This window comes from Nansenia antarctica (assembly GCF_963989245.1).
Source record: "Nansenia antarctica genome assembly, chromosome: 3".
In the NCBI taxonomy this organism is placed as follows: Eukaryota; Metazoa; Chordata; class Actinopteri; order Argentiniformes; family Microstomatidae; genus Nansenia; species Nansenia antarctica.
The window spans coordinates 27,354,250-27,426,338 of record NC_137688.1 but is presented as its reverse complement, the minus strand read 5'-3'; the positions used below and the strand labels follow the sequence as shown (position 1 = coordinate 27,426,338).

Below are 72,089 nucleotides of genomic sequence, written 5' to 3'. Positions count from 1 at the left end.
ATTTTCTAATTATGTTTCTGACAGTGGAAATGGGTAGATTGAAATGTTGCAAAAGTTTTTTGTAGCCTTCTCCTTGATGGTGGAAGTGAACTATCTTGATTCTGACATCCTTGGACAACTGTTTAGAGGAACTCATGGTTTTTAATACCAGACACAACAGCCACCACAGTCAGATATTTTAGAAGGCATGGAGTTACTTCGGAATATAGTTCAACCCTATTCACCTGACTCATTGAAGCCCTAAAGAGTAAATCCCCTTGGTCTGGGCCTTAGTAATCATCTTCTCTAAAGGTAACAAAGGATAATCCAAAAGGGTTCCCAAACTTTTGCACAGGGCCCTTTTCCTTTTTTATCATTTTAAAAACTCTGAAAAATGAAAATAAAAAGAAACCTTGCTTCAACATTTGCAGAAAGGTGTCATGTTTAACTTTGTAGCATTTAGTGTTCAGGTTTGGTTTCAATCACTTGGAGATTAATTGTAACAGACATTTAAACCAGGGGTGTCCACATTTTTGCACCCCACTGCACATCCCAGAAATGCTGAACTTCACTCACTCATCATTGGTTGTCTTAAGAGGATTACTGAATCTACAGTACACAATTAACATATGATTTGACCCATTGGACAATAAAATGCACTGGACACACTGCAGTTAGTAAAATATCTCACCCGCAGGTTTTATTGGAAAAAAATGTTTTTGAGGGGTAAATGTAACTTTTCCCACCACCTGTAAGTTTTCAATACCTTCCAGTTTTGATATTCAAGAATCCAAATCAATATATTGATGATAATTGTTGGCTAATCATTGATATGATTGACATGTGTCAATGTTTTTGTGTCTTGATAGCACATGAGGTTTGTCATGACTGTTAGGTTCAGAGCGACAGTGTAACACAATACATTTCCTTTAAATCAAGCAGCTTTAAGACGAAAACGAGTTATTTAAACTTTGAGATCGTACGAATTATACGACAATCTATATTTTGATAGCCTTGGGATTGTATTGTGGAAATGTATTGTATTACACATCGCTGTGAACCTAATTATCTTAACCAAATTATCTTATATAGGCCTAGCCTATATAAAAGAGTGGTCTCGACTGAGCGGTCTCAGAGTAATTGCAAACATTGGTACAATTGCACCCCGGTCTCCTATAATTCACAATAAAAGTGCCCAGTCTTGGTATGTGCAGGAGGAGGGCAAACGGAACTGCTGTGATCTTGCGCTTTTCAACACCCCCACCGGTTGGCAATTAGAGAGACAACAGCCTAGCCACGGAAAACCGCTCCGTATGACACCTGATCTGTTGTTCATCTGTCAGTCTGACTACATGCGAGGTCGTGTACACTGTAGACTACCTCACCTGAAAACGAGATATCGGTAACGTGACTCCTTACCTATTTATTTGCAGTCCGTCACTGTAACGAGTGACAGAGAGAGGGAACCGCAAGCGAAACACCTGCTGAAGGTAGATACTAGTATAAAGCGGGACTGCTGCTACAACTTGTCAACTAGTCATTGCTCAAACATAAATCGTTTCTACGCGTTTTCTTGGAACCTAAAGAAAAAGAATAACTAGCACTTTGTGTGACACCGACAACGAAGTCAGCACTGCAGTCGGAGCGTGACACAGAATCCGGAGAGCGAATGCAAAAGGGGATTAACTGTGCTCTTTCGTCTTTCGTCAGTCTCTAGCTGATTCAATTTGTACCAGTGCCACACTGCAGCAAAGGGTTCAAGAAAATGCCTGTCCAGATTCCGGATGATACGGATTTCATCTCTTTCAAGGAGCAATGCGAGAACCACAATGGATGGACCGCCCGCTACAACAAGGGATCTACGACCGTGTGGTGCAGCGAGGAAGAATGCAAAACTGTCCAGAAACTCAAGGCAAGTGTGTCTGTCTCTGTAGGAATCCGAGAGCGTCGAGGTGTCTCTGGCGCACAGGGGTGCTGAGCACTGCACTGCGGAGGGCGGAGGGGGGTCTGAAGGTGGGAACATAGAGAGTGAGAGAGAGCCCAATTTCTGTATATAATTTGTTTAACGATCAGATCAGATTCATTACAGCCAATAACACAATATATAATATTACAGTAGGTAGGCTATCATGTTTTTGTTTAATTCTAATATTTTTTTAGTTTAGCTGCAGTAAACAAACGTAACTTTTGATTGCTGCTTTTAAGCAGCTCTTAGTAATAAGTAAACCCTGTTTCTTGCAAACGGTTTCTTGCAAACAGATGTGTTAAACACTCGTTAATTAAGCTACACACTGACTCATTAACTACTTAAAATGCCTTTCATGTAGCCTGCTTTGATACTTGTTCACTATGGTTCTCATTACAAATATCAACGTGCTCAACATATCACTGCTCAATGAGCAAATTGTCATTAGTGACATTGCATCTAAGGGTTAGCCTATCTTTCGTGTGTCATCTGGTCTACAGATTTGGCTAGACTGGAGAAGCAGGTTTACCAGGGTAACTTTAACATGAAACGGATCAAGCAAGTTTTACATATTGATGTATATTTGATTCAGTTACTTTAGACAAATACATATTGTAAGTTGCTTTGGATAACATTGTGCAGAGAAACCCTTTAGAACAACAGGGCCAGGACAAGAGCATGTACATAGAATGAAAGGTTCACATGAGAGTCATAAATGTGTTTAAATTAAAGTATTTGCATATTAGAATATGTTTCTATATTTCCAAGTGGGTGTTACACATTGTAGGCCTAATTCTCCTCTTTACAATGTGAGTGCTTTGGGTGTCTAGAATGGCGTTATGTAAATGCAATGAATTATAAATTATTATTATTAGGGTTAAAGCAATTGCTTTTCCTTGGTAAGGCGCTAGTGCCCAAAAATGCAGTCAGCCATGAGTTATTACAGAGGCAACTGGTCTTTTAACCATTTTAATACGAATGGCACTCAGTTCAATGAGAAACTGATGGGGTGGTGGTGTGTGCTGCAGAGTACCCTGTGTTCCAGCGGAGGTTGGTAGAGGTAGAAATGGGAGGATGTGCCCATTGTAATGCATGGAATGGAATGAGGTATCAATATTTATATCTTGTAATATATAAAATATTATATCATATTATATCATAATATTTAATGGTGGTCGAGGAGGTGCGCCGTCAGGAGGAGGCTGAAAGAAGCGCGAAGGCCGTCTCTCTTGCAAAGCAGGGACAATGGATGAGGTGGGAAGGTCTGGAAAGGAGAAAGCTCAGCTGGAGGGAGCTCTGGGGAATGGAGGCAAGCAACATCAGCTTCATCATCAGAGCTACCTATGATGTGCTCCCATCTCCAAAAAACCTTCACCAGTGGTATGGTGAGGACCCAACCTGTGCCCTCTGCCCAACTCCAGCGACTCTCAAACACATCTTGTCCGGTTGTAAGACCAGCCTCACACAAGGCCGCTACACCTGGAGGCACAACCAGGTCCTCAAGAGCCTGGCAGCAGCTCTTGAGAGCAAGAGGAATACCACCAACTCCTTGCCCTTGAAAGCAACCAATTCCATCACGGCACCAACATTCATCCGAGAGGGACAGAAAAAGTCCAACCATCCTCCAACCAAACCAGAAGCTGGACAGCTAGCCATGGCCCGGGATTGGAAGATGCTAGTCGATATTGGTCAGCAACTAATCTTTCCACCTGAGATTGCAGCCACCACCCTTAGACCAGACTCTGGTCCCCTTCACTGAAGTCTGTTTACATCATAGAGCTCACAGTCCCGTGGGAGAATTCAGCTGAAGAGGCCTATGAGCGCAAGAAACTGCGCTACACAGAACTGGCAGCAGACGCTCAACAACGAGGATGGAAGGCAAAAGTCTATCCGGGTGAAGTGGGATGCAGAGGTTTCGTGGCTTCTTCCACCATTAGGCTGCTGAAAGACCTTGGCATCCATGGACAGGCTCTGCGACAGACAATTAGATCACTCTCTGAAGCGGCCGAAAGAAGCAGCCAGTGGATATGGATCAAGCGGAAGGACCCTTGCTGGGCTCAAAGAACAGCAACATGACCCGCTCACTAATCCCCCCCTACCCCCACTCCCACTTGAGAACCCAGGTCAGAACCCTCCAGGAGGAGGGTGAACAAGGTATGCGGTCAGCTCTAAGCCTGACTCAGGGAAGAGGACACCCCTGCCTTGCATAGTCCTGTGGGCTGCGCCATTTAAACAACCAGGCAATTCTCATGATTGGGCATGGGACACAAGCTCAGGCTTGATCACCCTGTAGCTGGCCGCCTTAGATGAGGGTGTCTAGTGTTGAAAAGGCCGAAGCACCCCATGATTCAAAGGTACTCTACTGACGATGTGTCCCGAAATTTAAATTTAACATCCTTCCCATGTCTGAGATACAGCTCCCATGCCACTCTCAACATCAAGGCAAACCTCATGTGCGTACCATCCATTGGCACAATGGACAGTATAACATCACGTCCCGTGTTTCATGATTCTCAATATATACCAGTCTTCATTCGGTTCCATGCATTACAATGAGGCTGTCCTCCGATTTGTACCTCCACCAGACTCCACTGCTGTGTTCCTACAACAAGATAACTGCAGAGTTTTCACACCTTGCAGAGAGGCTTGTTGAGAGCAGTTATTAGACTAATGAGTATGCGACTATGGAAATGAATCAGAGCCTCATATTCAGTCTTCACATTTCATGTTCAGTGAATGAGGTTGTAAAGGTGAAGTGTTGGTGTAATTAGTCCCAGTTAGGGATGGGAATCGAGAACCGGTTCCAGTTAAGAACCATTAACAAATTGTTCAACGCATCTGAATCGTACGTCTCAGAGGTTAGCGATTCCTCTTATCAATGCCGGCATGTTTTGTGCACGCGCTGACAGTTGTCGGAGCGTCTGAAAATTCCAATCTAAAAATGTCGGAGCAAGTCGTGTTTTTTTACCTTTAACAGAACATGGCCACAGTTAATTTTAACCTGGCAAGCTGGCTAAAAGAATAGGCTGTATTACATTTAGCTGAAATGTTTTTTCCATAAAAAAATCTTGCTTAGAAAAGTCCTAGGGACCCTGGATTGGTACTTTAGAGAGGATTATTCAACAACATGCATTTACATATAACAAAACAGGTAATAATCATGTTTATACATGGGATGAATTAACGTTCATTTGAATGAATTTTAAAAGATGAAAATGGCAATGCGTTAGTTAACTAGTATCTACTGTCAACATCACTACAGTTAGCAATAGAAAGCTAACGTTAATGTTAACACGATAACGTAAAATTGTTGGTCGCCAGTGAAATGATGGTAATGTTATCGTTGGTGTCCACCATGTTTACAGTTAGTTTTTGTAAGACTTTTAATTAACTGATTTCAGAGTGCTCTGATGTTGAAACCTGGGGCCTATTCCACGAAGCTCGATAAAGTTCTAAGCCTCGATAAAGTTGTAAGCCTCGATAATGTTAGCTTGCGTTCGGTTCCATCAATGTGGCTCAAATAATTCGCTGCTTGGTTGAGCTCCTTCTGAGTCAGATATAATTAGCCTGGTCGGGACCAGGCTAAAACACTGGCTATAGTAAGACGCGCGTCAAAAAAGGCTCCCAGGCGGAAACTACATCCCGAACGACAGTTCCTCTTTTAGGAAATATTAGTTCCCACTTCACACGAGATGGATAGGTTGACTGTGTGATAGATAGATAATTTGATATTTTGAAAGTGTGATCGATCGATAGATAACTTGATATTTTGAAAGTGTGATAGATCAATAAATAAAAGAGTGTAAAAAAAAAAAGTAATTATGTCAACTTGCATTGCTGTCATCTCAGCGTCTGGCTGGCGTAGTGGTTAAGGCAGCCAGCGTCGGTTCCAAAGGTTGCGTGTTCGAGACTTGACTAAGTCCTTTTTTTTTTACATTTAACCAAAGCCTTCATGCAAATCGATTTACAACATATATATATATCTCTGTCTAAGTGAATCATCTATCCATCAGTAATCGTAAGAAAAAATAATCTATGCCAAATCCAGGGTCTAGTTTAAGAACATAATTTACGCAGAAAGGCTTTAAACACCATTGTAATCGTGTCAGTTCTTGTAAATTAGCCTGCACCATCATTTTATAGCCTATATACTTACTATTACTATATTTTAGATGATATTTTAGATTAGATTCAGACAACGAAATGCAGTAAAAAGTGGGTCTGAAGAGGGATTCGAACCATGTCTAAAAATGATGAATAAATCCTATGGCAGCGGTCGATACCACTAGGCCATTGTGGCGATATGACGGTTTGTAGCCTGCTGCTGATATCACCACAGTAGTAATATTCATTTATTAAAATATGAACATATAACAATAACTGGGGCTAGTATGACCTACGCATTTAATCGGTCAGCAATTTCTTGCCAAACCATTTCCCTCGCCTTGTTAATTGCGGCAGTATTGCACTATTTTACATCTTATTTTTCCATCTTCATAAAGATCAATAATTCGGGAATGCTGCGCAAATGTAGTACCCCTGCAGAGTGGAGTATCTTCATTTCGACAGATCGACTCTTCGGGGCTCTTTATGTCTGCGTGCACGCGCCCATATCGAAGATTTGTAAGCCTGTCTTCTGTGAACACTGATGACACAAGGCTGATCCTCGTTCAAGGAATCACCTGAGGCTTGAATTCCAATCTCGAGTTGCCTGATCGCCGCATTTATTTATATCGCCGATATACTAAGCCACCTTTAGTGGAATGGCCCCCAGAGCAGATTTCCATAGTGTATTTACAAACGTTTTTACAAATATGTGTTTATTATTAAGCTTGTCTTTTGATGTGCTTGCTGCTTAAAGCACAACCGTTTATGCTTGTCAGATGCTAAACTCATATGCGCTATTGTTTCTAAGAAAAAAACACTGACAGTTTTCAGCAGTAAGTGTAACGATAACATGAATTAACAGGTCAATGTACACTATTTTGCATTATTATTACTAACCCTAACCCTAAATGAAAACGAGTGCTGTACAAATATTCTCAAATTTCATCCATTTTAGATGATGGCAGACAGACTGTTGCTACAGCCAGCTGCTCACACTCATTTTATTTATGTTCTGTTATGTTCAGATATTATACACTCAGCACTGTGTTCAGAGACTTGAGATAATAAAACAGCTGTGTTGACGCTGAAAACCTGTGTAGGCCTATTCTTTTCACACAGAAAATTGATCAGGAATCGATAAAGAATCGAACCGATAAGCAGAATCGATAATGGAATCGTTATATCAATAACATCTTATCAATTCCGATCCCGAGATTAATTGCTCAAAAGATACTAATAATATGAGATACTCTTCAGTGACAGAATCTAACCTTATTTAATTTCTAATTTGACTGTCTACAGTTGACAGTTGGGTAATAGTCTATATTAAGGTGCCCCTATACCTGTGTAGTGACACTGTAATTTCTGTATCACATAATCATTAGGTAATTACATAGCATATGGAGTTAAGCAATTTGTGTTTTTAAACAGTCCTTATTCCACTTGTGTAATAATAACATAACCTGCTCAACTTCATTACTAAAATTTCAGAGAAATTACAAATGGGTTTTTTGGGCAACACAAAAAAAATGCTAATAGCAGAAAAAGTGTGCATGAAATATGAAGGGTACAAAAGGCTAATGCCCAACCACGACAGATTTTGGAAAGTACTTTGTTTGGACCGAAACAGCACCACTGAACATTGTTTATCATCTCCTGTGATTCCTGGATCGCTAGTGATTTATCATGACCATTGAGCACTATTTTAAAGCTCAAATCTATATACTGTACATTTAATACAATGCTGTTACAAATATAATTACAGAGTTACAACATAGGTACAGGGGTTTACTTAACGTAAAGTGTTAACGATAGCCTAGTTGTATCATACTGTATCATAGTTCAGGAGGTTCCTCCTACAATTTCTAAGCACTGTATAGTGATTAGGTTAAGCTGTGGTCCAAACAAGATGTTCCTCAAACTAGAGTCCTTAGGGGGGGAATAGAAAATCCATCACACAGACATTATGCCATATTCTGCTGTCTGTGAATGGCAGCTAGGCTGGACATAAGACTAGAAGTTCACGGACCGTGCAACTGCAGAAGCCTCTTTTGCTTTAGTGTCAGAAAGGAAAAGGTGGGTCTCTGAGGTGAGGTGTCCCAATGAGACGTCCTGAAAAATTAAGAGCGGAAAACTGTTGTAATGGTTAGCAGCAATGAGGAAACCTGAGTCGTCCCCTAAGGACTAAAGGGGAAGAACCATTTCTGAAAGAACTTCAGTTGACCCCGTTGCAAATGTGAGGTCAATGAGGGGGATGTGGGGTGGATTGGGGTAAGAACAGGGGAAAAGACAAGGACATCAGGATTTGTTTTGGGTGGTTTAATTGCTGAATAGGAAAATTATTTAGACATTTAGAACATTGACAAAAAGAGATGATAGACCTCTCTTAATAATGAATGAGCTTTCTGGGGCAATGATGCGCTTCTTGCTCTGAATAATTTAGTGTTCGCAGGCATTGACGACATTCCATTCAGAGGGGTCTAAACAAGCGTCGGTTCCAAGGAACTCAGTGGAAATGGGGAGGCAACTGTTGAGGCTGGGGTTGGACGGGGGGGGTCATGAATGATTCAGCTAACGCCAGGGCTCTGCTGATTGAGTTACATGGAGCGTTTGCTACACTGACCTACTCAATGTCTGATCGCATTGCACTTGACATAGAAGTACATTAAGTTATATATATATATATATATATATATATATATATATATATATATATATATATATACAGTATATATACAGTCCACCGAAAATAAAACAATCTTGTATGATTTGAAGTGGAAAGACGTCATTCAATCATTCAGTCTATTGTAAATTCAGTTTTTGTCCATTCATCACTCAGCAAGTCCTTTGTCCGTCACATCATCATCCAAATCAAACACTCTCCCACTGAAGATGTTCTTGACTAACTTGAAATTAGTCATCATCAGAGCTTCAATTCACATGAACAAAGGCAATGAAGAGATTGAGGAAACGTTTTCAACTCTATAGCAACTCTTTCATGATTCTATACAAACACCTACATCGTAGCAAGCAGGAAGCCCTTCAGTCTTTCATCTCGCAAACCAAAATGGAGGGAATGTCTGGAGGGCAAATATCCCACACTGCTATTGTGCAGTATTGTATATGTTCTGTTTCACTAGACAGTATATATTGTTTATACTCCCTCTCACTGATGCATCACAGCCAGGGTGAAATCCAATTATTTCCACAGTAATGTAATATGATGTCCTTGCAAAAAGGGTTAGGGTTAGACCGTTCAAATCCATATGATTAAAACCTCAAAGTAACAATCCCCTCCAAGAAAATAACTGAACCAAAATAGAGGTTCCATTTAATGGCTCTAAGGCAATCATTTGAATATGGCTGATTAGACCAATACTTTCATGTAGCGGATTTTTGTCTGATTATTGGAATGTTTTTGTATACATTATAGGGCTGCACTGGAGGTAACCCATCCAACCATCTCTACACATCAGTTGAACGTAATGGTGGTGTGTCGCATTCCCTCTTGGAAGTCATTTGAAGTCAGACAATACTGGTGGAGGTAGACATCTGAGGACGGCTCATTGTAATGGTGGGAATGGAATGAGGAATGGCAGAAAACACGTGTTACTATGCATTACAATAAGCGTGTCCTCCGGTTTCTGCCTCCACTGGTTGAAGGTTGGCTTCATACAGCAGTTTTCTCTAAAACGAAATGATCTATACGGTACTTAACCTAACATGCCAAATACCAATGTGTAACCAGCATAACATAACGCTTCTGAAAAAGTGTTTGTCCATTCTCTTGTTCATAGTACTGTATGTCCCACATTGTTCTAGACATCACTGTTTGTACTGTACTGTAGGTGAGTTAATGCTTTATGGCTCAAATACACCGCCATGGTCATAGCAGTGCATGTGCGTGGCGGAACTGCTGCGACTCTACTGCGATGCTGCTTCTGCCAGCCCTATCTGCCAGCCCTATCTTTGTACATTGAGTTTACCCTTGTTGAGTGAGTGCGTGAGTGAGTGAGTGAGTGAGTGAGTGAGTGAGTGAGTGAGTGAGTGAGTGAGTGAGTGAGTGAGTGAGTGAGTGAGTGAGTGAGTGAGTGAGTGAGTGAGTGAGTGAGTGAGTGAGTGAGTGAGTGAGTGAGTGAGTGAGTGAGTGAGTGAGTGAGTGAGTGAGTGAGTGAGTGAGTGAGTGAGAGAGAGAGAAGACATTGAGACATAGTAGGCTACATTACAACATTGTAGTGTATATTGCTGGTATAATGACAATATGCTGTGCGGCTGCTCTAACTCGCTATACTAACATGGGCGCCGAAATGAAACGCACACGCACTACTGAGGGTGACACCCGCGGCGTGGCCCGGGTTTTAGAGGCACGAGCTCAGTTACACTAAATCGAACTAGAAGGGTAATGCAAAGAATTGACACCATTCATAGTATTATGTTCTTCCTTGGTGTCAGAATCATCAATCCAATACTGAAATGTAACCTTCTTCTCTTTGTTGTTCCTTTTAGATGAGAATAGTGTGCAAGGATGTCACGGCGGAGACCTTGTACGACGTCCTTCACGACACAAGTTACAGGAAGAAGTGGGACAGCAACATGATTGACACCTACGATATCGGGAGGCTCACTGTCAACGCGGACGTAGGATATTACTCCTGTGAGTGTCACATTCTTTATTGATAAGCCGCCTCCTAGAATTCAATTAATATTCAAGACATGTAAACAATAGCATCAGTAGCAGGACATGGCATATGTGTCTCATTAGAGATGGGGATGTCATCCTAGCACTTGAAGTGTGTGTGTGTGTGTGTGAATGCGTGCGTGTGTGTATACTGTAAGCAGTCTGGTTGTCAAGGTCAAAGGAGTACAGAGGAACAAAACTGTAACTCACTATAACACTGTAATATCTACTAATTCTACAGTACAGCAAAGCAGTGCAGGGAATCAATAAGAAACTAATTTATGGCGGCGGCTTTTCTCATGTGGAGAGCTTTCCTCAGTAATGATCTGGCCAGCATATGAAGAGTTATGGTGGTGAGGCGAGCCTGGCCAGGCCTGTGATACAGCATCCCACAGAGAGGCAACATTAGAGATTTATGGAGACTTCCATGTCCTCCCATCCCACAGTCCTCATTTGTTTGATGTGTTTTATTACACAATATATTACATTCCAAGTAGTGTACTGTACCCAATATAAACACAACAAATGCCATAGTATAGTGTGCCAGTATGTTAAACACGCAATAAAGGACTGCTAGAATCTTTTGTCTATGCTATAAATGATTGAGCTTCAATGTTATTCCTTGCCCTTTTCATTAAGAGATAAAGGAAATACCAAAAATAATAATGCTATGAAAATGGAAACAGCTTAATGTGTCCACTAAATCATCCATCTTCTTTTTAGGGAAATGTCCAACTCCCTTGAAGAACCGGGACTTTGTGACAATGCGATCCTGGCTCCCTCTTGGCAACGACTACTTGATCATCAACTACTCTGTCAAACATCCGGTATGTCTGCTCTGCACACACTGCTGGCTGTGAATACTGTAGAATAGACGCCATTAGTACGGTATGTTTGGAAGACTCAAAGTCAGGAAGCACCGCTAGAGGCTTGGCCAGTGGGTCATCCACCCACGCGAGGCGCATGTTTTAACTGTAAACAGACATGGCGTGGGTCATTAAGAGAGGTCCAAACCTAGTAGTATCGTTTAAACTGTGTATGGTTTAGTTGTCATCCCATGATTAGCGAATAATGCGCTAATTCTAATGGTTTTCCTTTCCAGCAACATCCAGCCAAAAAGGACTATGTGAGAGCCGTTTCACTGCTAACTGGGTACCTGATCCAGTCCAATGGAGCAAACTGCTGCACGCTCTACTATCTAACCCAGGTTGATCCAAAAGGTAAACATGAGTGGTATACCGTATGTCCAAAATGATATACATAATGTTACAGTGTAGCTCTATGCTGGGCAACACTGTATGTAAACAAACGGATCACTGTGTGTTTGGGGATGAGAACACAGTCAACTGTTAATGTAATACCAGCGCAGTTTTGCCGCAACTCCCTTAATTCACTCCCCTGAAAGAGTCTTGTTGAAATATCTCTCTGTGTACATAAACATGTGCCTTAGAGGATCAAACAGCGACAAGATCATGTTTCAAATGCTCCCTTGTATACGTGTACCGTATATCCAAGATGTTCAAGGTGCCTTAACTGTAGTTAAGAGTCCCCCCTCTGCATTCTGCTACACTTTTCATCTCTTGTCATCATTAATCCTCGTAGGCCCCCACCTCACAGTACTTCAACTAATTCTGGCCTTGAGTGTGAGGGGTCCGGATGCTCTTTGATGCCCCCCCCACCGGGACTGCGAGACATGTTTTATACATTTGCTGATGTCACACTTCTCCATGCCGCTCCGAGCTATCACATTGATAATTAATGCTTTCCGTTGCATTGATCAACGGAAAAACTGTAAGGAATAATTAACACACAAACAAAATAATAGACTACAGTAGGTATCAGGGTTTCCGTTAGAAAAAATTGCCGCCGGACATCGTGTCCGGGAAGATTTCGATTTACCGGACAAACGTGATATATTCCGGTCATCATATTAAAATATTTTTAAAAAAAAAACTAATATAGCTGTTTGTCGCGGTGATTACTGTTGTGTAGCGGCCTATATATGCCATTTAATGTCTATTTCTCATCCGATACGATTAGATGCGAGCTATATAATATATAATAATATAACATGATTCGCATGCGCGCTATGCCATTATGTCCAGCGCTGAACGGGCGCCTCACTGGGAACTGAACAGACAGCATCGATCAATGAACAGACTCCACATTACGTTAACTGAAGTTTGTTAAATTGTTTGGGATTAATGTGAGTTTTCTATTTTCTCTTTCCAGTTTTACCCTTTTTTTTATCAATAAAACAATGTCATTTCTATAACCAGGTCTCGCTGGTTGGGAAGGCATTTCGTTTAGCTGCCTGTCAAATCATACTTAATCGGACTCGGGAGTATGTCAATGAGGAGAACATAACTGTTTATTGAGAAACAATAGGCAGGCTGGGATACGTATATAAAGAAATACCACAATGTCTAGATGTATAACATTTTATTGAACAGTGCAAGCATGTAGGCTTCTGGCGTGACATCGTACCCCTAACGTTCTTAGGGCTTGTTTGAAAAGCTTAGACTGAAAGTTAGTGCCCTGGTCAGATTGTATAACAAGAGGAAGACCGAATGTGGAAAAAAACGTTGTTAAAGCTTTCACCACTGAGCTGGCTGATATGTTACGCAACGGAACAGCTTCGGGAAAACGAGTAGCAGCGCACATAATAGTGAGCAAATACTGACTTCCACTTTTAGTCCTAGGCAAAGGTCCAACACAATCAATTATTACACGTTCAAATGGCTCCCCTATAGCAGGAATGGGATGCAATGGTGCGGGTGGAATGGATTGATTAGGCTTACCCGCCATCTGACAAGTATGGCAACAGCGGCAGTGCTTGGCAACATCCGCCTTCAGTCCGGGCCAAAAGAAATGTTTCAATATCAGCTGATAAGTTTTAGTTATACCTAAATGTCCTGACCACTGGCTCTCATGTGCTACAGATAACACCTGTTGTCTATAACCCACAGGCACAACCACTTGTTTTACAGTATTCCACTCACAACCATTTGCATTAGGAGGAGACCATTTACGCATTAATATCCCATCGTTAAGGAAATAAACTACGTTGCCCCCTATTTCAGATTCCTCACTAGCTGCATGTAAAAAACATTTGTTTAATGACTGATCAGCTACTTGAGCGACACGCAATCGCTCGCCGGTTACAGGCAGAGATAGGCTGTCAGCGGATGGTATGGTAGGACTCGGGGAGGATGGTAACTCTACCACTTTCTCCCTGGGAGAAGCTGAAACAATCGGGTTCTCATCCCTTTCAGAAAAGGCTTGCATAATCACACTATCACAGAGAGAAACATCGCTATCCTCCTCTCTGCCTCGACTCGATTGTGCACGAGTTATAGCGCACACCGGAAACAACCGCTGTTTCGCATAGGCAGCCTACACATTAGGAGTCATCATCATGCCGGTGTCAAATCATATCATAATAAAATAAATACATAGCCTATATATTCGTCTTTTTTAAAATAGAAGGAATCAGAATGTGAACTTTAGCGAATTGTATTCAAATTGTGCTTAGAGGGAATTATTTTCACCGGACATTTATGTCCGACGAGTTTTCAATTTGTCGGACTTCAAAAAAAAATACCGGACAAAGTCCGGGAATTACCGGTTAACGGAAACCCTGGTAGGTATACCAGCAAATATGGGTTAGGGTCTATTTGCATTTCTTTCTTTTAATTGGATGGATCTACACAACATGTAGCATAGGAGTGGGGACTCATCTTGATATAAGACAACTTTTAATGTCTGAAAGCGTATGACAAACTTTTGCAGTGAACTGTCCCTTTAAGAGCAGCGTACGGTAGCCTACAGGGGTTTGATGATGATGATGATGATGTTGGAATCCCAGAAGTTCCGCACAGCTGGCTCAGTAAGCCATGAGTATAACAATGGAAGACATTACAGTTTTTCCCAAATCCAGGAAATACGTTTCAGGAAATGTATTTCCTATCGTCAAAACTCTAAAATCTCTCCTCAAAACGGATTCTTTCTACCAAAACGATAGCTGCGTGTGTCATATGAATGTCTTTTAAAGAGCATCAATTAAACACAGGTGTGCTAAATTTAAAACACTACCATCAAAATGCTGTTTATATATGTTTTGGCTTCATGAGGCCATGTTACATATTCAAATATATCAAACTGTGTAGAAATTGTTTCCTTTTTGTCCTTTTTTAAAGTTTAGGGGCTTTGGTCCCAAAATAATTTGAAATGTTATTCTACATAAAATATAAAGACTGTTGCCACATTGTAATACAACACTGTGAATATATCATATAAATATTGCATTGACACAATCATTCAGAATTGGATACAATGCACATTTGTCTATCCAACGAGCTCCATTTGGGATAAACTCTCAAGCCAGTTTCCCAGAGTCATACTGTCAACGTATAGTTTCCAGCAGCATTGTTAAAGTTCTGAGAGACACAACTCCCCCCCAACACAGTAGAGGTCACCTGAGGCCTTTGTTATTCTCTGACACATGATTGAAGTGTTTTGCCAATTGAGTTTGAACAGTGAGTGAGACCAAGTGTGCTAAATGATGCGATTTGTGCTTAGGGTTTTGCAAATGTGATTTAGAATTTCTATTTGAGTGAAAACAATGGAACTGATCCATGAGCTTCAGGTTTTCAGACGTGTGTGCATAGCTCCATTTGTTGTGTGTATACAATACACTTTATTTTTATTTTTTTATTGCAGGTTCCCTTCCAAAGTGGGTGGTGAACAGAGTCTCTCAATTTGTAGCACCAAAGGTAATATACAGACTGTCAAGATAGAACATATTTTAACTAGAGAGAGTTAGGTTAGGTTAGTTAAAAAAAAAAGTTCCATGTTCCAACCCTCAATTGGGCAAAGTGAAATGAATAGCTAGCTCTGCTGCCATCTAGTGGCATCAGGAAGTACACACAAGTTACAAATTCACTTTGACTGTTGTGATTCCAAAACCACTAGCATATTCAACATGTGGAGTAATGCACTTGAAATTAAACTATAACCTTTAAGAATACAGTGCCTTTAAACATCTTTCCTAACTGGCTGAATGAGCCTAGAGTAGACAACATACATTAAACAGAGTGTCTTTGGGTTGCTACGTTTTAAACATGAAATATGTGTGATTTTTTTTCAGGCAATGAAAAAGATCTACAAGGCTTGCGTGAAGTATCCAGAGTGGAAACGGAAGCACAACCCCAACCTGAAGCCCTGGATGTACCCAGAGCAGAACACCCTCCAGTGTATCAACGTCGCTGATCTGACGTTACAGAGAGCCGATTCACTGGAAAACATTGATGAGAGCGGCCTAAGTGAGGAGAAAGCACACCACAGTGATGACGAGGAGACCTAGCTTTTCATTCATTGACTGTCTGTACATAAATGGGTGTGTTGTGTGTGCGTGTGTTGGAGTGTGTGTGTGTGTGTGTGTGAGAGAGTGTATGTACACATGTACGACTATAATTTGATCTGCAACTTTTGACCCTCACTAGAATGTTTTATTGCATTTAGTAGATAATAATTCAGTCAATAATAATAATATTCAACATAAGAGTGTTTTAACAGGATATCTTCTAAGAGCATGACAAATTGGGATTTTTTTTCCAAAAAGTTAAATATATAAGCTGGTTTGGGCTTTAAAAAAATATCTTTTTGATAACTTGTATTATTACACCTAAAACCAGCTTTGGTTGGTGTCACTTGGTATTTCCAATAGTAATGTGAAAGCTACTGTACAAATGGTTTGTGGTAACTGTCTTTAACGAACATCCATTTTGAGTCATTGTCCTTACATTTTCCTTTTCATCTTAATATGTGATTTGACTAATTAGCTTTCATTTGAAGTGAGGTGGACCTATGGTAGCAACCACAAAGATGACGTGTACTATTACAGGTATGCAGCGCCTCCTAGTGGGAAACATTGGACCCTCCCCCCCCCCCCCCCCCCCCCTCCCTCAGGTTCCGGAAGCATTGAGTGGTAAAACAATGGAATGTGTCAGTTTGTTAGGAAATAAATTACCATATGCACAAAGACAAATGTGCTTTTGTACATTGGCCTACTGAAGCATCTAATCACAGTCCCAGTGGGACGATGGCAGCATGGCAAAAAACGTGGGTGGGAGACGATTTAATTTCCTCTGTGTCCTGAAAAAGAAGTCAGTAACCCTCAGTAGTAATAATAACCTCAGGGGTCATGGAAACGTGCAGTTAAAATGTCATTTACGCAGGCATTTTTGGTATTTGGTATTTTACTGAATATAAGATATTTGTTCCTTATTAATAAAGTTATTCTTTTTTTTTCTCCAAACATAACCTGTGTACTACACAGTGATAATGTTTTCAGAAGTGTAACACATTCATATCAGCATATGTCAAATAAAGAGAAGTTGTCTCCTCCATTTTACACCTTCAGATATACGAGTGGCTTTTCTATATTTATTCTTAAGTTAAAAAAAATCCCATTTGGAGTGCATTGTTTGTTTTTTCTGCTGTGATAAGGAGCATTTATGTGAAACTGTATCCTTTTTCATACAGAAAACTGCAGCTTGGGCCAAATCCTTACAATCTGTATTGTCTCAGACACTTCCTGTTTCCCATTGGGCCACTTCCTGTCTACATCAGTCAGATTGTTTTTTTTTCATCCAACGGAAAGGAAACTCCACTGTTGTTGACTGATTTCTCACACGAGAGCCTCACTTCTTCTACCTTACAGTTCATTACTTCTGCGAAAAACGTCTTCCATTTTGAGTCATCAATTTAAGAATACCCTTGGCTATATTTGGTATACAGTTCACTTGTTACCACGGGTGTTAGTCTGGTGTTAGTCAGGCCTGCGGTGTCATTGGCACATCACGGGCCATCCTCTTGATTGCACTCACACACATTAACCCCACTGTGTTGATACACAAATGTCGCAAGATATGTGCTCGGCTCTGCTCTATCATACAGTAGACATCTGATCAGTAGTCCAACTGCATACGGGGTCCATACCAGGGGAGGCTGGTTGAGGTAGAAATGGGAGAATGGTCTCTACAATGAATCTCTCCTCCCATTTCTGTCTCCACCAGCCTTCCCTGGTCGCTACCTTATAGCCTATAACTATGGGGCCCTCCTGCTCATCTTGATATTGAAACAATATGAATCATATTATCTAAGTGATGGTGCTCATATGTACTATTCCAACAAACACCCAATGATTGTGTTTCTCTCCTAAAGGTGTAATGTAGATAACAGATTGATGTATTGTTAGATTTCAGTTGACTAATGTAACCCTTGACCAATTAGCTTGTGCTTTACAAATTGCAACATTATAGGCCCAATAACCACCATCCCACCCTGCCTGAAAACCTCAACTATCATCCCAGTCCCGAAGAAAAGCACGGTGAGCTGCCTAAACGACTACCGCCCGGTGGCACTCACACCAATCATCATGAAGTGCTTCGAGAAACTAGTCCGGGCCCACATACTCACACGCCTCCCGCCCAACCTGGATCCATACCAGTTCGCCTACAGAGCCCACAGGTCCACAGAGGACGCCATCGCGACGACTCTCCACGCCACTCTATCCCACCTGGAGAGGGGAAACAGCTACGCGAGACTGCTCTTCGTGGACTTCAGCTCCGCCTTCAACACCATCCTTCCAGACAGGCTAGTGACCAAACTACTAGACCTGGGTCTACCACACTCTATATGTGCGTGGATCAAGGACTTCCTGACCGACCGCCCCCAGAGGGTGCGGGTGGGCCCCCACACCTCCACAGCCCTCAGACTCAGCACTGGGTCCCCCCAGGGCTGCGTGCTAAGCCCCATCCTCTACAACCTCTACACCTACGACTTCACCCCCGTCCACCCCAGCAACTCCATCGTCAAGTTTGCAGACGACACCACCGTGGTGGGATGCATCTCGGGGGGTACGAGGCGGCGTACAGGGATGAGGTAGAGCAACTGAGCAAGCTGTGCAAGGTTAACAACCTGCTGCTGAACAAGTCAAAGACCCAGGAAATCATTGTAGACTTCAGGAGGAAAAAGTCCGAGATCCAGCCCCTGCTCATCGACGGAGAGAGCGTGGAGAGAGTCTCGACCCTCCGATTCCTGGGGATGCACATGCGGGATGACCTGACCTGGAAGGACAACACAAAAGACACCATCAAGAGGGCACAACAGCGGCTATACACCCTGAGAGTCCTCAGGAAGGAACACAGCAAGCAGGAGATACTGGTGACCTTCTACCGCGGCGCAGTGGAGAGCATCCTCACCTACGGCATCTGCAACTGGTTCTCCAGCTGCACAACAGCGGAGAGAAATGCGCTACAGAGAGTCGTGAGAACAGCACAGAAGATCACCGGCGCCCCCCTCCCCTCTCTGGAAGAGCTGTACAACACACGCTGTCTCAGGAAGGCCTCCAAGATCTCCAGGGACCCGACCCACCCTGGGTACGAACACTTTACCAGGCTGCCCTCGAAAAGGCGGTTCAGGACCTTGGGCGCAAGGACAAACAGACTGAAGAACAGCTTCTACCACAGGGCCGTCCAGGCCCTGAACACAGCAAAGACCTAGGTTCAGGGCCCTGGACAGTCTGGACGGATTGATGGCAGCTGCTGGACTGAAGGAATCAGGTGTAGTGCTGAGGCACAAACATGTACATTTCAAGCCTGCAAACTACGACACTTTAAATAAATGTGGAATAATACTATTGTGCAATATGACAACCCTATTCGTCTGTCTGTACAGTATTGTAACCAGGGAGTAGCTGAAAAGGACTGTATACTTTTAGGAAAGGGCTGGTTATCTAACTAAGGGAGCTAAATAGGCAGTATAAGAGGATACAGGCAGGGGGCGACAGCAAACCGTTAGACTAGCAGTTAAGGTCGTTAGCATTAGCAAGGGAACTAGCATTAGCATTAGCCTTCAAACAACTAGCATTAGCATTAGCGCTACAAACAACTAGCATTAGCATTAGCGCTACAAACAACTAGCATTAGCATTAGCGCTACAAACAACTAGCATTAGCATTGAAGCTACAAACAACTAACACACGGTATTACAGATGAACAACACATTTATTACACGACGGTTGTATACATCCCCATATATACATTCCCACCCGGCCGGCCACACACACTCTCAATCACTCACTGACAGTCTCTGGCCTGAACAGGCCTATAGTCCAGTGGCGTGGTGCGCGTCGAGGCCTGGTTGACTGGCATGTGCGTCGACGAAGTGGTCCGCGTTGAAGCTCCGCTGGAGTCTGTGTTTGCTCGTGGAGACGACGATTAATGTCCAGCTGGCGTCCCGCTTGGTCCCACGGTGAACAGCCGGCCGCTGGCAAGACGGTCCAACGGGAACACAACCAACAGGCTACAGTGGCTCACTCAAGAATCGCTTTTCCTGGCGTCTTCAGTTGCTGCACGGTGTGCTCGCTGCTGAATCCGCCATCTTAGATCGGCTTCGTTGCTTCTCTCGTTCTAGTTCTCTCTCGTTCGGCTTCTCTACACACACTCTGACTGACTCCGCCCTTCCGGCTCTTATATAGGCACCACCGAACGTAACATCCGGGTCACAGACACACCCCGGATACTACGTCATCAAACATATGCATAAAACATTACAAGAATAATACATATACTTCACGAAACGTATATAATTGTATAGAAAATAACAAAGGAAATACTAGGGGCAAAATAGGGCTGGTTTGGGGAAACTAAAACTGGCACTAAACTGTGGGCCTTCACAACAGCCGCCCCATGAAACCCTCGGTTTCAGTCAACTAAGAAGGCACACTGGCTAGGCCGCTCCAGCAGCGCGAAGTAGGAGGTGATAGTGTCGACCACTCTGCCTGTCCGCCAGGCGGCGCGCGGAAGGGACTGGTCCATCCCCAGTACCACGGCACCTTCGGACATCTTGTCTCTCTCCCTCAGCAGAATCTTCTGCTTCTCCTCCTTCTCCAGGGCGCGGATGTGCTCCTCGAAGCAGAGCAGAGCGTCTTCCTGGTTCATGGTCTCCAGCGCCTCGTACGCAACGAAGAAGGGGTCGTCCAGCAGGTACTGCTGGGCCTCGGACCAGGTGGTGCAGTGGGTGACGTTGGCCATGTTGTCCAGAATGCTCGTCAGCGCCTCACAGTTCCTCTTCCTGAGCTGCTTGGCTTGTTCCTTCTCCTTCTTAGCCTGGTAGGCCTTAAACACTTGCTTCTTCTCACTCAGCTTGGGCAGGGCGCTGTAGCGTGGGTCGTTGATGATCATTCTCATGGTTTGCTCCCATGACGCGTCGGATGAACCACCATCCTCCTCCAGAAGCTCTTTGAAGGCCTGCTTGGCCTCCTCTTCTGGGTTCCACTTTACTCTCTTCTTCGCCAACTTCGGCCTTTCCTCCTTGGAGGCGTCTACAATACTGGCTGAGACTTTCATGGCTGACGTGTACTCGACGGAGTTGACGGGTGCGTCAATGCTGACCTCGGCCACGTGAGGGTGCATGGCCACCTGCAGGTGTTCCTCGGCAACAGCTGTTGCCGCCATGGCACGGTAGCGCCACCACCGGGACTCCTTAGTCTGGGAGTTGTAGTAGTAAGGCTTCCCATCCAGAGACTTATGCTCTGTCCACAGAGACTTCTTCCTCGGTTGGTCATCCTGTGGTGAACCATTTGTGGTACTAACTGTTCCAGGTGCACTGGCAGCAATAGATTCCACTCCAGGCGGTCCGGTTGGTTGGTTTGCTTCTTCGGTTCGGACATGGAGGGATGACGTAGCTCTCCCGTCCCTCTCTCTCCACTCGGTAGCGCCTTGGAGGGCCCACCCAAGCGCAGTCTTAACAGCCATCGGGCAGCCTCGTGGTCCTCTCAGCGGAGGACGGAGCGACACGATCAGTTCAGCGTTGTCCGAGCCGATGAGAAGGGTTGGCTCCGCTCCTTCTATCGGATGTAGGTCTACTCCCCGTAGGTGGGGATATCTTGCGCGTAACCTCTCCAGGGGGTAGTCGTAGCGGGAGAGCGCTAGCTGGTCGGCGGTGAAGACATTCTGAAGCCGATGTCTATCCGACGGCCGCCCCGCCGGGGAGATAGAGAAGTTGATTCTCGCCCCGGTGACCTCTTTAAGGTCGCGACGTATCGTGCGCAGAGTCAGCTTCTCCGCAGTCCCTTGGAGCCCCAACTGGCGCACTGCCCCCTGGAGAAGGATGGTCCGTTCCGACCCGTCGTCTAGAACGGCGTACGTGTCGTACACAGCGTTGTTGTGGTGAAGTCGGACCTTCACCACCTTCAGTAGAACCTTGGAGCCGCTGCTCTGTGGCGAGTCTAGGTAGTAGACAGGGGTTTCCTCTTCCGGTGCGCGACCGGACCTAGGGCTTCTGTTGCCCTCCGTGGACCTGGCGAGGGAGACCTCGTGTAGGATGTGGAGGTGGACCTCCTCACAGCGGTTGCACTTCCTCCTCAAGGTGCAGTTCTTCGCCAGATGGTCGCGCCCACAGTTCCAGCACCTCTGGTTCTTCTCGAGCCACCTCTGCTTGGCCTCGGTACTCAGGTTGTTGAAGTCACTGCACTCATTGAGCCAGTGCTCGCTGGTGCAGTACGGACATGGCGGTGGACCTCTCCGTCCCTTTGGAGGGGGTTGAGAGGAATCCTTTCCCTCAGGTCGGGTGGTCCTCTCTCTCCGAGGCTCCTCCTCCGTGTGCAGCACTCCTACTGGGCGTCCTCTGTTCGAGCTCGGCCCGTCCCAGCGGTCTCCCTTCTCCCTCTCCTTCTTCGGCTCAGCGTAACCCATGGCGTCTACGTTGGTGTCATGCACTTCCTCCAGTAGGAACTCCGCGAAGGCAGCCATGCTCAGACCCAACTTCTCGGGGTTACGAACGCGCTGCTGTCGGCGGAACCTCTCCTGCCGGAAGCGTGGGATCTTGCGGAGCAGCCGCTCTACGTTGGAGGTGCTGTTGATCTCGCTGGCGCCAGCTGGGCCCTGCGTCTTCAGCATTCCAACCAAGGTGTGCACTCGGAGCGCGAAGTCATCCAGCGCCCGGTCATCCTTGATGGGGGCCTGCTGTTCGAGGGCTTGCAGTTCAGCAAGGGCGTGGTTCCAGGGACGACCGTAGCGGGCATCCAAGTCAGCGAGCGCTCTGGTGTAAGGTGTCGGTGCGGAGGCATGGGCCAGTACCATGTTGTGGGCTCTGGGGTTCCTCACATGCTGAAGGAGAATCGCATATTTGTAGGACTCTGAGCAGGAGTTGTCCAAGAGCGTGTCTAGGCAGATGCGTAGCTCCACATACTGGCTCCTGTCCTCGTCCTTGAAGAAGGGGAACTTGGGTCCCTCCACCTGGGGGAACATCCTGTAGTGGATCATCGGTGCTGGAGTGACGGTCTGGGTGTCCGGCCTGCATGCATTTTGGTGCACTGGAGGACCTAGGGGTGTGCTACGCTCTTGGGGGATGACTCCCCTCCCGGGCAGCGACGCTGGCTCCCTCTGGGCCGCGTAGCGGTCGGGTCCCTGGTCCTCTTCCTTCCAGGTGGTCAGCTGGGCCTGTAGTTGGACAGTCCTGGCGGGGGTCATGGAGCCATCGGCGGGGGGTTCAGGAGATGGCACTCGAGAGGGCCGTGCGGATGATACTCTGGAGCTACAGGCCGACGGAGTTCTGCTGATGCACACGTCGCGCATGGTCTGCATCATTTCCTCCATCTTCTCTGCGTGCAGTTGCTCTCTCGCCATCTGCCTCTCCGCCGCGCGTTCCGCCCCCTCCATCTGGAGGCGGTCGCGCTCCATCTGGAAGCGTTCCCGTTCTAGCGCCTCCTGGCGCTGGAGGCATTCACGTTCTAGCGCCTCCTGGCGCTGTCTCTCCGTCTGGAGGCGGTCGCGCTCCATCTGGAAGCGTTCACGTTCTAGCGCCTCCTGGCGCTGTCTCTCCGCCGCGCGTTCACGTTCTAGCGCCTCCTGGCGCTGTCTCTCCGCCGCGCGTTCACGTTCTAGCGCCTCCTGGCGCTGTCTCTCCGCCGCGCGTTCCGCTCCGTTCATCTGGAGGCGTTCGCGTTCTAGCGCCTCCTGGCGCTGGAGGCGTTCACGCTCGAACTGGAGTCGTTCCCGCTCTAACGCCGTCTCGGCCTGTTGGCGCTCCCGCTCTAACGCCATCTCGGCCTGTTGGCGCATATATTCGGACAGCGCGGCACCACTCCCTCTGGAGTGCAGGCTATCCGCCCCAGAGGCAGAACTGCCCACGGAAGCCCTGGACCGGTAGGAAGCCACTGAGCGGCAGGAGCTAGGTCTCGAGCGCGCCGTACTGGGAGGCAGATCGTTAAGGCTGAGGCCCTCCCTCTTCCGCCCGCAGGCGCTGTCGGACCGGGCCTCTCCTTCCTGTTCTTCCGTTTCCACGGCAAAACCCTGCGGTTCTGCCATCTCATCCTCAGGCTGGTGCTCTTTGAGGGCTGTCTCAGTGCTAGCCACCTGCTCGCCGGCGGACACCTCGGCCTCTCCGACCACTGTATCCCGTGGAGTGCGCTCCTCGCTACCACTCAGTGAGCTTTCAAGCTCAAGCTCATACTCCTGTAACCTCGGAGGCAACCGCGGGACTCTCTGTGGTCGTGGCTCTGGCTCAGGGGGCGGAGAAGGGGGGGTAACTGTCTGGTCTGGTTGGCTGCGCTCAGCCATGCTATCACTACACTACCAATCCGGCTCGAAGGACCAATTGTAACCAGGGAGTAGCTGAAAAGGACTGTATACTTTTAGGAAAGGGCTGGTTATCTAACTAAGGGAGCTAAATAGGCAGTATAAGAGGATACAGGCAGGGGGCGACAGCAAACCGTTAGACTAGCAGTTAAGGTCGTTAGCATTAGCAAGGGAACTAGCATTAGCATTAGCCTTCAAACAACTAGCATTAGCATTAGCGCTACAAACAACTAGCATTAGCATTAGCGCTACAAACAACTAGCATTAGCATTAGCGCTACAAACAACTAGCATTAGCATTGAAGCTACAAACAACTAACACACGGTATTACAGATGAACAACACATTTATTACACGACGGTTGTATACATCCCCATATATACATTCCCACCCGGCCGGCCACACACACTCTCAATCACTCACTGACAGTCTCTGGCCTGAACAGGCCTATAGTCCAGTGGCGTGGTGCGCGTCGAGGCCTGGTTGACTGGCATGTGCGTCGACGAAGTGGTCCGCGTTGAAGCTCCGCTGGAGTCTGTGTTTGCTCGTGGAGACGACGATTAATGTCCAGCTGGCGTCCCGCTTGGTCCCACGGTGAACAGCCGGCCGCTGGCAAGACGGTCCAACGGGAACACAACCAACAGGCTACAGTGGCTCACTCAAGAATCGCTTTTCCTGGCGTCTTCAGTTGCTGCACGGTGTGCTCGCTGCTGAATCCGCCATCTTAGATCGGCTTCGTTGCTTCTCTCGTTCTAGTTCTCTCTCGTTCGGCTTCTCTACACACACTCTGACTGACTCCGCCCTTCCGGCTCTTATATAGGCACCACCGAACGTAACATCCGGGTCACAGACACACCCCGGATACTACGTCATCAAACATATGCATAAAACATTACAAGAATAATACATATACTTCACGAAACGTATATAATTGTATAGAAAATAACAAAGGAAATACTAGGGGCAAAATAGGGCTGGTTTGGGGAAACTAAAACTGGCACTAAACTGTGGGCCTTCACAACAAGTATAGTACAGTGGATAGTGTACATAGCCTTTATTTATGTAAACCAGCTCCTTCCCTTCTTGTGATTTTTTTTCTAAAAGTTTTTTTTTTTTCTTTCCTAACACCAGGGGAGACACCCCTCCTAAATGTCGTTGTTTGGTACCTGTACTGTAGCAATGACAATAAAGTCCATTCATTCATAATCTTCCACCCAACAGTCTGGATCTGCCACTTTGTTTGTTAAGATGACGGTTGGGGGCTGGGGAAATGTAACCCCTCAAATTCATACAGAGGTCTATGAATGGGAGGACTGTCAGTCCAATAAATCAACATGATATCATATAAGGGTCTCACAATACTTTTAAGATATACATTGTTTGTTTCGAAATACTGAAATGACACAACACAAACAATGATGACAATCTTACATTAGGGGTCAAGGCGTTAGGCGTCTAAGCACATATGGCATTTGTAATTGTAAGTTATATTCTTCTTAAAGTTTAATTCAATTGATTGAAAAAAACTATTGATTGAAATGATTGTGTTTGTGCAGCAGGAAATCTAGGAATATTAAGTTGTTGAACAGGAAAAGAAGTCGGCCAAATGTCGCCCACGCCCTTCCCTTTAAGGTTTCCTTGATACTTCGCGGAGGAAACTAACCATCGCAACAAACTTACCGACACAGGCACTTGGGCTTCCTCTGCTGAAACCATGAGCGCACCCTGGGAACTGAGGAACTGAGGGATTCATTAAATCATTCACATATTTTCTATTGGGATACTAACCAGGGACAACAAGACACAACGAAGGTAATTAAAGAATCGTAACTATTTGATTGGGTTGGTTATTATCTCACTCACGGATCCCCTCAAACTCGAACCGTGGGCGAGATCCATGAGATTGATTGAGGACAGAGCATAACACTGATTTTATTAGTCAACAATGATTAGGTCATAATCTATCCTATTTACTCGGAAAGTTGTCGTTTTTACAATTACTGAATTACCATGTCATTTGACATGCCGCTCACTTAGCTTCAAGTCGCTATTGATCATGGTAAAGAATGGGCTGAAGCTGAACTGCTGCAAGTAAGTTAGTGGGTCAGTAGCCCCCCGGCAGTCGCATTCTTACTTGATTGAATTTATGATACGGTTTTAATAAGAAAATATGTTGTGTACTACTATACACCTTGATATCTTAAGTTATAGCCTATATGTTATAGCATTGTTTTGTTATCCCGAATAGTAAAACAAAAACAATTCTTACATGTGTCTTTACTAGGCTAAATTGTGAATTGACAAGAATGTACCGAATGTAATTTTGTATCACAATGTCAATTAACCACATTGTAGGCTACTTATGACAAAATGGTACACTTACCCGTTATATCCCCTACCTCACTCTTGCATTATCAGTTTGCAGACCCAGCCCATAGGCTGGTTTTAGGGGAGGGGGTCCTACCATCCTTTCCCATGAGTGGGTCTTTGAATCTGACAGTTCTAGAGCTTCACAGCTGAAACCTGATTTAATCAAATACAGCCAACTAGCAATTTGTAAGTTATGTGTTAGACTGAGCAGACATAACAAGTTTAAAAGAATCACTTGTGGAATTTGCCAAGTGACATACTATTTTAGCTCTATTTAAGATTCTCCAGATTTTCTTTTAATTCACCCTTTACTGATGTCTAGTTGACCAGTGGCATTTTTGATCAAATCACAGATGATACAACCTCTGTAGACCTATGTCACTCTCAGAACTGCTTGAGGGAACCTGACGTTTTTGTATGGTGCACCCCATAACACTAAACAGAGAATTTAACCTTTAAAGAGCTTGGATAAGGTCAATTTGATCAAGTGTAGAGCCATCTTGTTTTTTGGGCGATGGCCCAAATGATATGGCATAAAGTGAAATACAGTATTAGGATTTAATACTATGAGAAATGGTCTGAGGCCTGAATTCTATTCACTTTGCTCTGTTTCCCCTCTCAAATGTGTCACGTTGCAAACAAATTATTTCCACGGACTGTGAGAGCTAGACAGGATGCCAGTCATTAGGCCTAAGTTGTTTAAATCCAAATGAGAAAAAAAATCCCCCAAATGTGTTCCTATTTTTGGAGTTTGTCACTGTCAATTACATTGTGTTATCAGCTTTTGTGTTTTATAATATTGTCCTGTGACTAATTACACCATCATCTTGAGGCTAATTTCACTAACTGATCTGGGAAGGTTCTGAGAGCCCAAAATGTGACTTGAGCTAGCGAGCGGCCCAGCCTGTTAGCGAACACACAAGCATGTACTGTCATCCCTAGGCAGAGCAGCCATGGCCAGCACTGAACAATGACATATTGTGTCTCACAATAGTGCTTCACTGTTATTTATATACACCCCCCCCCCCCTTCCCCTGCACCATGCATCCCAGAGGCCTCCTTGAATCCTCCGTTTTGCAAATTGCTTTTGAACTCTACCGCTTCCACTAATTGTTTGACTTGAAGAACGGTGTAGTGAGTGGACCCTGGGAGTTTGGCACATATCTGGGTGATCTTCATGTTTAAATGTGTTTGTTTCCAATGATGCAACATGGGGGACATACTGTAAGTGCAGTGCTGGTGACTGGTTTACATATTGGTTAGTCCAGAAGACACTAAAGCTTACTAATCTTGTCTCCCTGGGAGAGTTCAAAGCTCTGATTGGAAATTGTGTGACAGAAATGTGCAATTGCTACTCCTAAGTTTTTCAATAATATTCATCTGTTATCGCTTGTCTGTTATTTATTATGTTTTATTTGCCAATTTTGTAACTTGTACCTGTACTGGTGTGCTTTCTTGGCGAGGTTTCCCTCGAAAAAGAGATTTTAATCTCTTAAAAAAGCTAAAAAGTCTAACATGTAAAGCCTATATCTTGTGATGTCATGTGCTATACTGGCATGTCCTGTCTGCTTGAGATAGCATGTACAGACTCCTTTAGATGCTGACAGCTGGTGTTACTAATAAACCATACTAGTGAATCAGTTACAGTGATGTCCAGTGTTACTTCGCATACAACCCCCTCTGTACAGTGCATGCTTTATTGTCCAATGCATTGAGTAGTTACGTAATACAATTAAGTCCATCAGAACAAAACAGCGCTAATGCCTCTGTGATATGTGTTGTCAGAGCATGGATTTGTAGTCCGAACCCACTGAAAATAAACGCACTGCTGCAACAGTTGCACAACTATGTGTGAAAGCTCCAGGCAGTGCATTTAACCAGTCCCAAAACAAATGAATTATTTGTGCACACAGTGTTTTATTTGTATAGTATAGTATAGTGGATAGTGTATATAGCCTTTATTTATTTATTTATGTAAACCAGCTCTTTTCCCTTCTTGTTTTTAGTATTTTTTTTCATAGCACCAGGGGAGCCCCCCCTCCCAAATTTCGTTGTATGGTACCTGTACTATATCAATGACAATAAAGACCATTCATTCATTCATCATTCATCATTCATTCATCATCATTCATCATCATTCATATTTGCTTGCTCTGGGGTAACAAACACAATTCAAGACAGTCCCAAACCATTGGCTGGAGTCAATTATACTTCATTGGAGATGTTCCATGGAACCTAAATGGACAAGTCATATCAGTGTTTCATCATTCTTTTTTTTTTTTTTTTTTTATTTGTTTTTCAGATTTTATCCCTTTTTCACCCAATTTGGTAGCCAATTTAACCCAACTTAGCATCCAATTATCCCCTGCCTATTGCATTGGATCCGCCGCCCGACCCCGTGGCCGGCAGTCCCAGAGGAGGGCGCCAGGCAGACTAGGCTGACTGGCTCCTCGAGCCCAGTACTGTTATTCCGGCACCCCAGGGGGCGGTGTTGCGCGACGGATCCTAGTCCAGAAATACTCCTATACCCCCCCTCGGAAGCGGCCGGCCAATATGCCGCTTCCCGTGTGCCTCGGCCATTATCTGGATCTGGCGAGCCGGGATACGAACCCCGGCCCCGGTGGGCAGCATGCACTAGCGGCCAGTGCGTAGACCGCTACACCACCGCGGGGCCTGTGTTTCATCATTCTAATAGGACACGTGTCACCACTATTTATTCACTTTACACTATTTACATACGTATATGAGCAACTCTGATGGAAATTGCATTGTTTAATTGTAGCAGAAATAATCAGGGCATGATTTATCATTGCATGCTAAAGTTAATGTAAAAGCGATAACACTTGTAACCCCCCCCCCCACACACACACACACACACACTGTTTTAGAACAATACCCTGTGAAAGTGAGGTCATGGGAAGTAAGAAAGCCTCAGCTGTCAGAGATTTCTGTCATCCCATCGATATCAACACCATCTCTCCAAGTCCACCAACACGTCATTTGTTTATTCATTCATTCAGATCCCCGTTAGCTGTTACATTAGCAACAAGTATTCTTTCTGAAAGTATCCCAAAACAATCATCACTAAAAGTAGACTATTGACTGTTGTGTTGTTGGCTCTCTCTGTGGTGTCACAGGGATTTGTTTGTGTCCTGCTCCGTCCTAACATCAGGGACATTCTCTCCCTTCCTCTGGAGTGGGAGAGGAGGGTGTGGAGCTGTGCTTTCCTCAGTGTTTGAGAGACAGCTGTATCCTGTGTTTTCAGTCGCTCTGACAGGGACCAGATCGCTAGCCCAGATAAAGACTATATGGGGTGGGAGAGGAGCGGAATAAAGCCAGGCCCAGTTTGTTTGTTTGTTGCAGGCAAACCCAGAGTGATCTGATGTTGTTGGAACTGACTTCCATTGTATATAACACTCATGTATCATCGGGGCCATGACAGACTGATGCCTGGAAATGCCCTGTGATGGATATTAGGGTTAATATTAAGTCATGCTTTGGGTAGTCACTGTTTGGTTATTCACAGTAAATCTTCTGCTTCTTTGCTGCTGACGTTTGGCTTCTCTGAGAATTTCTCTCCACCCCCCTCCTCTGAGAATCAGAGAATCAGAAGACTTTATTGCCATGACATGTAAACATGTTAGGAATTTGGTTTGGGACAGTGGAGCACGGTTTACAGCAGGACAGGTGCAAGACAGGACAAGACAGTGCAAACCAACATCATAGTGCAAGAGTCATAAATAATATAAATATAAGAAGTGCAAAGATCAAGTGTTCAAGTGTTCATGTCCAGACAGTCCAAAGCTCTCTGGGTGGGGGTGGAGGGAGGGTAGATAGATAGGGGTCAGGTCAGGGGGGGGGGGGGGGGGGGGCAGCAGCATTTAGGAGCCGGATGGCTGTGGGGAAAAAGCTGTGTGCATGTCGGGCCTTCACAGTTATTAGAGACCGCACCCTCCTGTCTGAGGGGAGCGGGGCGAAGACACCGTGTCCTGGGTGTGCGGGGTCAGCCATGTCCTTGGCCGCTGCAGCGGGGAACCAGATGATGATGGCGGAGGTGACGATGGACTCAATAATGGCCATATAGAAGTTCACCAGCGTGGTCTTTGGGAGGTGGAATTTCCTGAGCTGCCTCAGGAAAAACAGTCTCTTCTGGGCCTTTTTTGTGAGGGCGTCGATGTTGGGCCCCCACTTCAAGTCCCGAGTCTGTTGTCTCCCCATCATCACCCCATTACCTCAACCAACCCTACACCTTCACCCCCATTGTCCCCATTGCCTCCCCCAACACCACCCATAATATGGTACAATAAAGATACACTTCTCCATAAATGTCCGCTCACTAGTGTTGCAGTGGACATTTAGGGCGAAGTGTACCTTTTAAAATATCGTTCACTCACTTCTTTGTTCATGCCCCCTACATAGCACTGAAACGGCCCTTATTAAGGTCCTTAACGACATTCGTGTAAACACAGACTCAGGAAAAACGTTGGTACTACTAGATCTTAGCACTGCCTTTGACACTGTGTAGACATTCTAATAGATAGACTAAAAACCTGGGTAGGACTTTCGGGCACTGCTCTAAACTGGTTTAGATCCTTGGCCGCCCTTCTATTCAATCTCTACATGCTTCCATTGGGACACATCATAAAAAAGAACAAAATTGCCTACCACAACTATGCGGATGACAGTCAAATCTACATAGCCCTCGGACCGAATGACTATAGTCCCATTGACAATCTCTTTAATTGAATTGAGCAAATAAACGCCTGGATGACACAAAACTTCCTCCAACTAAACAAGGACAAAACAGAGATAATTGTATTCGATGCACCTGACAAAAGATCGAAAGTCAGTGCAAAACTTGATTCTCTCTCTCTTCAAACAAAAAACAGGTCCGAAATCTTGGTGTAATTCTAGACTCCGATCTAAACTTCAACAGCCAGATAAACTCAATAACTAAATCAGCCTACAATCACCTGAAAAACATAACAAGAATGAGAGGATTCATGTGCAAGCAAGACCTTGAAAAACTAATCTATGCATTTGTTTCGAGTAGACTTGATTATTGTAATGGTCTACTAACAGGCCTATCTAAAGGAGCTGTTCGTAAATTGCAGCTCATCCAAAATGCCGCTGCTAGGGTCCTAACAAAAACAAAGAAGTTTGAACACATTACACCAATCCTGAGATCTTTACACTGGCTACCAGTCTCTCCGAGAATTGAATTCAAAATCCTCCTAATTACATACAAATCACAAAATGGTCTTGGACCAAAATACATAGATCTTCTCCCACCCTATATTCCAGCAAGGCCCCTAAGGTCAGCTGAGACTAATCAGCTAATCATTCCAAGAGTGAAAACAAAACATGGTAAAGCAGCATTCAGTCACTCTGCTGCATGCTCCTGGAACAAACTCCCTGAAGAAATTAAACAGGCCCAAACCCTACAAATATTTAAAACTAAGCTAAAAACCTTTATGTTCTGCAGCAGTTATGATTAAACACTAACACTCTATCTATGCCTTCTATCCATTAACTATTATCTTTTTTTCTTCTTTTTAAAAAATAGTTGTATGATCCATAATCCAAACGCTATAAATTTGCTGCAAAGAAAGGCTGTTAGAGCATCGCGCAAGATAAATACAGACCAGTACCTGCAATCTCACACGCCATATCGGGAAGAGCAGCGCTTGAATACAGTTGCAGTAACTATACTTTTATCTATATCTTTTTATTCATTGTCATTATGTTGGTAAATGTTTATCTATTCATTTTCTATATACATGTATCTATATGTATCTATTCTTGCCATTTTTATTTCGATTTTTATTACTATCCTTCTTTTTCAGTATTTCTTTTAATGCTATATGTAAAGCACTTTGAATTGCCCCTGTTGTATGAAATGTGCTATATAAATAAACTTGCCTTGCCTTGCCTTGTCATGCGCGAAGCCCTGAGCTCTTTATTCTACTCTGTCTTGCTCGCAGTAGCCAGAGCAGAAGTTGTGGTCTTAGTTTTTTGTTCCGTTTTGTGTATTGCTGTTGATCACTTGACCAATCCTTCCACTGTACTTTTGGTTTGAGTTGTAGAAAGTGCTTGCTGTGTGGGTTGTGGACAGTTTTATGTCTGCATCCGCCAGTCTATTACAACTGAAATTGACAGTTATCAAAATCTACCAGCCCCTTTTCAGTGCAGACACTATTTTTGTCATCCAACAATCTCCTCTAAATGTTGTCTGGCAGAAGATTTGACAGAAGCATTTATGTATCAAAAGAGAATGTCAAAGTTGCTCTAATGTAATTAGTCTTTTATGGGAGCTGAAACAAGGGACTTAAAGACAATTGTTGTAAACACAGCCAGGAGTTACAGAAACAGAAACATTTCGATTTTGTTTCTAAAGCAACCTGGAAATTGATTTTTGGACTTTTAAATGAATGATATATGGTCTTTGAAGAATATGATTGTTGAAGAACGTAACTTAATGCTTTGTGAACTTAGTTCTATCAGAACCCAAAATATAAGCTTGTTTTACTCTATTGTTTGTAACTGCAAACTAGTGTATAGCTTCAAAACATGGTGAAAAACAATCATTTTATGGATGGTTAGTCCTTGTATCCACAGCTGTTTACCAAAAAAGTGCCAGGAAAAAAATCCTTTGTCATTGTTTGAATCCCAGATTGGCCCTTTAAGGAACAACAACATATGCAAGGGACAAAGAGAACCTAAATCAGTTGACAATGATGTTCCGGAAATGCTTTTGGTGTTCTTTTGACCATCATGATGCATGCTGTAGTATCTAGATCTATCCCAAATAGTTCTAGATATATCCTAAGTAGTTCTAGTCTAGATGTGTCCCGACTCCCCAGTAAGTCCTAGATCTATCCCAAGTAGTGCTATGCACTTTAGATGTGTTTTCATGCCTTCTGCAGTGGAAGTGGGATGGGAGGGACGATATCCTCTGTGGTGATTCTCTCCCGCTGCTTTCCTCAGGTCATGCTTTATCAGGCCAGTTCATGGGCTTCCTGCCTCTGCTCGCTGTACAGCTAGCCCAGTGTACCAGTACGCAGGAGCCAAAGGTTAACCTCCAGAGTGCAGACAAAGGAAGAGTAGGACGTGACTCATATAGCTCCTTTCAGCAGCTTCCCAGCGCCTGCCTTGCCTTGCCTCCCTGCCAGCTGTCTTTACTGTTCAATGGTAGAGAGAGACCATCAACACCACCAAGTATCAATGGCTGCCATTGCTCTGTACAGTGCTTCTACTGTTGCTAGATGATGTTGTTGTTTTCTCAAGGCTGTCTGTGGTAAGAGTAGGGATTTACAATCTAGTGCCGGTACTCTGGAATGTTTTGATAGAAATTCTTATTTTTCAATTCTTCCTTCTGGAAGATCTGCCCTGTTGTAATGGAATGGAGTAGAGTCGACCATGTGTGCCTCCCCCTCACAAGCTTGGAAAAAGCTCTTCACTCAGCCTTGAGATCCTCCTCAGTCGTGTATTCTCAAGCTGAGTCACCCATAGGGACACACACACACGTCAGGGAGAAGTATCCATTAGAATGTAACGCATTCCAAGCTTTTTCAGGAAATGTCCACACAGAGCTTTCAGAGCCATGCCCCCTTCCCCACAGAATGCCTCGCCCTAGCTGCAGGCTCTCTGGTCTCCCTGTACTAGTTGTCTACTCTTTGATGCTGTTTCTCATTTGCTCAATGTACCAATTTGTGTTGGACAAACATACAATTAGTCATTATTAAAGGTGTTCAATTAATCAATAAATCAATAAAAAATCCCCTGAAAATGTCATTTACCAATTCATCAAAGTAGGTGCGTGCGGTCATTGTTTTAGATGGGATTTTTCGGGGCATGATGCAACTGATGCAAAATCCGATGTTCTTCTAATTCTAGGATGATGGTCATGGTTGTCTTGTGTAATATCCCTCCTGCCATCTCCATCTCCACAGAGGCTAACGTTACGAGGCCGTTTCTGAAAGGAACAATCAGACGGCTTTGTCTGATCAATGACATCAGCCTTTGTTTCAGATAGATGATTTTAAGAGGCTGGAAGAAGGGTCGCGACATCCTGGCCGAAACGTCACAGTTCTGCCATTTCAGTCCGAACAGCTAACCCTAACCCTAACCCTCTTTCATGGAAACATGGAAATCCATTAACCCCTTCCAGCCCAAGTCATGCTACATACAGCATGGGGTTGTAAATGAGGTGCTGACCAACGGGGACGGCTCAACTGGGATTGAGACGGATGCACACACTCCCGTACACATGCACATGCACTTTGATGTTAACTTGAGGCGGCTGTGGCGCAGGAGGTAGAGTCGCCGCCTAATGATCACAAGGTTGGCAGATCGGCGGTTCGAGCCCCGGCTGGCCACATGTCGAAGTGTCCGTGGGCAAGACACTGAAACCCAAAATTGCTCCCAGTGAGCGGGCCGGCGCCTTGCATGGCAGCTTGGCGCCATTGGTGTGTGAATGTGTGTGTGAATGGGTGAATGAGAGGCTGTTGTAAAGCGCTTTGGAGCAGGCGCAATATAAGTGCAGTCCATTTACCATTTAACTTCACGATATCAATTACAGTTGAGATGGGAAATCAGTGTTAGGTGATGGCTGTGGGTTCAATCATGTACAGAACTATGACCTATGACCTTGCATACCGGTAGAGAAATGATGTGAAATATCCCTTTAGTCAGACTAAGTGACCAAAATGAAACGGCTAAACTCTCTCTGACCAGGTTAATGATGTTATCATCTCAACAACCTGTTCTCCCATGCATACAACCTCCCCTACCCCTAACCATCTCCCCTAACCCTGCCCCCCCCCATGGACATTTCTGTGTTAATTGTTCCCTTTACCTGTTTGTTAACTCTGTGTTCTATGTGCTCATGTTATCTGTCGCTTGCTGTTTCTGTGTTTTCTGTTTTTCCCATATTGTCAGCGTCTTTGAGCCCTGGAAAAGCGCTATATAAAAACAATTCATTATTATTATTATTATTATTATTATTATTATTAACAAATCTTTCTGTATTCGCTGCCCATTTCAGATGGAGCGGAGTCTGTCCCGCCTTTAGGGTCAGATGATGGCCGTTGAATTGCCCGCTGGCCGAGACCAAGCCCAAGCCCAAGCCCGTGTACGTGATGGCAACAATCGGTGGAGACACGGACGTTGAGAACCTGCTGGCTGCCATCCACCTGGAGCGGTACCTGAACACGTTCCACCGGTCAGGCTTCCTCTCGGCTAGAGACTTCAGTCATCTAGACAATGAGGCTCTCACCAAGCTGGGCATAACTGCCACCGGACACAGGAAGCGAATACTGAGACTGATCGGCCACATCCAGAGAGCCAATCAGCATCAAGCGACGACCGAGCTCTTACTGGGTCGCTGTCAGTCGGAGTCGGATATTCACGCGGGACAGCCCGGCCAGTCGGTAGGACCTAGGTCCCCTCAGGGGAGTGGTAACGTCTTTATCCCTTTCGAAGCGTTCCGGAATAGCTCCGTGCCAAACCTGCCCACCATGCTTATGAACTCAGGCCAGGAGGAGAGCAACGTTGTGGTGAAGCCCATACCAAAACCCAGAACTGTGTTCCACAGACACAAAACAGATCCGCAACTCTCCACTCCGACACCAGGAACCCAGCTATCTAGAGAACCCTCTCAGGAATCGTTCTGTTTCACTGTGTCGGAAGGATTTAATTCAGGGGAGGCCAATGTGAACTCCCCAGTGCCTACCCCCACCCCCACCCCCACCCCGAACCAAAGACGGAGCTTGGCTGAAAGGAGGTTGAGTAACTCGGCGTCGTCAGAGTCTGGTGGGGTGCTGCCCCCTGTACCCCCAAGGCTCAACCGAGGGATCCCCCCAGCCATGTTCAGGGTCTCCCTATCCCCCGGACGGACAGACCAGGACCAGCCCCCAACCCCGCCTCTCTCTTCTTCCCCCTCCTCCCCTTGTAACTCTGACAACACTGGATTCTCCTCCTCTGTGTCCATCTCTCCTCCCCACTCCCCAGGAGGTGGCATCGAAATGATCTCCAATGAGATTTACTGTGGCACTTTACCTGGCACTGTTGCCAGTAGTGGACGCACACCATGCAACCCATCTGTTCCTTTACCACCACCTCGGCAAGCACTGGATATTACACCTGAAAGAAACAGGTACACATAGGTTTCATGTCATAGTTACAGAATGCATCATATAATAGTAGAGTCTCAAATGATTTAATAAAAATCGAAGTTCCAAATCAGTATTGAACCATGTATTGTAGACACGCTAGTTCTGGATCGGAGCCTCCACCTTAAAGAGAGAGTTCACTGTTTTACAACTTATAGTCAGATGGCTCCTTACCTTAAAAGTAAGTCTATGGGCCATGAGAAACGGTAATCCATAGTTCAGAGTTGTTTAAGTCACTAACTTCAGCTCATTTTAGCCACCGCTAACACAATACCTATGGAAGTGATAGTGGAACAAAAACAAAGTTCAACATTTGTGGCCAAATAACCTAAAAATAGTCAGAGAGTTCATTTGAGGTGAGGCTTTTTTTTAAGGAACCCATCTCATCTGAGGTGTAAAATAGTGAAGCTCCTTTAAGGGCAAAAACAATAATGATATTTTGATTTCTGTCCACAGCACTTTAAATAACAGCACCACTGAATCACCCCATGGAGGTAAGTATAACTCTGTGAGTAACTTCACAGATAATAATAATAATAATAATAATAACAATAATAATAATATTAATAATAACTTTTAATTGTATAGATATTTTCATGCTTCATACTCTGATCATGTACTGTAGTATATAAACTCCCCTAGAGGGGAGGTAATCTCAGTTTTTAAAGATAATTTTCTTCTTCCACCATAGTCCCTGTTGATGACCCAGAGGAGGAGATCAGCCCATACTGTGAAACAGTTTTCCAAACCAGGCGACAACTTCAACACACTGAGGTGAGTGTGTATCAACAGGTTATACAAAACTCCATCAGAAAGTTCTGCATTGTGTCTAGTTTTGCTGGCCAAAAGACACCCTTAACATTGATGCATATTCTATCTGTTGTGTACGACCAAGGTGGAAAGGACCAGAAGCGAGGGAAGGACAGGGATAACAAAAAAGGTTGAAGATAAGCAAGGGGAGGATCATGGGTAAGATTAGTGTGTCTTGAGGAGACAAATGCTTCTGGCTCTCCAGAAATACACTTTTTGTTTGCTTACAAAACTGTGACCACACTCTTATGGAGAAAGTAGCCTCGATTTGAAATGCTCTCTGCTCTCTCTGTCTTCTAAATCCAATTGTCCAAAGCAATTTGTGACGTTAGAATTATAAGGTTCTATCTCCATTTGTCAAAATTGAGTTTTTTTCATAATCTGATCCATTAAGTGTTTATTAATGCCTGTGTGGTGTTATTTTTAAAATGTTGACATTTTTTAGTTAGTAATTAATAAAATACAAAGGTTCCATCTGGAATGTAAAAACGTTGACGCTCAATATCTCTGAACTACCCTAAACGGAGATAGAACCTTATAATTCTAAGCTCACCAATTGCTTACTGCGAATATATTAAGTGAAACATATCTTTCCAGGGTACATAAGTTATCCTGGACCAAGCGTCTATCCCACGCCCTACATAGCGAGTCCCAGGGATACTCCACTGTGGGGGAGCCGGCACCGCCCACTCGCTGCCTCTCCCTCCCCCCCAACCTGTATCCCTCGGAGCTGGACGAGGACCAGACGATCTCGCCCTACGCCAGTTACACCTCCCTGTCGGAGCGGACGGCCCCCATCATCTGCGGCTGGCTGGACAAACTCTCCCCACAAGGGTACGCCTGGCCTGGGCTGCTCCTCCTCTCCTCCCCCCGCCTCTCCTCCCTCCTCAGGGACTGCTGTCTGTGCTTCCTCTCTGTCTTCACCAAGCGGTGTGTCTCCTCTTTTCCCACTGTTTTCCTGTATCTGTTATGTTTTCTTACAGTACACATTGAGAAGTCTTTAATGTCAGTAATTGTAGGTCTACAGAAGTCTGTTTCCCTTTTTTCCCTTTTCAATGTTACTGATTAATTACTTTATCAAATCAGTGATGTGGTCATCTGGTGGTCAATATTAATGTACAGCAAATCACAATAGCGTCTTCCAAATCATGTCTTATTCTGGTGATTTTAATCAATTATTGTGGGTCACTGTCATTTTATATTTGCTGCTCTAGGAACTATGTTTTCCAGAAGCGCTATGTGAAGTTTGATGGCAAAAATCTGATGTACTTCGGCAATGAGAAGGTATGGTGAAACACTGAAGATCCCTATTGTACTACAGCATCCTGTCTCTGCTTCAGACTTTGGGTCTACTACATTATGTTACTTCAAGGCCTTTGCAGGAATGGACTGTACAATGTTTTATACATAAGAGAAGTGGCCATGTTGATTTCCTATACAGAGCTCTTGATTTGTGTGTATGTTCACCAGTGCTTAAACATTTGGATTTAACAAATCTCTTCTCTTCAAGGATGTATACCCAAAAGGAGTGATTCCATTGGCTGCTATACAGATGGCCCGGGCAGCCAAAGACAATAAATTTGAGATAGTGACAAGTCACAGGACGTTTGTCTTCCGGGCTGATAACGAAGGTAAACACAGCACTTCAAAACTCACTCACAAGCAGCCATAAACCAGAGACCAGTTCTCAAAGTACACAATCAGAAACATCATGTGACTGCCACCAACTATAGAGAAAAGGTTGACCAAATAAAGTCTTCATTCGCTCAATGCAAGATGAATGAATCTAAAAGCATCTGAAAACAAATTCATAAATCGAATTTCAATGAATTCCTTGCATGGATTAACATTTTAATTCACCACCAAGTGTTAAAACTAGCTCATGTAGTGCTCTATAAAGCTTTTACCCTTTTTCTCTCTCATCACCTAAAAAAACGTTACCTGCCTTCAGACACTACCACACCACAACATTCATGTACCACATACACCCCACAGAATTGGGACGGCATGTACTGTATGAGTTTCTACATGAGCTAACAGACCTATCGCTAAGCCATGCCCCCCTTTGAAAACTCGGACAAACAAACAACGCTCGCTCAAATTCATCACTGACAGTGACTGACTGACCGACCGTGACTGAATGACATTCCATGACTTACAATGGCGGGGAGTTCAAACTTCTGATTTACAAGTAAGTAATAGACCTGTTTTTTTAAAGATGACAAGAATATTCCCCCTAGAAGCTTTTCACCATCAGATATTAGCGAGTTGTTTGTCTGAGTTTTCTGCCTTTAGTGACCTTTGCTGTGATATGATTGGACAATTTATATTTTGGGGCGTGGCTTAGCAATAGGTCCATAGCACAACAGACATCTTTTTAAATGCCCCCCCCCAGTCCAGAGACACAGGTGGTGCAGTACGCTGCAGGAGAGGGTGAAGGAACAGCTGGTGTTCGGCCGTCCACGGTTCGGCCCTGGAACCCACTGCCAGAAGAGCGGCTTCCTGGAGCTTAAAGGAACCAAATCCAAAATCTACGCCGCCATTAACACAGAGGAGGTCTGGCTGTACAAGAGCGAGCAGGTGATTACACTTGTACAAGATACAACAAAACTTCATCTTTTTTTATAATAAACATCAACATTACCTGTGAGCACTAACACCAATCAATGATTTTTGGATCATTCCACAGGTTCCATTAGCATTTGCACAGAGTTGACCCTTTTCTATCGTCATAGAGGGCAGTTCGTATCCTCACGGAACATTCCTTGCTTTGTGATCTCTAATGTTCTGGACATTATTTCCCTGCAGTGTTTTAAGAACGGCGTTGGGATCACTCTGATAGAGGCGAGAGGAGCTACAATCAGAGACGGCAAACACAAAAGCTTTGACCTCATCACTCCATACAAAGCTTTCAGGTCTGTGTTTACATATATAATTACATATATGTTCACTGATAATGTTTTTGAAAGCCCTTACCACAGTAACATACTAATAGTACTTAGTACTGTGTCAATAGTAGGGCCTACTACACACATGTGTTCTGCAGTTTTTCGTTGTTCACAAACTCCCTACACAGCACCCTCAATGAACCTGAATACAACAGAGAAGAAGAAAAAAAGTTGAACAAAACAAGTTTGCCAACACCGGATGCCAACTGGCACAAGACCAACTGTATGTTTTCTTTCCTCATGGGGCACAGCTTCACAGCCGAGTCCGAGCGGGACAAGAGGGATTGGATGGAGGCTCTGCAGGAGTCCATAGCGGAGACCCTCTCGGATTACGAGGTGGCAGAGAAGATCTGGTCCAACCGGTCCAACAAGATCTGTGCCGACTGCAAGGCCATCAACCCCGACTGGGCCTCCATCAACCTGTGTGTCGTTATCTGCAAGAACTGTGCAGGTGAGTTTAACACCTGTTCAGGACAGACCTGAGCCAAAAAGTACTGTGGCTGTTGGATGTTTTAAAAAAAGATTGATATTTTAACAGCATTTGTGTGGTGGTCTGGTGCTAATGCTAATACACATACAGACACATTTTAGTATCTTTATTTGCGTTCACATTTTACAATAAAAATATTGAACACAAACATTAGTAGCTGCATCAGCATAGGACACTCGGTTGCTCAATGTGTTTCAGTCTGAGTCTAAGGGTACAGGTAACACCTTCTCCTCCATATCTCCTCCACACACACACACACACACATCTGTATCCTGTGACCAATAAACTTTGACTCTCCTCGACTCTCCTTGTCAGGCCTAGATGTCTTCAACCACAGCAGTGACTCACAGAACACCCCATTCACTCCTGTTGTATCACGCTCACCTGTAAAGTGTGATCTTGGCCCAGAATTGTTTCCTAGTAGGCTACACACCTTAGCCCCATGGCCTGGAGGCTCCATCTGAGGATCTTATTTCCAACACAATAACATTGTCTAGAGCCATAAGAGTGATATGTGGGGCCTTTTGTGTTCCTCTGCCTGCAGGTCAACACAGAGGTCTGGGGACAATGGTGTCTAAAGTACAGAGCTTGAAACTGGACACCAGCGTGTGGAGCAATGAGATCGTGCAGGTGGGGGGCAGATTCAGGGACAGTGTATGGAGCGAATCATTATGAAATTCAGCACAGAAATACAGCATGCTGATTTTCAATCTTCCATCACCAGCACATGGATCATACGATGATAAGAAGAGAAAGTATAACGATGTACAAGAATACAATGTTTGACATTGAAACATCCTGATATGAAATGAGGATTCAAGTTTCACGTTGTTAAGTTTTATGGTTACATCACATTACACAAGTGTAAGAGAGTAACATTCTTCGGTTCCTGAGTGTGTGTGTGTGTGTTCATTTCATTTCAAACCTTTATTTAAAAACTCGATAGGCACTGAGGTCACCCTCATTTACAGTGACGTCGAGTGTACAATAGAATAGTGAGCAAGAGCAAACAAACAGTGAGCAAGACAGGATTAAAGGAAAAAAAGAAAAAAACTAAAAACAATTGCAATCGGTAGAATACAGTTTTTGCACCAGGAGTTTAAAGGTAGAGGCAGAGGGGAGGACCTCCAACCGGAGAGTTTGCTGCAGAGTGTTCCATGTATTAGGGGCATCAATAAAAAAGGCTGTTTTACCCAGGTCTGAACGCGCATACGGAACCCGAAAAGAAAGCCAACTATTAGATCTGGTCACATAAGTACCAAGACTCCAGTCTAATAATGATGAGATATAAGGAGGAAGCTTGCCACAGATGGCCTTGAAAATGAACAAGTTCCAGTGGTAACTGCGCCTCAGAGAAAGAGAGGGCCAGCCAACCTTGTCATAAAGTATGCAGTGGTGAGTGTCATAACTGTCCCCGGTAATAAACCTTAGAGCTGAGTGATAAACTGAGTCCAATTGTTTCAATATAGATGAAGCTGCATGCCTATAGATAACATCACCGTAATCTAATACGGACAGGAATACCGCCTCGACAACTCTCTTTCTACAAAGCAAGGGGAAGCTAGACCGATTACGGTAAAGAAAGCCCACCTTTTGCCGAAGTTTGGAGGCGAGGCCGTCGACATGCGTTTTGAATGTTAGCTTCTCATCCAACCACAGCCCAAGATATTTGTAGTCGGTAACTCTCTCAATGGAGGAGCCGTCAACTGTGGATATAAGAAGCTTTGTAAGGTCCACATTTCTAGCCCTAGTAAACAACATGAATTTCGTTTTCTTCGAGTTGAGGACTAGCTTATGCCTCGAGAGGGCGTCTTGCAGTGAGTTAAAGGCTAGCTGCAAGTTGATAGTAGCAGCATGTGGGGAATCTGCTGTACTATAAAGAATGGTATCATCGGCATATAAATGGACGTGGCAACCGGTTAGCGAAGATACCAGTTCATTAATATAGATGGTAAAAAGTACAGGGCCCAGCACCGAACCTTGAGGGACACCCTTTGTAACCGTTATGAAATCCGAATTGCCAAGTGAAGATTTTATACACTGACGCCTGAGGGTAAGGTAGTCATGGAACCACGCACAAGCACCTAAATCTAATCCAATATCGGATTGCTGTTCTAGGAGCAAGTGGTGATCGACCGTGTCAAATGCCTTCGAGAGGTCGACAAAGAGGGCCGCGCAGTGGTTCCTCTTGTCCAAGGTCGAGACTATGTCGTTAGTTACAAGTGTGATAGCAGAGATGGTACTATGGATTGGTCTGAAACCGGATTGATGGGGACTAAGAATTGAGTGGATTGATAGAAAGCGTTTCAATTGAGAATTGACCAAGGTCTCAAGTGCTTTAGACAGGCATGGGAGAGTGGAGATCGGTCGATAGTTATCCGGATCAGCCCTATCACCCCCTTTGTGTAAAGGAATGACTCGCGCAGACTTCCAGACCAACGGAAATACACCAGAGGAAATGGAAAGATTAAAAATGTAAGTTAGCGGCGCGCTGATAATTGGCGCAGCCAATTTTATAAAAAATTAGTCTAGTTTATCCTCACCAGTGGATGATTCGGGGTCAATAGTTTCTAAAACCTTGAGGACCTCCGCGGAAGTAAATGGTTGAAAGGTAAAAAGGGGGACACGGCCCACAAGGGCAGTATCATTAGAAACCACCATAGAGGGGTGTCCAGGGTACAACCTATCAAATAGGTGACCAGCTTCGGAGAAGTGTTTATTAAAAGCAAGGCGAATGTCGCTAGGATCAGAGATCACAGAGTCATTAACAGTAATACTAAGGGGGAGAGCACTGGAAGGACGATTTTTTGTAAAATGAATTGCATTCCAGAATTTGGCATGGTTAGAGTATGAGGTGGTTATCAGATTCAGGAAATATTCGGATTTAGCCTTCCTTACGGCTGAAGTGCACTTATTTCTGAGCTGCCTGAAGTATAGCCAGTGTTGGGGGACACCAGTACGTCTGGCACGGGACCAGGCACTATTTCTGTTATTAAAGAGGGTAGATAGCTCATGAGTAAACCAAGGCACTACCCTATCTTTTATCCTAGTGGTTTTAATAGGGGCGTGCCTAGCCACAGCCATCCAGCCATCCAGCTCCCTCAGGAACAACTCTGCATCAAAGCGTTTGAAGTTCCTCTTGGTTATGACCTGAGATGTAGTCTTTTTTAACCTCACATCTCTCACACAGGCAACAGGACAATGATCACTGACTCCCAGGTCAAAGACACCACTAGTATATTTGCTAGACTTATTTGTTAAAATTAAGTCTAATAATGTAGATTTCGAGTCATTGTTGAGGTTTGGTCTAGTTGGTTCTAAAATCAATTGTGAAAGGTTTATGCTGCAAGCAAGATCTTTGTGTGTGTGTGTGTGTGTGTGTGTGTGTGTGTGTGTGTGTGTGTGTGTGAGAGTAACATTCTTAGCCTTGACATTTGCAGCACAACAATAAAAGAAGCAAAAAGCTGCAATGTTGTTCAGCGGCCCAAAGCACGGCCGTTTTGGATCAGACTCAAGTTGTACTGCTGATATAGTGTGCTACTAATAACCACACGGTCCCCCCCCCCCCCCCCCATGTCATCTGTGTGCGGCAGCTCTTCATCATGCTGGGCAACGACAGAGCCAACGAGTTCTGGGCTGCCAGGCTGTACCCGACAGATGAGCTGGACTGTGACGCTGCCCCGGACCAGCGGAGGGAGTTCATTATCCACAAGTACCGCGAGGGCCGCTACCGCCAGCCCCAACCCAGCTACACCCAGGAGGAACTGCTCAAGGTACAGTACAGGCACAACAAACTGCAAACTGTGAGAGGATTCAACGTACCACATTGACATTGACGTATCCTTTTGTTTGAAGTTACTTTGCAAATGATTTTGTGCTACTGATAGATTGACTTCTATTGGGTTTTCGGTTGAAAATGCTAGTTAGCAGAGAGTGACTGCCAAACCGAACCAAAGTAGTGTAATGAAGTCTGTCCTGACTCATTTCAGGGTATGGATCCAAATATGTGATTTTTTGTTATTTGGATGAACTATCCCTTTAAAAACACATTGCTCCTGTCGGTGTGTATAGAATCGAGTTTGAAAGCGTTCCTAGAGTTACACTGTGGCTGCAACGTTCCCAGGCTACCAGACTATTTATCCCAACAATAATGAAGTGGAATGTGCTTTGAAACAGGAACAATTACCAGAGCAGATAAAAGGGTGGACACTGAACGGGGAACGGGGGACTTTATGGAATTTGGGCTGAATGTCCTGTGGCCGTGAATGCTTTTAGTGGTCGTCTGCTGAGTGTGTGTGTGTGTGTGTGTGTGTGTGTGTGTGTGTGTGTGTGTGTGTGTGTGTGTGTGTGTGTGTGGGTGGGTGTGTGGGTGTGTGGGCGCATGCTTGTGTGTGTATGTATGTGTCTGTGTGCGTACATGCGCATGTGGTTGTGGAGGTACTGGTGGAGAGTGTGTGTACTGGTGGAGAGTGTGTGTGAGAGTGTGTGTGCATCCAATGATCTCTGCAATCCCTCTGGCCAAGTAAAGTGGATGAAAGTGCTGATGTGAACGGGGTCACCCCCATCTCTCCTTCCCCCCACAGGCGCTGTGCACCGCCGTGACGGAGCAGAACCTGCTGAAGACGGTCACCCAGATCTTTACCGAGGCGGAGGCGGCCCGTCTCTCCGACTCTAATGGCTTTGACAAGCATCCGTCTCTGGACTACGCACACACACAGGGCTCCTCAGGTGAGGCTTCAGCATAACGGGCTAGGATGCGTCTCTGTGTGCGCTTCACATTTGGAAAGCTTTCAAATAATCACAGCACGGTTCAGTTGACAGATAACCTCGTACATGTGTTTGACCTGTCAAAGCAATTCTTCAAATGGATGTTTCTGTGTTGAATGACATGGATAGATGGTATATTGTACATGTTATAGATTTTTTTGCAAGTGAGACTGTTTCTTAAAATGGTCCCTTTTTGGTGTGTGCAGAGAGCGTCTTTGTGACTCTGTAGAGTTCCTTTAGAGGTGCTTAGAGTTTCTTTTTTTTCCCAGTACATTTTCATTCAGATTGAGAGGTAACCCGGAAGCATGAACACTGAGAGTACAGACTGAGAGCAGTTGTGATAAATGACCATGCTTTGTATGCTAGCCTAGTGAGTAAAAGATTAACAAAGTGAGAGCTATCTTTGCCTAGAGACAAGTGCAGAGCAAAAGCACTGGATGGAAGTTCTCCATTTCTTTTCTTTTTTCTTTCTTCTTTCTTTTCCTAACTCTGTGTCGTCTTTGATCAGACCCCAGCGTGTATGATGAGATTATGCAGCCTGTCCTGCACTCCGGCTACCTCTACAAGTCAGGCTCGGTGAACAAAGGAACATTATCCCGGAAAACCAGAGAAGGTAGGCGACTATGTGCCAGCACACCACTTGGCACAGGTTGAATAGAGGAATGTGCTTCCTCAGTAACATCGGTTATAAAGGCCTTTTCACAACAAAGTACGCCACAGACAGACCAATACGTTCTGTTGGAAATAGTACTGTTAGATTTGAGGCTATTACGGTTTGTGGCGTTAATTCTGTTTTGTTTTTTATTCTGAAGGTCAAAGGTTTTTCTTTTCGACATTTATGTTTCTGTATTAAAGAATATGTATATTATAATTAATATTAATAATATTTATTAAAACAACAACAAGGCTGGTTAATATTGAATAGGAGTCTTTTTCTGTTGCCCACATGAATGAATGAATGATCTTTATTGTCATTGTAACAGGTACAACGAAATTCAAATGCAAACCCTAGGGGCTAACAAACAAACACAGTTCTAAGATAATAAAATAAAATAAAAGAATGAGACATAAATAGACATAAATAGGGGGGGATATAAATAAAAATAGGGGGATAAGTGATCGGTAGACATCTGAGAATGTATCAATTATGTGAACTTCTATATTTATATACACTATGGCCTATTCACAGGGGGGTATATAGACAGGGGGGAGTTAGCATGTAACTGTGTACTTTTATAAACATATAAACATATCGACTAGTGGACTTGTATACAGTATATGATCCTTATCACAAGAATGTAAACATATTGCACGGTTATAGAACATTGCACTATTCCCATTGTTATTGCACAGTAGTATCTCGTATTGCACGGGGGGGGTACATGCTCCCATCATAACATTCTGACGTATTATTTAAAAGAAATGTTAGCAGCTGTATTTCTGGCCCCAGACTTTCAGAAGTTCTGGTGTACGGTGGAGCGGTCCCTTCTGTTCTACGAGTCTGACAGATGTGCTGAACCCAGTATGAAGATCCATGTCAAAGACATCCTCTGTCTAGGAGTCAGCAGGCCGGACTCCTGCAACAACAACAACGGTTTTATTGACAGGTGAGACGTCCGATTTCATTTGAAACCAATGTGGAAGGATACAGTCTATTGAAAGTGAAAGACTGTTTTTTTCATCATTTCTAATTCCTCCTCTGTCCTCCCTTAGGTTTCGCTATACTTTTGAGCTGTACCTTTCCTCAGAGAAGCTCTACCAGTTTGGCTTGGAGACACCTGATGCACTGCACAGCTGGGCCAAGGCCATTGGAAAGGTATCAACAATTGTTTTCATTTAGTTTTTCTGCGTTAGATTTGATTGATTTTTTTATTCTTTTGTTCCCATATTCAGAGTTTGTCCAGTGCCCACTGCTGATGCCAATGGACCTATCGCTAAGTCACGCCCCAAAATAGAAATTGTCCAATCATATCACAGCAAAAGTCACTACAGGAAGAAAACTCGGACAAACAACTCGCTAATATCCGATGGTGAAAAGCTTCTAGACGAAATATTCTTGTCATCTGTCTATTACTTGCTGTGGTAAATCAGAAATCAAAAATGTTCTAACTCCCGCCATTGTAAGTCATTGAATGTCATTCAGTCACGGTCGATCAGTCAGTCACTGTCAGTGAAGCGTTGTTTGTTTGTCCGAGTTTTCAAAGGGGGCGTGGCTTAGCGATAGCTCCATTGCCAGATGTACTGTTATTTTCATAGCTCCTTTTTGCTCCACTAACAACCTCAGTTAATTAGCCTGATGTGTCCTCTTTGGTGCTCCATGTTTTACTGTCCAACGTCCTGTGCTGTCTTCCTCCAGGCCACCACCCCCCTGAGCTGCCATTGCCTGCTGGCGCGGGACTTTGAGAGGGTGGGGGTCCTGCGCTACAAGGCCATGCTGGATCCACAGCAGTGGAAGGAGGGCTACTTTGTCCTGCAGAAGTCGAACCTCTTCATCTGCCCTGGGAACGACGGAGCCGCAGAGGACATCATCAACCTCAAACGGCTGCAGGAGCTCAGTGAGTGAAAGGCTGATGTTTTTACTGGTACCAGTGTGATCATAATGTTGCTCAAATGACGTTGGGTCATTTCCCATTAAGACAGACTCCTGTACTCCACGTGCCTCGTGTTCAAACCTTCTCATGTTGAGTAACATTTGAGCTAACATTCATACATTTGTACACATGTCCTTGTCTGTATTTGTCTTTGTCTCTCAGGTATATCCTCTGAGAATGAGAACCATGAGAAGAAGGACATCCTCGTCTTGGTTGAAAAAGGAAGGTCAGTCCTCAGTTTTTCCGCACAACATAATAAGATGTCTAAGCTTTCCTGGGACCTGAATGCTCATGTTAACTCCCGGAGCTAGCGCCCTGGCTTTAACACCATTTTGTGGCCCATGGACGACCTAGGTTCCAACCCTGTCGGTCACATTTGTCATAGGTTTGGCTCGCATTGAGACTATACCCACTTTACCCCCCCCAGGACCCTTCATCTCCAGGGTATGGGGCGGACAGACTTCTCCCTGTGGCACGCAGACATCCAGAGAGCAGCGGGCGGAAGGGGCAACACTCTGAGTGAGCAGCAGCTGAGCAGGAACGACATCCCCATCATCGTAGACAGCTGCATCGCTTTCATCACACAGTATGGTGAGAAAGAATTCTGTCTTTTTTTAAGTGTTTTATGGATCCAGGACTCCTTGGAAAACAGTGACAATTGGTACTGAGTTGGACTATCCTGGTTCAATAAATCAACATTTAATAACGAACCCAAATAATGAAACCAAACTAAAATGGTCGCTAAGTGATGAGACACCGGTTCGAGGTGACGTGTGTCACATCAATGTGAACACTAATGCAAATAAACTCACTGTAGTTTGACAGGTGAATGTGTCATGTCAGTGCTATGCATCAAACACACCATTCCTCATTCCATTCCATTACAACGAGCCTGTCCCTCTTCTATCTCCACCAGTCTTCCCTGTTATCTACCTACAATTTTGTACAACCCCCCCGCAACTGAATGGAGCCCTGATGTAATCTGCTCCTTAGGGCTAGGCCACGAGGGGATCTACAGGAAGAACGGTGCCAAGTCCAGGATCAAGCTGCTGATGGAAGAGTTCCGTAAGGACGCCCGGAATGTGAAACTACGGATCGGGGACAACTTCATCGAGGACGTGACAGACGTGTTGAAGAGGTTCTTTCGAGAGATTGATGACCCTATTTTCATGGGTGACCTGCACCCTCTGTGGCAGACAGCAGCCAGTAAGTGATCTCCACAGAACAGCACTTGTCTTACGGCCGGGACACACATGCTGCAGCGTGAGCATCGCGGAACCCTCTTGCTTTTAATTTCTGCGCCCATGTTAACGGGTTAGAGCAGCCACACAGCCCATGTTAACGGGTTGGAGCAGCCACACAGCCCATGTTAACAGGTTAGAGCAGCCATACAGCCCATGTTAACGGGTTAGAGCAGCCACACAGCCCATGTTAACAAGTTAGAGCAGCCATACAGCCCATGTTAACAGGTTAGAGCCCATGTTAGAGCCCAGGTTAGAGCCCATGTTAACGGGTTAGAGCAGCCACACAGCCCATGTTAACAGGTTAGAGCAGCCACACAGCCCATGTTAACAGGTTAGAGCAGCCATACAGCCCATGTTAACAGGTTAGAGCAGCCATACAGCCCATGTTAACAGGTTAGAGCAGCCATACAGCCCATGTTAACAGGTTAGAGCAACCACACAGCCCATGTTAGCAGGTTAGAGCAACCACACAGCCCATGTTAACAGGTTAGAGCAACCACACAGCCCATGTTAACAGGTTAGAGCAGCCACACAGCCCATGTTAACAGGTTAGAGCAGCCACACAGCCCATGTTAACAGGTTGACGCCATCTAGAGAGTCGGAGTCTTGCCTATTTTTTCCCGCGTGATGCACGTGTGAAAATGATCTGTTGATAGTCATATTGACATCATACCAGCAACATACACTAGTTTCAATGTCTATATCTGTAAATATATCATCATTCTTTTTTTAACTTCTACTATCCGTTTCAAATTAAAAGCTGTATAGGTACTATTATACTATAGTATAAGTATATTATATAGTATAGTCATAGCAGAAACCCCACGTAGGCTAGAATTAAATTATGTTAATAAGTTAAAAGAACATCAGGTGAAGGTGAATGTGATTGCTTTCTGTTTATAACCGTTTCACTTTTCGAAAAGCTCATTTAGAATGGAGGACAGCAGAGACTGAACCCAGAACAATTTATAATGAAGTGAAATAAAACATTGTACTACTACATCATACTATTGATGGCCATTATCAAAGGTAAATGTACAAATGTACAAAGATAGGGCTGTCAGTAGCAGCGCCTCAGCAGAGCTGCATGGTTGCGTCTGTATGGACACTGCAAGTGTGAGAGCCGCAGCAGCTCTGCCACGCACAAGCGCTGCTGAGGTAGAGGTATCCAGTGTGGCCTTAGGGTTAGTACATTAGGGTTAGAGTTAGTACATTAGGGTTAGGGTTAGTACATTAGGGTTAGAGTTAGTACATTAGGGTTAGAGTTAGTACATTAGGGTTAGAGTTAGTACATTAGGGTTAGGGTTAGTACATTAGGGTTAGAGTTAGTACATTAGGGTTAGAGTTAGTACATTAGGGTTAGGGTTAGTACATTAGGGTTAGAGTTAGTACATTAGGGTTAGAGTTAGTACATTAGGGTTAGGGTTAGTACATTAGGGTTAGAGTTAGTACATTAGGGTTAGAGTTAGTACATTAGGGTTAGAGTTAGTACATTAGGGTTAGGGTTAGTACATTAGGGTTAGAGTTAGTACATTAGGGTTAGAGTTAGTACATTAGGGTTAGAGTTAGTACATTAGGGTTAGAGTTAGTACATTAGGGTTAGAGTTAGTACATTAGGGTTAGAGTTAGTACATTAGGGTTAGGGTTAGTACATTAGCACTTTCTGGAGCTGTGAGAACTAATACTACTGTTTATATTGGAGTTTTTGCAGGGTTTTTCTTAGTGTACTTATATATCGAATCTACTGAGTTGTTGTACTGAAGGGTTTTCAATTAATTGATACATAAAGTGATTTTTGACACATTTGTTATCATAAACAAAACGTTCTGTCTTGCTGCCTTATTTTGTTTCTATCAGCTCAACTCCATAACATTTGAATTGTCCCTCTTCCCCTCCCATAGAACTACCCCTCCCAAAGACCCACCGGCTGGACAGATACAAGGAGATCATCCGCGGCTTACCCAGAGTGAACAGGACTACGCTGGCTGCACTCATCAGCCACCTCTATCGGTCAGTAGGCTCCAGCCACAGGCCCTTCTTTAGATGGATTACCATCATCTCCTGTTGTTCAAAACCTTTAATCTGGATCAGAATGATCCCGATTCTTCTCTCTGGTCCAGGATCAGATGGAACTGGCTGATTTCCCCTCCTATACGACTCAAAATCAGCCAGATAAATCTGATCCTGGATAGCAAAACAGAATCCGGATCATTCTGGTCCATAGTAAAGGTTTTGGACAACTGGACCCTGTAGTCATGGTTTATTCCATTCAGACCCCTGACTGACGGGTCATGTTTTGGTCACAGTTGACTTTATCATGAGGTGCATAACACACTATTGAATGCAGAGTACAGTATTGTGCTTTTATTGATACACTGTTTTTGTGGTTAGAACTGGGGTTATTGCTGTAAATACTGTGTCGCAATGAGTAACAGCAACCAGGTGATGCGAAACACATCATGACATCACTATTCCAGGAAGTAAATATACGATTATCTATCTACGATTATATCTACGGATATCTATGAGGATTTAAGGCACAACATACTTATGGTGGACTGATGAGAAATATACTTGAAAATTATTTTGAGTAGAGTGCTCCTTATAATAACATGTGTTCTCTCTCTGTGGACCAGAGTGCAGAAGTGTGCTGACCTCAACCAGATGTGCACCAAGAACCTCTCCCTGCTGTTCGCCCCCAGCCTCTTCCAGACCGACGGGAAAGGTGAGCATGAGGTGAAGATCGTTGAGGACCTCATTGACAACTACTTGTATGTCTTTGACGTGAGTATGCCAAATCTACTGTACGTATTATATGTTTCACATGTTGTATACATGTTGTATGTTGTATACATGTGGTGTACATGTTGTATGTTGTATACATGTGGTGTACATGTTGTATGTTGTATACATGTTGTATGTTGTGTACATGTTGTATACATGTTGTATGTTGTATACATGTGGTGTACGTGTTGTATGTTGTATACATGTTGTGTACATGTGGTGTACATGTTGTATGTTGTATACATGTTGTGTACATGTTGTATGTTGTGTACATGTTGTGTACATGTGGTGTACATGTTGCATGTTGTATACATGTTGTATACATGTTGTATGTTGTATACATGTGGTGTACGTGTTGTATGTTGTATACATGTTGTATACATGTTGTGTACATGTGGTGTACATGTTGCATGTTGTATACATGTTGTATACATGTTGTATACATGTTGTATACGTATGTTTGACTTTGTTTGTTCAGATCGATGAGGAGCAGAGGACCCAGATAGAACTGGAGATCAGTCTCATCACCACCTGGAAGGACACACAGGTACTTTAACATGTCATTTCCCAGGGGAGGACTGACAAGTGAGGTAATAGCTGATTACAGATTGACACATGGGTTTCTCTCTGTCCTCTGCAGCTATCTCAAGCAGGTGACTTGATTATTGAGGTGTATCTGGAGCACAAAATACCAGACTGCTGTATCACACTAAAAGTAAGTGCACATTATTTTTATCTCAGTTTTCCATGGATGATGTGTAATTTCTGTAACAAGTCAGGCAATTCCCATGCCATGACACATTTAGCCACAAGATGGCGCCTGGTCACCAGCCACCACACAAACTGCTGGACCTGAATGTTCTTAGAGAAACTAGGAATCTAAAATGACCATGACATGGACAGGTATCTCCAACTATGTGTGCTGAGGAGCTGACCAATCAGGTTCTCTACATGAGGAATGTTCCTGCTGGGGAGAAAGATGTCTGGATGACTTTTGAGACAATAGAGGACGGGCAACTTGGTGAGCACTTGTTTTTTTCCGAAAGATTAGAAATTGAAACAGCTTAAAATAGTTGTTTTAGCTCCAAGAACAAACACATAGCTGTACTGCAAATAATCAGAACTGAAATTATGATAACAAGAACTGAGAATAACATAATACAATGGTATTTTAGGAGACTTTGAGAAGTGTGTTAGAAATGCATGCAACTAAACTGTAACACAGTTTCTGTTTGACACATGAAGTCGTTGTTATGGTAACCATCACATAATGCTTAACCAATGAACAGTTGCAAGTTAACAAAGTTTTATCATTTGTTGGTCTTTTTGTCCCAGAACGACCTTTGCATCCCAAAGAGAAGGTCCTTGAACAAGCCCTGCAGTGGTGTAAAATGGCTGATCCCAGTTCTGCTTATCTACTAGTCAAAAGACTACCCAAAGTAGAGGGCATCAACATCCTCACAGGTATGCACCGATACGAGTACTTAATAATACCATTAGAGTTCTAACAATGACTTGAAAACATGTTTTATTTTCATCAGCATTTCCTCACTTTCTGACTAACAGATGTGAGTATGTGACAGGGTCTGGTGTTTTGGTCCCCAAGTCGGCAAGTTATTTTTACAGATTATGAAACTGCAGATTGTAAACTTTAAAATGATGTGTCATACATTGAAATATGAAAATAGTTGAAGAATGTATGCTTATTTGAATGTTGGTACACTTCAAACCAAATACCGGAGAAAATCACTCTTTATCAAAACTGCTACCATCGCATTGGTAACTAGGTAGTAGCTAACAAAAAACATTGCTATGTAACATCTAACTGCATGTTTAGCACATCATAATATGCTGATAAAACATGAACATGCTAAAAACACACAACTACACTTAACCAGATGATCACACAGTCCTTGCTTTTGAACAGTCCTAAAATGTAAGTTTGTTTACAAGCCGTGTATCACTAACACTCACCCGAGTACAAAGCAGGAAGGCAGACGATGCAGTGAATAAAAAACAAGCTGAATTCACTGACAAATTATAAGTATTTAGTGATCCTAAAACTGTTGTTTGTTATTAATGAGAGGGCTGTTCAACACTTAAACTTTCGTAATAGGAAAACAAAGATTAAAAAAAAAAGAAATCCCAACTTGACGATTCCTGACATGTTACTCTTGCACCAGACCCGGTCACATATACAGAATTTAGCAGAGCATAGTTTGCAGTCTGCTCTACTTTTGTCGTCATCATCGCCTATCCAAAAATATCTCCAAACTGCTGACATTGCTCCTCCTCTGCCTACCTGCTAGGAGAGTTCACGTTACGTTGCCATAAAGTGGTATCGGGAGCGGATGTATTGGAGTAGTTTTAAGTACGAGAATGAGTACATGAGCACAGTATCGGGTATGAGTACTGGTATCGGCATTGGTACATCCCTACTCACGGGTAAACACAGCTCACAGAAGTACAATAACAGGAAGGTCTGATAGCTTGGTCCATCCAAACAGCTACAGCGGAATGACTTAATTTTTATTTATTGGTATAATGTTATATGATTATTATTGTATTTTATGACATCAATATGCACTTCAAGCTCATGGTGGTGGTATGTTTTTTTTGGTCACAGTCTACAAGAGTGACATAATGAAGATGGGAGTTCTGAAGTGTCGTGAGGAGCCTCCCAAACTTCTTCAGGGGAATAAGTTCCAGGAACACACGTTTCAGATTAAAGATCACAAGCTGCTGCTGTGGAAAGACAAAAAGGTAATTTCTGTCCTTATTGTATTTTTGTGTTTCACTTCCTATGTGTGCATTGTTTAATATAGGTTGTCATCCAGCTGATACTACCGTTAAATGTCAAGATTTGATGTGCCGTTTAGATGTTTTTCATACAATACAATGTTTCTTCTCTTTCAGAGTGTCAAACCTGAGAAGGAATGGGCATTGAAATCTATGAAGATCTACATTGGGATTCGGAGGAAGCTGAAAGCACCCACAAAGTAACATACATTAATATTTACGGCCCAATATTCCAGAAGTCTTTTTTTATTTCCTCGAAAATACCAGTTGTATCTCGACTTCTAAATGCAGTGAAATCTTTTATTTTTACTTTTTAGATGGGGTTTTACAGTGCTGATGGACAAACATCAGATGTAAGTACCGTAAACACTAGTTTTTACTTTCCCATCCTATCATATAGAATTGAAATGTGTGCATGGATACATCATTTTTACCCACCTTGAGAGATTTGCTCAGAATTCCTCATCATACTGTATATTCGATCTTTTGACACGCAATAGGATATGTTACGTAAATGGTCTGCATGGTTATTGTTGGTCTGCATTTATTTGGTGGGAGTGTGGAATGACTGATGTTGATTGGCTGCTTCGCCCAACTGGTTTCAATGTTCAGCTGATCACTGTTCTGTGCCCTCAGGTACCTTTGTTGCTTTTGTGAGTCTGACCTGTGGGACTGGATCACTACTATCCTCAAAGCACAGGTGTGTGCAAGTTCCCGCCTAAAGGTTTTGGGTTTGCCTGCATTGGTATTGTACAGGAAAGTGGAGAGGCTATGGAAAACTAAACCCTCCAAGACCTTCAATCTCTCTAGATCAGTACAGATGCATAATCTGTGTAGAAATACAAGATGTTCTGATTAATTATAATATGATCCATTATTGTCTTGCTTTTCCCCAGCAATTGTAGATACTGCATAACAATGGCCGAAACGCGAAACCTCCTATCTGCAAAATGTTCTGATTTGCGGTTTTCACTTTAAAAGACGACAACAAGGAAGGTTGCACATGATAGGTCTGTCTGTGGAAAAAAATGGGAATTTTGCAGATAGGAGGTTTTACGTTTCGGCCATCGATATGTTTCAGCTAGTCTAGTGCTTTCGGTAGCCCACTGGAAAGTTAGCACTACTATATGTTTCAATGATCATGTGATTCCCTCTGCAGAACGATGACTCCCGACCCCCAGTGTTAAGACGTCACTCCTCCTCTGACATCTCCAAGCAAAAGTTCGGGACCATGCCCTTGGTGCCCATACGAGGGAATGAGAGCAACTCTACCATGCTTTCAGCCAATCAAACTCTGGTGTGTGCAAGCATGAGGCAACTGCCGTGCTTTCTCTTACTGTAACCCTTTAAGGTGGAGTGGTATTAGCATTTTGTATCACTGTGTTTGTAGTCCATCACATACAGTAGTATTCACCATTCTTCTGTTGCTCACATGGGGTGCACTGGTGTTATTCTTTCTCTGCAGCGTAAGTTGCACGCCAGAAGGACCCTCTCTATGTTTTTTGTAAGTACTGTATACACACACACACACACACACACACACTGGTTATTGTTTGCATGCTGTTGCATACGTTTGTGCACTAACCCTAACCCTAACTCGAGCATGTGGTTGAAGATGATCTTTCTATTCACTGTCATCTAACCAGAAACTAGTTTAGAATTCAACTCTCAACATGAACATAGCAGTTTCCTCTTCAAAGAATTCCAGGGAATTCCAAATGACTATTGAAATGTAATCGTCAACATCTCTCAAATAGCCCTATCTGTTTACAGAGTGTTGTTCCCTTACAAATGTAGTTGGTTCTGTCTGCCAAAAACCTCTCCTCCCATTCCTGCTGGTGGGGATGTTTGAAGTGTGTACAACAGGATACACAGGGAGGAGAGGTTGTTCTCCAGTATTGTTCTAGCCTTGAGGGAAGGCTGGAAGCTTATAGCAAATTCCTCCTGTGTGTCTTCAGAAAATGGCCTGGCTATTGCTTTTGCTACCCCAGCCCCAATGCATTTACAAGTGAATTGTTTTGCTTGAATTTACCTTTTGTTTTCAGTGTATTGGCCGATTATCTTGAGGTTGTGATACTAAAACAATGGCCACGCCTTACGAGAGGAAGTCTGTTTGTTTTTCTGATGTCATTGAAAGGCAAATCCTCTTCCACATTTCTCCCATTAACCACACATGCTTTTTTGTTAGCGTAATTGCAGATGGTCTCCGTAATACCCATTTTCGTCCCTAATAAATAATACTTCAACCTTCTGATAATATGAAAATCGTAATGTTGTTAACATGCTTTAATATCATGTAGCTTTGTGTGTGTATATATACATATATATATATATATATATATATGTTACGGTACATGTGGGAATACGGTACATGTGGGAAAACTAGGGTTAGGGTTAGGTGGTAGGGTGCTAGGGTTAGGGTTAGGGTTAGAGTTAGGATTAGGATTAGGGTTAGGGGTAGGGTTAGACATGCCAGCTAGGGATGCTCCGATTTATCGGCCACCGATTTAAATCGGCCGATTTCACTCCAAATGACTCGATCGGTGATCGGCAAAAATGGCCGATCGCAAAAACCGATTTTTTTTTTTTTTTTTTTTTTTTTTTTCTCCCCTGGGGAAGACAGATAACTGAACAGAAAACATAGGAGGACGTAACAGTATGTAAACCATGAAGGCCACGTTTATGATGTCTTTTATACAGCCATATCGACTGACTTGGGCTTCAGGCCCTAACTGGGTGATAGGCCAGACCTTTACTATGCCATAAAAATGGGTCTGCGTTTGCTTGGTGCCTAATGGATCAAAACTTTTGTCTAAAAAGCAAAACATATGTAGGCTATCCAGTCAGTAGGCCTACAGTTATGTATTTAAAAAAAATCGGTATCGGTATCGGTATCGGTTGATCTTGAGGAAAAAAATCGGTGATCGGTATCGGCCCCAAAAATCCAGATCGGAGCATCCCTAATGCCAGCATGTACCAAGTCGACGTAGCACCTAACCCTAACCTGAGTTTTCCCACATGTACCGTCTTCCCACATGTACCGTAACATATACACACATACATACACACAAATATATAGAATCAAACATACAAATATCTATCTGTGTTAGCTAGTTTTCCAGATGCCCAAAGCACTTTCCCCTTATTCTTCAATACCAATGTGAACCGTCGTACCCACCCATTAGTTATTAGCTAGGAACTCAGTCCTCTCTTGGTTCTCCATACAGCCAATGAAGGTTCAGCAGGACTCTTTTGAGGAGCGCCCAGAGAGCCCAGAGCCTCTGTATGAGGAGGTGGGGGACTTTGGTCTGCAGGTCCTGAAGTCTCTGGAGACAAGCTTCCTCACCAGCAGCAGCTCGGACACCCAGGAGGTTCCTGAACGGCCCCTGAGTCTGGCCCTGGGCCCCAGGAAGACAGCCTCCTTGGACCGCATGATCGGGCCCAACCCGGTGCGCTCTCTGGGCGGGGATGGCCTGCTGCTGCCACCTGGTGGTGGTGGCGGCTCACTGGACACCCTAGTGGTGAGCCCAGACTCCCACAGTCCGGAGCTGTGCTCCCCCTTGCAGCCGGTGCCCAGGAGGAGGCAGCAGCAGAGACCCTGCACCCCGTCTCAGGAGCTGCTGCTGCAGGAGCTGTCCTCCGTCTTCACCAAGAAGACCAGCCCAGACGAGAAGCCCCCCGGAGAGCACGTCACCTGAAGACAATTAAAGCCACAATCCTACATTTGTGAAGCCTTTTTTGGCCATACAGAGCTCTGTTTATGGATTTGAGAGTGGTAACGTTTTTATCCAACCACATCCCTCAGCTTGTGGCAGGGCTGAATTTTAATTGTATTTTTATTTTTATTATTATTATTATTATTATTATTATAAAAGATTGTGGGTTTAAAGTTCTGTGTTTGAAGATACAGTGGAACACACATTGTTGACAGTACAGAGGACGTTGTATGCCAAGGATAGAGATGTAACGCTGATGATGACAAATGGAAGTGTTCATTGGTCAAACTAGCTTTGCTAATTTGTCTGAAATATCAGTGCATTGTTACAGTAGCAATACCATCTGTCAGATATGAATTACTAATATCCACTTTAGAAGCTATATAATGTTCTGCTAGCACTAATAATTTTGTTAAAGCTTTTTAAATGTACATATCCATTTAATACGTTTTGGGACAGATACTTCTTGGATAATAACGACCCTGCTCATTGCTTAAGCTATTAATATTGGATTTATTCAATCACTCTTGAAGAAGAGATACACTGTATATACAGTACATATTCTCATTATGCTTCCTTGACAGTAATTAATTGGGCATTAAAACATTTCATTAGTCATTAAAGACTGGATTATACTGTAACCTTCCATACAGTCTCTATGTATTAATTTATTTATTTGGAATATTTTTTCGTTTTTGGTGAAAACTGTGAAAGGGTAACATAAAGAGCTTTGCTTACTGAGAGCAGCCTGTGTCTGGACAATAGGTGGCAGTATAGATTCATGGTTTTAAGATGGTAAAGATGATGTTGTATTCCTATGCGCAACCATTATATGATGAGTATAATTCAAAATGATCAGAGTCTAGGTTTGTATTCATATTTAGAAATTCCCCTTTCAACTGCCAAGTCTTATGCCTCTTGATGAAAATGCCATACTCATGTAATCATCCTTTTTATTAATCAAAATAGGTGATTAGGTATTCCAATAATGTGCTTGTTCATTGTCAGGTTGTATAGAATGTCATGATATTGAATGTGCTTGCATTGTCCATTCCATTTGTTTTATTCAATTGTGTCATTACTCGTATGCCACTGTAAATATTGTACATAATTCTATATGCCTATTGTTACAATATTCAGTATTTCACTCTTGGATTGTTTTAGAATGTATCATGTACATGAAGGACTATATTAAAGGTGATATTGTTTTGTTTTATGATTTGTGTCCAATGTCTTGATTTGACAACAATTGGTCAGTTGTATAACCTTGCATGTTTCACATCGCCTTGTTATGCATTATACAGGCAAATACTTCTCTGACAGTTTGCAGTGTCTGGCGCTTGTCACTTGTACTGCAGGGCTTCAGAGACTGCACAAGGTATTGTTGTAATTAAGAAACCAGTGCAAGTCACACATCAATGAAGAGACTGAGATGACTCTGTTGCAACTTGTCCAATTACAAATGTAACTCTCAAACAATTGCAAATGTTATGATGAAGGTCTCGTGACCAAATGTGACGTTTCACTTGGAATAGATCCATTTATGTATAGGCTACACGCTGAGCAAAGTTCATTACAACTGTCAGTGCTCACAGGGACATTGAAAACAAAGAGGGTCGATTCGAAACGTTTGCCCAAAAAAATGAACTCTACAATCCAGTCAATCCAAGTCATCCTGGCTGCTAAATCACCTTTAAGTGTAATCTTATTATCTTAGCTTTTAGCAGGATGCTGCCTAAGTAAAGTGATCGCCAAAAGGTGTTGTTGCCTTTCCCTTAAGTGACACTTTACCCTCAGGTGCCAGCAGCCAAAGATCTGTGCATATTCTGTAGCTAAAGACAATTAGGATGAATGTCTTCCTGCTTTTACTTCCTGGTTTGAGTCAGTGTATTAGTGTTTGTTTTACAATTCCAATTATTAACATAAAACTATGTATTACAAACTTTAATACTTACATATTTTTCAAATGTATGTCAAGTTCATTGCAGTTATTTTAAGATTTGCGTCCAGCTATTAACTGGTCATTGTAAACGATATGATGACACCTGTTAAGATTCCAACTCCAATTTAGAAAATGTTTCAGTCAAAAAAAGGTTGATCAATCAGACATATGTCAGATCAATAATCAGACCTACATTTGATAACTTTGAACATCCTTCTCCTAAAGCAATGGTTTCCATTCACACAAAAAAGCATGATCAGTTTGTACCATTTCTTGGACAAAGTTGAGGGTTTTCGTGTCCTTGCAGCATGTGTCTGTCTGGCACAGAGGAGGGAGGGAGAGAAAAGACAAGCCCCAACAAGAGCTTAGAGGATTAAGTTCATTCTCACTGCCAGTCCGTCACCTAACGGGTGCCCTGCGCCAGGCTTCTCAATGCGCTGCAGTGTTTTGTGATGGCTGATTCAGTCCACTGAACAATAATAAGAATGATCGGTTACTCTAGGGGCACCAGAGAAAATATCCCCAGGGTAGTCGCCTCCTATAGAAAACCCATTCAACAAACTTTGCACAGGTTGCATAGGCCTTGTTTCAACTACAAATGTATCACATGCAACGCTCTACATTTCTATCAGCCATTCTTTAATTGTAAGTTGTCAATAGTGCATGTAAGAATAAGAAGTAGAAGTATTGGTTCATTTCAAAATCATATAATCAAGATTGAACAATATCACAGGGTTCCACATTTCTGTAGTTATTGTTTGTATCACATGGCAGGAGAAGTTGAATTGTAAACCTGTCACATTGTCACATATACTATACTACTCCTGCTCAAAGGACCTTCTACTTCCTGTGAAGCGTTAAAGGGAAACAGTGAACAGGTTGCTTACATTGTACACACTGGAATTGTTCAAAACTCACAATTCTATCTCTTATCCCAAGTCCTATCTCGGACACAGTCCTTTCTGAAATCCCAATCCTAATTATGACACCCATGCACAATGGACAAGTCTAATCTGGTCACCCCCCAAACTCCAGTCCGTTCCCTCTGCTCCTCCACCTCTGCTGGCCGACTGGCCCCACCACCTCTACACCAACACGGCAGTCATGCTGCCCGATCACGTCTCTTCACGACACTGGCTCCCCGCTGGTGGAATGAGCTTCCCACGGCTGTCAGAACTGCAGAGTCACTACCCATCTTCCGTCTGAGACTTTAGACCCATCTCTTCAGGTTACACCTTAACTGCTCCTCCTGAGACTTCTACTACCCCCCAGCACTGCGTCTCTTGAAGACACCCGCCTTTTCCCCTTTACTGTGTCCCCTAAATCTTCTATTGCCCCCCTTGTACTGTTTCTCTGTTTCTCCAGTGTCTATATAAAAATAAAATTAAAGAACAAAAAAAGTCTAGGTTTAGAAGAAAGTGATAGAAGAAGACTTTTCCTTCTATCACAGAGACTGCCAATGGCCCTGTGCCTTCCTGCTACGACTGGTGGATTGATGATTCACTTGCTTAGTCAAATGTATTGACGCTTTGGAATAAGGCGTCTGCTAAATGCCAAAAATGTAAAAAAATGTAAATGTAATCTTGTTAAAGAGTTTTTTTTTTCTCAAATGGAGCTCTACTTTCTTTCATATTTGCCCATGGCATTATCTCCGATGCGAGTTGAGATGATCAGTGGTCGGCTTGGTTGATGTCACACAATGCCAGGGCTGTGAAACTTTGGGAACTTTCCTGATGAGCAAACAGAGCTTGTTAAATCTCCCCGACTATGAGTGGCTCTGTGAATGGATCCCACAAGGATTCATTAAGCCCGGGTACTGAGGACCAGAGGGCTTCTGTGAACTGGCCCTGGGCCCTTCAAAAAGGATTCACTGAGCTGTCATTGAGAGCAACCTCCTTGCTTTGAATTGGACGGGGACTCCACACCCTTTTGACTACATTTTTGTAGTGTAGTGTGTCTCACACTTGAGTAGGGTGACCCGATGGGGAGAGCTCCGCTTGGCGAGGTGAAGAAACCACCAGATTAGTAAAGAGCAGATCTCATCTCAGATTAGTAAAGATCAGATCTCATCTCAGATCAGTAAAGATCAGATCTCATCTCAGATCAGTAAAAATCAGATCTCATCTCAGATCAGTAAAGATCAGATCTCATCTCAGATCAGTAAAGATCAGATCTCATCTCAGATTAGTAAAGAGCAGGATCTCATCAGGATCTCATCTCAGGCTGTTGATGAGACATGCATCTCCAAGGGCCCTGAGACAATTGGGAGAAATTGGGAGTTTCTTCTGAACAGGATTTTCCACCCAAAAAAACATTTGGGACCTCTTGGATAATTAACTTTCATTATATGTCATTTGACTAACTAGGCAATTAGGGCCACACTCTTAGAAAAAAAGGTTCCATCTAGAACCAAAAAGGGTTCTTAGGCCTGTCCCTGTATGATAACTCGTTCTGGTTCTATGTAAGAGCATGATTTGGTTCCATTCATGTAGAAGGGTTCTACTTAGAAACAAAATGGGCTCTACCTAGAAACCAAACAGGGGTGCAAGCTGGATAACTGTTTCTTTCTCTCTTTTTTTTGTGACACAACCACAAAGCATGTGTACATTTTTTAGCATCTCATCTGACGAAACGATAGTCATCTGTGTAAAGCATGTTGATTGGGTAGGTTAGTTAAAGCCCATTTACAATAAGAGTGCCGATACTTATACTGTATTGGTCAACTAATAGCAAAAAAAACAAGTCTTATGCACATGCTACATGTAGTTAATGAGTTTTTCTAGCACAACTGGTGGTACAACTAAATAATGCTTTCTTTGTCTTATTTTATGATTCTTACTTCTTCTAAACTAAACATGGTACCAACCTATTCTTTGCAATGTGTATACTTACAATGAGTTTATAATTGGTCAGTAGATTTGTAGCACTAATAGAGAGCCCTATGTACAAAACAATTGCAACCCAGTTAGTTGCCCCAATTATTGGAAACAACTATGCACTGTGTTGATTAGATTGAGTTATGCAAATGTGCGACGGGAGGGCATTGTTGCACACACATCCCTGGAGGGACGAGCCTGTACACACCATGGCAGCATTCTTCTTCTACCCCAAATATTCCCCATGCACCGAATCAATAAATAAAAGCTACGTTAAAGGGGTATAATCCCAGGGATGACCCCGCTTTGTCACGTCACCTCTCCAAAACAGTGTGGGGGGACGGTGTGGGGGGGGGAGGACAAAACAAAACTAGGAGACAAATGCCCCACATTAAATCCACAACACTGCACGTCTAAGCTGTCACCTCTGTAAATGACCTCCGGGTTCAAATGGGGAAGAGAGGGAGAAAAAGAAAAAAAAGGGACACACTTTATAACTCAGACTAAAACCTCCACCACCGCCACCCAAAAGCCCCTCCTCTTATTTTGGGTTGCACAGAGTGATGTTGCTAGCTTCTCCCGAACATTAATCTTCACCCCCCACCTCCCTCCCCCCTCTCCCTCTTGCTGGCTCCCCCTATTGTAACTGGTCTCATTGTAATGTGAGCCTGACTCCATCTCCATGCACCGGCAGGCAAAACTGTCTTTCCTCTTCTCCTTCTCTCTCTCTCTCTCTCTCTCTCTCTCTCTCTCTCTCTCTCTCTCTCTCTCTCTCTCTCTCTCTCTCTCTCTCTCTCTCTCTCTCTCTCTCTCTCTCTCTCTCTCTCTCTCTCTCTCTCTCTCTCTCTCTCTCTCTCTCTCTCTCTCTCTCTCTCTCTCTCTCTCTCTCTCTCTCTCTCTCTCTCTCTCTCTCTCTCTCTCTCTCTCTCTCTCTCTCCTACCCCATTGCCCTGCCTTAATTGCCTCAGACCACCAGTATGCCTCTCCTGCAGATGTCCCCCTCCTTAATTTGCGTAGAGAGCACAATCAGCCCCATCTGCTCCAGTTTTTCCTTTCCACCACCATGCCCCCCCCCCCTCCCTTCCCCTCCCCTCCCCAGAAAAAATCACCTCTGCACCCCCACTAAATCTCCCCAGTAAGCCCCCCGCCCCAACACCGAAAAAAGCCACAACTCCTACTCCTCCTAAAGAAAACCTTGTCAGTGGCGCGGGGATTGAAAGCCTATCAAAAAGCTATAGAAGAGTGCTTTGGTCTGGAAGGGCACAATCAAGGGTTGGTGTGAAATGAAGCCCCCCTACCAGTTTTACTTTTTTGGGCTGTATGCCCTGTCAGGGGTCTGTCAGGGGTCTGAAAGAGGCTCAGGCCAGATAAACGGGGACAGATGGGGGGACTTAGAGGGAGGAATAATCACTCACGGCGCACTGCGGCTCATAAAGGTGGTGCATGATGCCGTTGTTTATACAAAACAAAATAAAATACAGGACAGGGAATCCCCCTCGATGAGCGCTGGGACCACTTGGCTTAAGGATGGAGAACCTCCCTGGTCGTACCCACCGTCCCACCTTCTACAACTTTCCCAATGGAAACGACAAGACAAGATCAAATCTGGCTACCGAGAGCATCCACAACATGCAGTCGTTTCACGCTTCTATGCTATTATTTATTTGTGTAACTTTATATGTAGATTCAACACTTCAGATCAACATTTCTGACGGAAACACACTCACTGGGGAAAGCAATGGATTCGCTATGTGTAAAAGACAATGTTGGAATGAAGTCATTGGTGCCATTGGTGCCACACCCACAATTATACACAAATACACCCCAAAAGGTTAGGATTGGGATTGATGAGTTCATTCAACATTGTAAATTAGTCTGTTTTTAACTCCAGATCTGGAATGATGGATAGTGTATTTAGACCAGACACAGTCGCACAAATTGTTAATCTTTGTGGAGTTCTATCACTCTGTTTTTACGCCTTTGTCTTTCATCCACAGTGAAGCAATGAGATGAGTGAGCGCAGAGTTATTCTCTCTCCAGCTATTATTCTGCCTCTTACAATGAGCATTCATCTTTGTTTATGTGGGAATTCATCATCTTCTTTCTAGTATGATTGCCCAACGAAGATGAGAGACAAACAAATGCTAAATGATGCTATGTTTCATAAATTAACCTGTTGAATCCCATTTTTGTCACATTGGAGATTTGAGTTATGAAACTGGTATCTGTTTTAGAAGGCTGTATTGACTGTATTAGGTTTTTGAATATGTAGGTGAGGGCACTCACATGAATATCACAGCTTTGATGTTTTGCCTTCTCCACTCACATACTAAATTTGTGAGCGCCCCCTATCTAAACATACATTAATACTCTCACCAGCATAGTCAACAAATTACACTGTGCTTTGTTTCTTCAATGTGCCTAAAGTGATGGGAAATGAAGGTGCTGTCACAATGTATGAGATGCTCTCATCATGTATAATGTAATGTGTTCAAATATCAAAATATCACTCTGCCAACTTTATTAGAATTGCAGTGATTGTTTGTTGGGGGGGGGTATTACATTTTTGGGGGGTAGATTTCCAAACCTCTAGTGGATCTAAATGTGTGCATGTGCAAAACTGCAAACCATTCAAATGCATCAGTCACACACTTTACATGAAGTTGCCCTTATACCTATGTAGTAACTCTGTAATTACTAGTAACAACCTTCTATTAACATGCTGTTACACAGTACATCAGGAATTTCTTTGTAATGGATTTGAACGGTTTATTTTAATACAAAAGTAAAACAACAAAGCTCCTCATTCCAATTATGTAAACACATACCGCTCAACTCCATAGGCTACGCAATTATCTAATGACTGTAACAACATCATGCAATATCTAATACAATATTGCTACTACAGTAATCACAGTGTTACTACAGAGGTATAGAGGCAACTTGATGTAAAGTAAAGCAAGTCAACTTGTAAAGTGTTACCAATGCATCTTACTAGGATTCCAAACCTTCAAGCCTTTAGCTTTAGCACGACAGAGAGTCGTGAGAACAGCACAGAAGATCACCGGCGCCCCCCTCCCCTCTCTGGAAGAGCTGTACAACACACGCTGTCTCAGGAAGGCCTCCAAGATCTCCAGGGACCCGACCCACCCTGGGTACGAACACTTTACCAGGCTGCCCTCGAAAAGGCGGTTCAGGACCCTGGCCGCAAGGACAAACAGACTGAAGAACAGCTTCTACCACAGGGCCGTCCAGGCCCTGAACACAGCAAAGACCTAAGTTCTGGGCCCTGGACAGTCTGGACGGATTGATGGCAGCAGCTGCTGGACTGAAAAAATCAGGTGTAGTGCTGAGGCACAAACATGTACATTTCAAGCCTGCAAACTGTGACACTTTAAATAAATGTGAAATAATACCATTGTGCAATATGACAACCCTAGTCGTCTATCTGTACAGTATAGTACAGTGGATAGTGTACATAGCCTTTATTTATGTAAACCAGCTCCTTCCCTTCTTGTGATTTTTTTTTTCCTTTCCTAACACCAGGGGAGCCACCCCTCCTAAATTTCGTTGTTTGGTACCTGTACTGTAGCAATGACAAATAAAGTCCATTCAATTTATTTGATACTAAGTTTTGATCTAATGCTCTGCAAACCCGGAGATCATCTTCAAGACTCCATAGACTCAAACCTCCGATCTATCTGTGCATTTAGCCTCTCTGTCCTTCACACTTAACAGTTGGTTGGGTTTGGACTGTGTCTGCAGTGAAAGCCAATGAAAGGCTATTGTCTGTGCCTGTTGCGCGTGTTATCTGTGGTGGCCTCTCTTGTCACTCAGGGGGCCGGGACCACATAGACACTGACTGAGGGCTCGCGTGGGCCAGTACCCCGCCTTGTTACCCTGTCTGTCGCCTCCAGCACGGAGAAGGGCTACAGAGAGCGGGCCCACTGCAGCCCACGGTCATGGTCTCGTCTCATTCAATGACAGTTTGTTCTCAATTAGATTGCTTTTGTAGAGCAGTGAAAGCCTTTTCGGACAGATTCTCCACTGCCATCTGGGGAGGGCTTTCTTTGGCATAAAAGATGGCATCCTCGCCATAATACCCATGTTTCGCCTCTTCTCCCCGAGTCTGCCTATTCATTCTCGTTTTAACTTTTCAATGACTTTCCACAGTGGTTAAGTAGCACTAAACTAGCTTAAATACTTCCTAGATATCTAAATCTTACCCATGCATACCAGTAGGTATTCAGTATGAACAGTATATCAAAACATTCAACATCCTGTTGCATCAATATATTGTCATTTCGATTGAGATAGAAACCCACAGACCCTCCAGTAGTGGTGTGTAACAGCAGGCTCTGTGCAATGGCAGGTCTCAACAATTTCTTGGGTGTAAAAAGGGGGAATTGCCAATTCATGGTGCTCTCTAGACAATAATTCAATTATTTACAATCATTACAATGAGCCCTCATCTTTATGTAAAGTCATCTGAATATTGTGTAAATATGCAGTTATTATTATCATTCTAAGAATAAGCATGATAATGAGACAGCAATGATGCAGATCCTTGGCAAATACTTCCACATTTTTGAACTACACATGATTTTGTTTTTTGAGCTCATGGAAAAGTAGAAACTCAGAACTATATCAAGCACTTGCAAGTATTTGACATAGGTTTATATTTTACCCAGGTCTGCAATGGTGTGCATTGGTGTAATTGGGTAGGTCATCTATGCTCTTAAATCATGGAACCTTGTAGGCTTCAGGGATGTCTTGGAACATCCAATGCTCCTCACAAGCATTTCTGTATTCACATTTCACCTGCATTGTATATTGGCCAAGACCAAAGAAGAAACCTCCAAGAAACTGAGTAAAGCCGTGCTATTCTATTGTCCTAATCTTTTCAAAGTGGATCTATTCTATTCTGTGCATCAAAGTGTGCCAGTTTAGGGTTCAGTGTGACATGCTCCTGTCCGCCACCACTACTGTGGGTCCTTGTATCTGGCAGGGGGAGTAGTGTGAGTGGGAGGGGTATAGGTGAGCGTGGTGCATAGCTAATGGGAACAGGGGGGCCTAGGGGGAGCAGTCGAGATGAGGAGGAGGAGGGGGGGGGGTGGTCGCGTTCTCTGAGAGAGCCCCCCACAGAGCCTGCTTTGCTGTGAAGCACCGCCTTTTGTTTGCCATTTGTTTACCTTGCTTCCCCAAGTCCCAGTGGCGGGGACAATGAGGCCTAGATCAACAGCTCATTCAATGGGCTCGGGCTCCTTTATGCCTGGCCTCTGAACACTGGTTACCTTAGAGAGTGAGTGATTAAGAGCCCAACAGGCTATCTTACAGCTCAAAGGCACAAAGGCCTTCTCCACTTATCCAATAAAAAAGTGTTCCGCGGGCCCCGTACCCCACACTGATCTCACACATCGTTGAACAGTGGAGTGAACGTCCAACGGTTCTCTTGACTCTTCTTGGCCAGTGTCGGCCCCCAGGTTCTTGGGTAGTTTTCCTGGTCGATCTCACCTTACATATTGTGGCTTCACACGTCCATTCAGTGGTGTGACAATATCAGTTCCACCTTTTTTTAAATTTGTGTATACTCAGATAGAATTCAGCAGAGAGAGAGATTGAGAAGCTTTCCATCTCTCTCAGGTGGGTTTGTTTAGAAGAGAGGTATGAAGGTGGTTAGCGAGGTGAAGCTGGTGGGGGTGAAGGGAGGTTTGGTTTAAGGCTGGCTGGGTACCTTGAGGCGACGGGAGGTTTGGGAACGGACAGACTATACCAGCTGCACGGTCAAAACCCCGCCCATTCCCCGCTCCGCCACAAAAGATGAAAGCGTGTCCTGCTGGGTGGTAAAGACACCAGGTGACTGGAGCAACCTGAAGGGTTTAGTCAAGTGCTCCTAATCTGTATAACCATATCCCGTTGTATAGAGACAATTTGAGGGAGTTTTTAAGGGGGGGAGGAGAGTAGTGGTAGGGTCTTTCCTTGTTTTTAACCTGACCACATAATCTTTGCCTCTGAGTTGCAAACAATAGAATGGTTTGAAGGTGGCACCACAGTGGCCAACTATTAACAAGGGCCATACACTCTGGACTAATAATACACTCAGGTCAGGTTACCTACATTGGGCATCTTAATGAATGGCTGGCTTTCTATTCTATACTTTCACAGTCCAATTAGTGGACACCTCTTTGCTATAGACGGCTTCCATAGCTTTGCTATCCTGCAGAGATAAGTATTTGCTTCCTCAGTTCTCTTGAAAGGTTTCCCACAATGTTTTGGAAAAAGTATTGTTCAGATAGAGTTTTGTTGTTTTGATAAATCTGTTCCGATTGCTCCTATTCCGATTCTAGAATCCGCTAGAAGATATAAGATAAACTTGCTTGTTCAGCATCTTGAAACCATACCTTTCTAATAGTTCTTGAATGCACACCATAGGATGCATTGTTGCCATCCTGTTGCTGTTTTGAAGCTAATGGCAAGAGAGATACAGGTTGACTAAACATCTCCAAAATGGCTAGCGGGTGGCTAGCTGATGACGCTAGCCTATGAACTTGATCAAATTGTTCCAACAGAGGATTGGATTGTCCAGAGAAATTGAGATCCACAAGCTCAGTTTAGTGGAAAAAGGTCCATGCTCGTGTACCCGAGTTAAATACAGGTGCTGGTCATATAATTAGAATATCATCAAAAAGTTTATTTATTTCAGTAATTCCATTCAAAAAGTGAAACTTGTATAATGTATACATTCATTCCACATAGACTGATATATTTCAAGTGTTTATTGCTTTTAATTTTGATGATTATTACTGACAACTAATGAAAACCCCAAATTTAGTATCTCAGAAAATTTGAATATTGTGAAAAGGTTCAATATTGAAGACCCCTGGTGCCACACTCTAATCAGCTAATTAACTCAAAACACCTGCAAACGCCTTTAAATGGTCCCTCAGTCCAGTTCTGTAGGCTACACAATCATGGGGAAGACTGCTGACCTGACAGTTGTCCAAAAGACGACCATTGACACCTTGCACAAGGAGGGCAAGACACAAAAGGTCATTGCTAAAGAGGCTGGCTGTTCACAGAGCTCTGTGTCCAAGCAAATTAATAGAGAGGCGAAGGGAAGGAAAAGATGTGGTAGAAAACAGTGTACAAGCAATAGGGATAACCGCACCCTGGAGAGGATTGTGAAATAAAGCCGATTCAAAAATGTGGGGGAGATTCACAAAGAGTGGACTGCAGCTGGAGTCAGTGCTTCAAGAACCACCACACACAGACATATGCAAGACATGGGTTTCAGCTGTCGCATTCCTTGTGTCAAGCCACTCTTGAACAAGAGACAGCGTCAGAAGCGTCTCGCCTGGGCTAAAGACAAAAAGGACTGGACTGCTGCTGAGTGGTCCAAAGGTATGTTCTCTGATGAAAGTAAATGTTGCATTTCCTTTGGAAATCAAGGTCCCAGAGTCTGGAGGAAGAGAGGAGAGGCACAGAATCCACGTTGCTTGAAGTCCAGTGTAAAGTTTCCACCGTCAGTGATGGTTTGGGGTGCCATGTCATCTGCTGGTGTTGGTCCACTGTGTTTTCTGAGGTCCAGGGTCAACGCAGCCGTCTACCAGGAAGTTTTAGAGCACTTCATGCTTCCTGCTGCTGACCAACTTTATGGAGATGCAGATTTCATTTTCCAAAAGGACTTGGCACCTGCACACAGTGCCAAAGCTACCAGTACCTGGTTTAAGGACCATGGTATCCCTGTTCTTAATTGGCCAGCAAACTCGCCTGACCTTAGCCCCATAAAAAATCTATGGGGTATTGTGAAGAGGAAGATGCGATGCGCCAGACCCAACAATGCAGAAGAGCTGAAGGCCACTATCAGAGCAACCTGGGCTCTCATAACACCTGAGCAGTGCCACAGACTGATGGACTAGGATCCGCCGCACGACTCCGTGGCCGGCAGCCCCAGAGGAGATCCTCGAGCCCGACACTGTTATTCCGGCACCCCGGGGGCGGTGTTGCGCGACGGATCCTTGTCCGGAAATAGTCCTATACCCCCCTTGGGAGCGGCCGCTCAATATTCCGCTCCCTGTGGGCCCCGGCCATATCCGGGTCTGGCGAGACCGGGATTCGATCCCAGTCCCCGGTGGGCAGCTTGCACCAGAGACTGATGCTTAGACCGCTGCGCCACCGCGGGGCTAGTTTTGTTTTGAGTTCGTT

General features: G+C 43.9%; 2 protein-coding genes across 2 annotated transcripts; both read left to right on the top strand.

The window, feature by feature from the left end:
• Positions 1–1,744: 1,744 nt before the first annotated feature.
• stard15 (StAR-related lipid transfer (START) domain containing 15) lies at positions 1,745–16,095 on the top strand (the record flags this gene model as incomplete). Its single annotated transcript, XM_080525094.1, has 6 exons — positions 1,745–1,891; positions 10,559–10,706; positions 11,454–11,557; positions 11,833–11,950; positions 15,453–15,505; positions 15,880–16,095. 6 exons carry the CDS (start codon positions 1,745–1,747, stop codon positions 16,093–16,095), a joined length of 786 nt encoding a protein of 261 aa, XP_080381220.1.
• Positions 16,096–35,885: 19,790 nt separating this feature from the next.
• Positions 35,886–59,078, top strand: arap3 (ArfGAP with RhoGAP domain, ankyrin repeat and PH domain 3; the record flags this gene model as incomplete). Its single annotated transcript, XM_080525399.1, has 33 exons — positions 35,886–36,901; positions 37,374–37,411; positions 37,609–37,691; positions 37,813–37,886; positions 38,325–38,561; positions 38,942–39,011; positions 39,238–39,358; positions 40,123–40,307; positions 40,536–40,642; positions 40,927–41,126; positions 41,710–41,795; positions 44,759–44,938; positions 45,749–45,893; positions 46,441–46,545; positions 47,383–47,539; positions 47,646–47,748; positions 48,289–48,487; positions 48,686–48,749; positions 48,951–49,114; positions 49,517–49,729; positions 51,669–51,777; positions 52,404–52,551; positions 53,030–53,098; positions 53,192–53,266; positions 53,455–53,572; positions 53,887–54,015; positions 55,178–55,314; positions 55,468–55,550; positions 55,668–55,703; positions 55,987–56,050; positions 56,510–56,647; positions 56,816–56,854; positions 58,578–59,078. The coding sequence occupies 33 exons, from the start codon at positions 35,886–35,888 to the stop codon at positions 59,046–59,048; spliced, it is 5,163 nt and encodes a 1,720-aa protein (XP_080381525.1). The 3' UTR covers positions 59,049–59,078.
• Positions 59,079–72,089: the final 13,011 nt, after the last annotated feature.